Genomic DNA, 70079 nt, shown 5'->3' with positions numbered 1-70079 from the left:
TTCGTTTTTAGGTGCTCAAACATAATTTATTATTTATTTATTATTTATTTATTTATTTTCCCAATTTGATTTATATCTCAACTAGCGACATTAAGCATAATTCCTAAAATTCACCCAACAACAGCCCCTAAATAATGTATGAGTTAAAAATCGCCCACCCAAAGTCTTGACTTTCCCATACTCCAGTTCCATTACAACACACTTCTTAAACCATTTTTGCTGGTTGTTCAAACTACTAAATTACAATGAGTTGAATCAACACAATTCTTGAGGGTTTTTTGGGACAACTTAATAGTTTTCAGTTCAATCCGCTTAAATTTGTAAAAACAATTAAGTTAGCACAACTATTTGTGTTGCGACAACATGAAGGAATTGTGCGCAGCCTAGCATTTCTTACAGTGTAGCTGGACTTGTGTCAGGTGGCCCATAGGGGGCAGTGTTTTCCAAGTTTGCTCTTGAGTTTCAGAGCAACCGAAGCCTCCTCCTCCAGGACTATGACGTTTTCTCATTTAAATGACTTTAATTATATGTAATTGTGATACTATTTTCTTTATTTACACACCACTTAGACCAGTGTTTCCCAACTGTGTTCCTGGAGGCACACCAACAGCGCATATTTTGGATGTCTGACCCATTAACTTCAGATTTTGAAGTCATATTCTGATGAGCGTTTTGATTAGGGAGAGCTTGGAGATGTGTACTGTTGGTGTGCCTTTAGGAACATGGTTGGGAAACGCTGACCTAGATAATGAATTTGTGATCTAAAGGGTTTCCGAGAGAAGGATCGTCCGTTCTGCAGCTTTGAACTCAAGATGGAGATCTTTTTTTTTGGACTAAGGACAAAAAAAAGTTTAATGTTATCAAGCGAAGGCTATTTGATACGTTCTACAAATATACATTTAGCGAAGGCTATAGTAAATTAAATGTGGTGTTCCTCAAAGCTCTGTCCTCGGACCATCTTTGATTGTGTAATCTGTATTTTCGGAGAGGGCATTATTGTATGCACGTTAATGATTTGAAAATGCATTAAACTGGATCACATCCAATCGAATATTACAGCCCAGTCCAGTGATGGACGCTTGCGGTATGGCACACAGGGTGTTTGTTTTTTCTTATTTTTACGATTTTCTATAACACGCAGCTTCTCTGTTCTCTTTTTATCCTTTCCCCTTTATATTATCATATCAAATGACCCCCTATTAAAACCCTTTAATCATTCGTCTCGACGTGAGACCACATTGAGAAGACATTCAAATTAAAAAAATTGAGTTTAAAGTGTATATAGAAATCGAATGCACATATTCAAATGCAGTACAGGTTTCTGTGTCTGTTTTGATCGTGGGTCACCATCAGAAATGATCGTTCTGCATTCAACCACCCACACACACACACACACACACACAGCAGAAAAAAAAGCATGTTTGGTTTGTATCGATGAGTTTGATTGGTAGGTATTGATCATTTCTGCAGTCATGCCATGCTGGAGGGAGGGATGGAGGTTTTCAGTGCACTTGAAGTTTGCTTTCGTTTCGATTTATTGCATGCTGCTGTTTCTTTTCTTTCTCTTCTTCCCCTTTGTATAGACAGAGAGTTGTGCTGAGTGTGACGGGTGGCTAACGCTGGTGTTCTCCCTGCGGTGAATGCTTTCAGGCAGGCAGTAATACAGTACATTACTGTAGGTGCTGATTCAGACTTTATGACGTCATCTCTGAAAGGGTGACTTTTAATCACATTTAATGCAAAATGTAACATATGTGAATAAAATATACAGATGCTCTGATGTGTGCCTGTGTGTGGTTGGTGTATGTTATCTACTGCGTTCAATACTCCGACACTAATAATGGGTTAAATGGAGCAACTTTACCACTATGAAAGGAGCATGGAAACGAAACATGATGCAAAATTTAAAAGCAGGATACAGGCGACATGAAAATGTATCTAGTCCAGTGTTTCCCAACCCTGTTCCTGAAGGCACACCGACAGTACACATTTTCAACCTCTTCCTCATAAAATACACCTGAATCAACTCATCAGAACATACGAAGAGGCTTAAATACCTGAAGTTATACCAAAATATGTATTGTTGGTGCGTCTCTGGGAACAGGGTTGGGAAACACTGGTCTAGACCTGCATGATTAATCATTTTGTAACCAAAATAAACACATATTTGGACTAAGTGCTGCTTCAGATAAAACACACGCACACTGTCTTTGAATCTTCCGGACTACAAATGTATTGTCTTGGCCAGTGTTTCCCAAGCCTGTTTCTGAAGGCACACCAACAGTACACATTTTCAACCTCTTTCTAATCAAACACACCTGAATCAACTCAGAGCATTAGAAGAGACTCCAAACCTGAAGTTAATGGGTCAGATGAGGGAGACATCTAAAATATGGACTGTTGGAGTGCCTCCAGGAACAGTGTTGGGAAATTCATGTTTGGCCATTAATAATTGCTTCAGATAAAACGCACAAACACACAAAAATGCAGTCTTTAAAATTTCCTGACTATAAATGTATTGTCAAAGCCAGTGTTTCCCAAGCCTGTTCCTGAAGGCACACCAACAGTACACATTTTCAACCTCTTCCTAATCAAACACATCTAAATCTAAATCAACTCATCAGATCATTAGAAGAGACTCCGAAACCTGAAGTTATACCAAAATTCGTACTGTTCGTGCGTCTCTGGGAACAGCGTTGGGAAACACTGGTCTAGGTCTGCACGATGAATAATTTTTTAAACCAAAAGAAACTCATATTTGGACCGTAAGTGCTGCTTCAGGTAAAACACACACACACAGTCTTTGAATCTTCCAAACTACAAATGTATTGTCTTGGCCAGTGTTTTTAAGTGAACGCTGAGGGCCGGTGTGACACCGTTCCTTTCGGTGCTTGCCGGCCGGCCGCTCGCCTCCGTGTGGAGGGCTTTCCTGCTGCAACCAGTTTGTCCGGTTAGCTCTTCGTGTACTTTGGTGGACTCGAGGCGCAGAGAGGGGCTGACCACGACGACGACGACCGAGTTCGAGTCCGGGGAAGAGCGGTTCCAGAAATCAGGTAAGAAAACAAAAACAAAATCCAAAAAATAAAGCGAACAAGTTCGTCACAGGGTGAGAATGTGGTCAAAATCCGAAAACGTGGTAAAAATCAGACGAGGGCTTTTCTTTTTCTGGACGGCTTTTGTGAATCGTCGTTGGTTGGGTTTAGGGACGGAGGAGGGTGGGTCAGCCGATTGGTCGGTCGCACGGTCAATCATTCGTGAAAACAAAAACTGCAAAAATACGTACCTCCCGGCACGTATTTCGCGGTCTCCAGAAACGTTCACAGGACTACGTTCTCAGAATGAGCCTGGGTTGAAAAAAAGAAATCTCTCACCTGGAGTTTGTGAGCATATTTACAGTACAAAACCTGTCAGTTAACTATAAGGGCAAAAATAAAGGAAGAAATTAATTTACTTTGATTTTAGGCCAAATCGCCCACCTTCAGGCGTGATTATGACGTAGCCCCTGTTGTTGGTGCCCCGAGGGGAAATCTTCTTGTCGTCACCGGACAACAGCTCATCAAACTGGGCTCGGCACTGCTGAAAGCTTCCATCATCCAGGTATAGTTTCTGGAGTAGTTGATGAACTCACAGAGCTGGGTGCACCTCAGACAGGATCTAGTGGACTCAGGCACTTAATGAATATCCGCTTGTTAAGTGGTGACGTGTTGGTGACGTATGTAATACTGTTTCCGGGTCCAAGCCACTACTCATTTGAATTGAGAAAATGTTAGTTTATGATAATTTTTTTGTCATATCACACATTAAAATGAATTTTTTTTTCAGTCTCTGGGCTTGCTGCATCACAAATACCTAAATTTGACACAATTTATAAAAACTGAATCACTTTCTGGCCATCGGATATTAGGCATGGACATATATATTGCTATCGTGACTTTCGAAAGTATTACATCGCTTTGTAAACGTTTATTATTACCATTTCATAAGTCTCCCTATACAGTTTGATAGAGCGCTTGGACCCGGGAACCGCTTCGTGTGACGTCACACTTAACAAGCGAATACGCTGTTTTTCAGCCTTCCTAAAGCACAGCTACGCTCTCATTTAAATCCAAGTTAGCCATTTAGCAACAAAGCTAGTCACCAGGCAGACAGAAACCCTCCTCATGACGCGAATCCACATCTATTGTGAAGTGAATTTTGATGGGGGAATGAACCGAGTACATTTAAAATGTTCACGCGTCTATTTACGCGCAAATAGCCAATTTATTCGTGCGTGCCGTCTCTGGTGTGAACAGCATAACAGTGTAGCTCAAAAATTTGGTCATTTTTGGTCATTTTCAACAGAACAAAGTTTACAAACTGCAGCTTAAAATGAGGTTGATGATTTATTTTAATAACCATCCGAGATTGGCTATTGCAGGTGCCACAGAATTTCACTGGTGATTCACTTACAGTTGGCTGGTTGTCCACATTTCTAATCTGCAATGTGTGTACAGAAGCAATTCATTTTGATTGAGCACATACAGAATTAATGAGAGCCTTGTCTCATGAGGCTTAATCGTGGCCTCTAGAATCTGTGTTTTTCTAGGACGGGAGAGACTATGATAACCCTTTCTGGACCAATTAACTACAGCAGATCATATAAGACTTCTGCAAACGTCATCATTCGGTTTTCTGTTTCATTGTTTTTTTAAAATCTGGACAACGAATTGATCACACTTTGTAAACATGAGCAGCCACATTAGATTTAGCATCATTAGCATATTATTTAGCGTTTTGCTAACAGAGTGAAGCATTCACTTGTGTTACGGCCCAGCAAGCAAACCCTCTGTCAACTTGTTTGTGTGCTGAATGGAAAGTGGGTTGGCTACACAATGGCTGGCTGAAGCATACACGCCGCATACACAGAATAGCAGAGTTAGCTTAGCGAGCTGCCTTTGTTTGAGCTGCTGAGAGTTCTGTTTATGCAGGGTTTGTCCATCATGCGTTGTAATGGATGCAGTGGATATTTTGATGCCACATATATGCCAGCGTCTGAAGTAGGTATCGTATTATTACCAATATTATTAGAATCTTAGCATAAAAATGTGTTGAAAATGAGGGTTTTTGCCATAAAATATCAACATACGAATGTTATTATGGTTTGTTTTTCACACTGTCTAGTTTGGTAGATGCACAAGGGTCCCAACTGTAGTATTTAAACATGGAAGAAGTCAGATGTACATGATATAATGAATGTTTAATAATAAAAACAACTATTTAAAACAATAATAAAAAAAAAAATTGAATCTTTGCATATGAAATCTTGATTGTCACAATTACGGCGTTATGGATGTGACATTTGCAGTCAACATAAATTCACATTCTTAGTATGAGTAGATTCAACGCAATCTCACGGCAATTCGTAACTTTTTGATTTAGTGGCTAATACGTATGAATTCGTACGATCTAATTCGTACAATTTAGCATGATTTGCTCATCTTCCAATGACAGTTGGGTTTAGGGGCGTGGTTTGGTGCCACGCCTCCTTTTTAAAATTTTACATTTTCGTCTGAACTCGAATTAGCTACTAAACTGACAAAACATAAAATACTTATGTTTTCTCATGAGATCTGTCTGGTATATTAAGAGTTTATTGAAACATCTGTTTATACTTTAACAAACAACTAGCCAGAGAGTTATGGGATCAGAAAAATATCTGTGTAAATGTGTTTTATGTTATAGTTGAGGGCAATAAACTTATGACGTTATGAATGTGACTAAAAAAGTTTGTGAGTTTACAGTATAAAACATACTTTGTTGAAATTCGGTGAATTATATACACTGTAAAAAAAATGTTGGGTTCCACACAATCGATTTGTGTTGGAACAACTCGGAAAAAATGAAGATAGCTCTCAAATTTAAGTGAATTGAACATAAAACAATACAGTTGTCCCCCAAAAAAACTCAAGAATTGTGTTGTTTCAGCTCATTTTAAATAAGTAGTTTGAACAAACAGCAAATGTATTTTTTTGCGTGTGTGTATATAATATAATAACGCTAATTAAAAGAATAAGAATAGTTTCTTTACAGAACGAAAATGTTTTTTATTTTATTTTAGATTTTTGCATTTATGAGCCAAAAACGTGGTTATGGATGTGACTTCTCTCCATTACAGATGTGACCAATGTAAAATTGGCACAAAATCCAAGACAATAGTTTGAAAATTTTGACGGAGCGCTCAAAAATATTTTTGCTGCTTGTTCAAACTACTAGTTTACAATGAGCTGAACCAACACTATTATTGAGCGTTTTTGAGACAACTTAATAGTTTTAAGTTCAATCCACTTAAATTTGTTAAGTTCACTTAATTTGTGTTGGGGCAACATGAATGTATTGTTTTTTTACCCTGAAACATTTTTGAGTGTTTTTACAGCACTGTAATACAAAGTACAGTAAACAACAATATAACCAACACAATCTCACGGCAATTCGTAACTTTTTGATTTAGTGGCTAATTCGTATGAATTCATACGATCTAATTCGTACGATTAAGTACGATTTGCTCATCCGCCAATGACGGTTGGGTTTAGGGGTGGGGTTAGGTGCCACGCCTCCTTTTTAAAATCGTACAATTTCGTACGACTGAACTCGTACGAATTCGTACAAATTAGCCACTAAACTGACAAAACGTAAAATACTTACGTTTTCTCGTTAGATCAGGCTGATAAAACACCACAAAATGGTTTCCTTATTGCTTTTTAAAGTGTATTATAAATTTATCAATATTACTGATAAAATGGTTTTATTTATGGATAGCAAATCTGGATTATTGGAAATGAGCAAAATAACAAAAATTCTTATTTTGCTTGGAAAGTACCACATCCACAAAATAAAATGTCTGCTGACTGTACCAAATTGTAAACTATTTTTCATTGATCTAAAATTTTGTTATGATTCCCTGACTTCATACAGAGTAATACCAAAGCTATGAAGACATCCCAACTGCTGGAAAAAATTGTTAATGTACCTGATTAATTTTTGTTGTTAATTCCCTTGTATACTGTTTTATGTATTATTCTGTACTCCCCTGTTTAATCAATAAAAAATAAAAACAATAAAATACAGTAAAACAACTTCGAGTTTTTAAGTTAGAGCTATTAAGAGTTTTGCTATTTTGGTGAAACCCCTTATTTTTATAGATTTATTTTTGAATTATTTTTGATTAGAACGTAACAAAATCAAAGATACATCAGAGATAGTCAATGGGGTTTCTGAAAAGATTAGGGGAAATTAAAAAAAAGACATTTGCACAGTGTTTTTTTTTAAATAAAACATTGTGTTGGATAAAAAAATGAGGGGGATTAGGAGATGTTTCATATACCGATTATGTATTTATGTGGTTGTTTACTAAATCTACAATCAGCAAATCTACAAAAAAATATATATATATATTTATTGCTGTTTGTTCAGTCTACTCATTTAAATTGAGCTGAATCAACACAATTGTTGAGGTTTTCGGGGACAACTTGTTTTTATGTCCAATCAACTTAAATTTGTAAAAACAGTTAAGGTAACTTAATCGATTTGTGTTGGAGCAACATGAAAAAATGAAGCTAACTCATCAGTTTTTACAAATTTAAGTGGATTAAACAAAACAATAGAGTTGTCCCTTAAAACTCAAGAATTGTGTTGTTTCAGCTCATTTAAAATAAGTAGTTTAAACAAACAGCAAATGTATTTTTTGAGTGTATATAATATAATAATGCTAATCAAAACAAAAAGAAAAGTTGATTTGTTGAACAAAAATGTTTATATTATTTTATATTTTTTACATTAATGAGGCCACCGATACGGATGTGACCAATGTGAAATTGGCACAAAATCCAATGCATAAGTTTTTAAAACAACACAGGCTCATTGTGGATATGTACCCCCAGCCTGATCTTACGAGAAAACGTAAGTATTTTACGTTTGGTCAGTTTAGTGGCTAATTCGTACGAATTCATACGAGTTCAGTCGTATGAAATTGTACGATTTTAAAATGGAGGCGTGGCACCTAACCCCACCTCAAAACCCAACCGTCATTGGTGGATGAGCAAATCGTACTAAATCGTACAAATTAGATCGTACGATTTCTTACGAATTAGCTACTAAATCAAAAAGTTACGAATTGCCATGAGATTGTGTTGGTACCCTTGTCTACATTTCTTGAGCCCGCAAAATATGTACCCAGAGGTATGTCTGGCTACATATCATCTGTAAAATGAATGCTACAGTGTGGTATGACACTGCCGCTGGCTTCTGATTGCTTTTTCTATACCACTGACCGCTTATCTCTGTGTGGAGGGCTTTTCTGGTGTTACCAGTTTGCCCAGTAGCTCGCCGCATACGCCTATGGATTTGAGACACAGAGTTGACTGCGATGATGAGGTTCAAGTCCAGCAAAGAACGGTTCCAGAAACCAGCTAAAACAAAAAATATAAATAAACAACAGGCTGAAAATGTGAAAGCACGCAGCCGCAATGGCTTTTCTTTTTTCTAGATTGCATTTGAAAACACTATTGGTTGGATTTAGGGACGGGGTGGGTAGGTCAGTCAGTCAGTCGACAACAAGCTGGCCTGGTCGGCTGAAGTGTATATTGCACCCTCTGGTGGATTTATGCGAGAAGAGGATGCGTGAGAGAAATTTGAGGTCATCAAAAAGAGTACACAGCGGCCTTTGGTGGATTGGCAAAAACAAAAACTGCGAGAAGGGCGACGCAGTGGGTAGTGCTGTCGCCTCACAGCAAGAAGGTTGCTGGTTCGAGCCTCGGCTGGGTCAGTTGCCGTTTCTGTGTGGAGTTTGCATGTTCTCCCTGCGTTCGCGTGGGTTTCCTCCGGGTGCTCCGGTTTCCCCCACAGTCCAAAGACATGGGGTACAGGTGAATTGGGAAGGCTAAATTGTCCATAGCGTATGCGTGTGAATTAGTGTGTATGGATGTTTCCCAGAGATGGGTTGTGGCTGGAAGGGCATCCGCTGCGTAAAACATGTGCTGGATAAGTTGGTGGTTCATTCCGCTGTGGCGACCCCAGATTAATAAAGGGACTAAGCCAAAAAGAAAATGAATGAATGAATGAGCAGACATACTTCTGGTTACATATTTCGCTGTCCCCAAAAATGTAACCCTGGGTACGTATCCGCAATGAGCCTGGGTTGTTTGAAAATGTTGACAATGCATTTAAAAAAAAAACAATAAATTGCTGTTTGTTCAAACTACTTATTTAAAATGAGGTGACACAACACAATTCTTGAGGTTTTTTTTTTTGAGGGGACAACTTAATTGTTTATGTTCAATCCACTTAAATTTGTTAAGTTAATCGATTTGTGTTGGGACAACATGAATAAATTTGGGTTTTTTTAACAGTGTAACATTTCTACAATAGTGTAAAACACAGTACACAAACAACTTAGAAATTTCTATTTTTATGTTTTCATGGCAGGTTAGACCTTTGCATAGAATTGGTAAAAATTTTAAATGATTGTTTTGTTTTTTTACATGATCTTGTGTTATTTCTTTAATCATACAACTGTTTGTAAGTATACACTAAAAATGATATGATCAATTAGTCATGATAACATGAAATGTTTTAGCTCATTGAAACTCATTAAACTAAGTTAATCATGTTGTAACTTAATTTTAGAAGCTGTTTTAAGTCAGTTTGACATAATATAAGTTCAATGGACTCATAAGGTTAATTTGGTTGAGCTTAAATGTTTAAGACAACCAGTAATTTTTTACAGTGTAGTGTATCTGCGTGTTATATTAACTCAAAAATAATATTTTGCTGCTGGTTCAAATGACTTATTTTAAATTAGTCAAAACAACGTGATTGTAATTTGTTAACTTAATGGATATTTGTTGTGACAATGACAGAGTTGTGTGGAACCAAGTCTTTTTGGCAGTCCTGTGAATTGGTTTGGATTGGTCATGTGTGTGCGCACAGCTTCCTCTCTGAAGCACTCGCACAGGAACTTATCAAATTCTAGTGAATTATTAACCTCAGGACAGCTAGGAAGCTTTGAAAATCACTTTGGATATGTCAGAAACCGGCTATGGCAGGTAAGTCTTCTCGAAATGATCATTTCTGCTGGTTGAACTCAAGAAAATCCATTAAATCATTCAGACTGAAGCCAGAAAGAGGAATCGCTAGACATGTTTTGAGATAATGCGCAGAGTGATCCTGTGTGCTGTGATAGGTTATTTGAGAATCTACAGAACAGCATCTCCAGAACATGAGCTAGTGTGTGCGATTGGAGTTAGCACTTCGTCAAATAAAAGGGTGATAATAAAGGTAGAATATGTATCTAATCTATTTATTTAATATATTTATAGGAAATGTCAATCAAGGAACCGATGCGGTCCAAAGCAGGTAAGGAAAGGATGAAAAATCATGAGAAATTTTACTTTAATGTGATTTTAATGTCGTAATACTGCTCCGATTTAATGAAATATTGGCCTGGTCTTCAAAATGTATTTATTAGGATATGTTTCAAATGTTTAGTATGAAATAAGGGGTGGCACAGTGGCTTAGTGGGTAGCACTGTCGCCTCACAGCAAGAAGATCACTGGTTCGAGCTAAGCCAGTCGGCATTTCTGTGTGGAGCTTGCATGTTCTTCCTGTGTTGGTATAGGTGAATTGGATAAACTAAATTGGCCGTAGCGTATGAGTGGGTGTATGAGTGGGTGTTTCCCAGTACTGGGTTGTGGCTGGAAGGGCATTCGCTGCATAAAACACGTTGGATAAATTGGCGGTTCATTCTAAATGAACCTATTCTGAATTAGTGACTGAGATAAAGGAAAATGAATGAACTAAAAACAAAAATTTGTGACCCCTTATATTTTCTCAAATATCGTCAAACTACATAAATATAAACAAAAATCTTAAAAAATTATGTTTTACAAAAAACTACCCCCATATAATTCATTATATTAGTATTAATTATAAAGTTCACACCTTTTAATAACTTTCTAAATCCTTATTTTGTTGCCAATGTATTTAGATTTTCTACAGTCAAAGTCCGCATGAACATTTAAAATCCTGAGACCATATTTTTTTCACTATGTTGATGTCCTGAATTTTCAATATTGAGTAGGGTGCGGAGCTTTATTTAGTGCATCATTCCCTCATAGCAAACTAACGGTAAGAAAATGCATTAAAGGTGCCACATACTTTAATAAGTTAAAGTGTTCTCTGATATCCACATAGTAGGTTTATGGCTTTGGTAAGTTCAAAAAAAATCTCCAGAAATAGTTTCATAAGCTCATCTATTACTTCATAGGATACTCCTAGAATCAGAAGGTCCATGATTGACAATATATGGTTAATGTCATGAATATTAATGAGCTCTGTATGATGATGATGATCGTGTATGCAAATACACCAGCTCAGACAGTAGCCGATTGCTGACTAATTTCATTAATGGACGCTGCTATGGTCGCTTCAGCCCCTACTTCAGACACAAATTCACACACTAACTTAAACACCGTCAATTAACAAAATATGTAACTAAACATACCTTACGCCGGAGTGGAGATGAATAAATGTGTAATCTGTAAATCTTGTATTTTGCCCCCTGAGGTGAGTTTGAAACTCGTTGCCTTGTGCAGTCGTTGCCGTGTAACGCATAGTAAACAATTTGGCAGTTGAGTTTTCAAAATAAAAGTCCCTCATACATAGTAAGTGAAATGTAAGCTTAAAGTAACGAAGGGAGGTGTTTAGTGTTTTCTCACTAAAAAACATTGGTACTTATCAAACGCAGCCTGAGTCGTGCATATTAATGATTTCAGAGATTTTTTTATGATGTCAGAGCTACATATAAGTCTTGTTCTCTCGATCATGTCAGCTGCTCGTCAGGTCTGGATCAATAAGAATAAGCACACATAAGATTTTTCAAAACCAAACAATGTGAGCTAGCCAAATAAACATTGTCATTTCTGATTTCACACAAACTTTTTCTTTTTCCACATGGTCAGGGTAATTGGCGTGAGGTTTTGTATATATTGTAATTTGATATGCTTGTCAAGGACTCCATTGATGATAATAACGAGTGTCTTTGATAGTGTATGTCTAATTAGAGCTCATGATAAGAGTGTGTGGTATTGAATCAGGGCTAACTAACCCTGAGATATGTGTGTGTGTGTGTGTGTGTGTGTTTTTACCCTGTGCCCAGAGGGCTGGAAAACTCTGAGGAAACAGAGAAGACAGAGTTTTATCATCTCCATGGCAGGATCTGGTGAGAGAGTCTGGGTTTCTTAGCTGTGCTGATGTTGTTTAATCTGCATCACACACACAGCTGAAGAACATTCATCTTTGCTCCGCAGACGGAGCAACAGAAACGTGCATGTCAGCGGTTACTTGCAACTTCTGCTATGCGCTTAAGTTTTCTCTTCTCTGGTTTGCAGTGGCATCTAGAACTTTGGAAAATCGAGAGAAATTTCTAGGGCGTCGTAACTGATTGTTCGTGTAATTGGTTTCAAGTCTAGTCTAAGTGTAACGCCTGATAAGAATTGTCAATGCTATCTATGATGGTATGAATTCGTACAATCTCATTCGTACAATTCAGTATGATTTGCTCATCCCCCCACGATGATTGGGTTAATGGGTGGGGTCATTTAGCTGATAATTGAGTTTGTTTTGAAGAAAAACCTACTTAATTTCGACGCATTTATGATAACAAAACCAGATTTTTACTTGTCTAGAAAATGTTTCTTGATTTAGGAATTTTGTGATATTTATACTAGAAAATATCAAGAAGGGTTTTTTTAGTGTATGGATGTACAGTTGAAGTCAGAATTATTAGCCCCCTGTATATTTTTCCCCCTTTCTGTTTAACGGGAAGTATTTTTTCAAAACATTTCTAAACATATAATATTTAATAGTTTTAATAACTCATTTCTAGTAACTGATTTCTTTAATCTTTGCCATGATGACAGTAAATAATATTTTACTTTATATTTATTATTCAACTTAAAGTAAAATGCCTAATTACCCTAACTTGCCTAATGATCTTAATTAACCTAGTAGGACCTTTACCTACTAGGTTAATTAAGATCATTAGGCAAGTTAGGGTAACTAGGCAACTCATTACATTACAATGGTTTGTTCTGTAGACAATCGAAAAAAATATATGGTTTAAAATTTAATAACTGCTTTTATTCTAGCCAAAATAAAACAAATAAGACTTTCTCCAGAAGAAAAAATATTATAGGAAATACTGTGAATAATTCCTTGCTCCATTAAACATAATTTGGGAAATATTTTAAATTCACAGGAGGCCGAATCATTTTAAATTCAACTGTATCTGTCAGTGGTCAGCCTGAAAGTGTGCACTCATGCCTGTAAATCCTGCATTGACTGGTGGACGGCAGAGTCCGTCACATGCTCCTAATGGGATTACAGCAGACAGGATTGTGCACGTTTTGCCCTGAATGAAGTCAAGGCCTGAGTGAATGTGTGAGAGGGAAGCTTAGAAAATAAGATTATCTTGTAAGACCTCTTTTCTCTCTGCCAACTCCGATTTCACTTCCACGCTCACCTGACCAGCTCTGCCACGCTAGAAACCCACGCTGTCTGCGATTGAAAAGAAAGATGTTATGCCCGTCATTCCTCCGTGTTCATGTGTGTGGTTGTGTTGCAGTGTTGGGCTAGCGTGGTAATGTAAACCTATCGACCTCAGTGTTTGGTGTCTGCTTTCCTAAGCCACAGGTTTCCCACACACTGAGACACTGAGAGAGAGAGAGAGAGAGAGTGGCAGAGCATTGTTATGTGGTTGCTATGATGTTGTTAGTGGGTATTTTTAGCACTCTGTTGTTGCTCTTAGGGGTTGTATTTGTGTTCTGAAGTGAAACGTTACACTACAAAAATAGTATTTGCTTACCTAAATTGGACCTATTATGCTAAAATCACTTTTATAAGGCATTTAAACACAATTGTGTGGCAACAGTGTGTGAATATAACCAGCTTCTAATGGTAAAAATGTACATATTAAATTGTCTGCAGAAACACTTTGATTGACATTCTCCCTTTGTACATGTCATCAGAGAGGAAATGTCCAGCCCATTAGTAATTATCTCTACCTCATTAGCATAAGACGTTAGTCTTGTTTATGAATCTGCCACTATACTGACACACAGGCATTTGTAGCCCCGCCCTCTTTTAAAAAGAGCACCGTCTCATTTAAATTTATAGCGACAGTCACCAAAATGGCACAATAAGGACCAAGGCCTAAAAGGGGCAACTTTTAAAGAGTTATAAAAGATTATTTGTGGGGTATTTTGAGCTGAAACTTCACATACACACACAAGGGACATTAAAGACTTATTTTACATCTTCTAAAAACAGCAAAAATTGACCAAAATCCACCGTTGAGGCAACATCTTAAACCAACGTCATACTGACGTCAAATACTGACATTTATTCATAAGGTATGGCAACCAAAATCCAACATCTAATATATGTCATAGCAGCCTGATCTCACGAGAAAACGTAAGTATTTTGCGTTTTGACAGTTTAGTGGCTAATTCGTACGAATTCGTACGAGTTCAGTCGTACGAAATTGTACGATTTTAAAAAGGAGGCGTGGCACCTAACCCCACCCCTTAACCCAACTGTCATTAGCGGATGAGCAAATCGTACTAAATTGTACGAATTAGATCGTACGAATTCGTACGAATTAGCCACTAAATCAAAAAGTTACGAATTGCCGTGAGATTGTGTTGGTCATAGTGGTAACGTCCACACAACGTCAAGCTGTAACATCATTAGACATTAATAGTTTGTTTTTAGATTGTGTTGAAAAGTAACCAAAATGCAACATCTGTCCAACGTTGGACATTGACCTGATGTTGGGTTCTGATGTCAACTCAATTTTTATTTCCACCTAAAATGCAACATCCCCCCGACGCTGGGGTAAAACGTCAATCTGACGTTGTATTGCGCCTTCTGGGAAGAAAAAACTCTATAAGTAAGATCTTTTTTTTTGTGCGTGTATTGACCGATTCAAATTAATAGAAGTGTGAATCTTCTCTTGCCTCACGAAGTGAAGTTTAGTTATAAACTAATTTCGAGAGGATCACGTGCTTATGATTGCTAGCGGCTGGATCCGCATTATCCAATTCTCAATGCACCAATCAGACGACTCCTAAGCTACTACAAATACCCTGGGTTACGTACCACCGCTATCTTCGTTTTGAAGAATCCCCCATTCACCCCTACTCCTCCTTCTTCCTAGATGGGTGACACAGTGGCCCAGTGCTTAGCACTGTTGCCTCACAGCAAGAATGTCTCTGGTTCTAGGCTTTACCAAACCAGCAGACATTTCTGTGCGGAGTTTGCATTTTCTCCCCGTACTCACGTGGGTTTCCCTCGGGTTCCCCGGTTTCCTCCCACCGTCCAAAAAACATGCAACATAAGTTAATTAACTAATCCAAACCGGCACTATAGACATGCTCCTAGTAAATGGTTATCTCTCAAGAGCAATCACTGGCTGTTCATTGGTTATTACAGCAGGGGAGTTCTCGAGATCTACCTGAGCTCAAACTCCCCTCTCGCCTTGCAAAGGGAGGGAGCCCCGAGCTCGAGGATCTTATGAGCTCAGGGCTCTCTCCCGGGACAGCATGCCAAAAATGCTTATAATTAATCATCAGCTAAGTGTGAACTCTTGAGTTACAATTCGGAAGGTATTAATTCCTGACACACCAGTTCCTTCAGATCATTTTTGAGTACAGAAGTGCAAATAATTCTGTCGTTTGATTATTATTGATGATACAAATGTAATGCAAAACTATTATTATGCTACAACAATATATGGGTGTAGTTTCAGTGCATTAAAAATTATTTTCTTACTTCGAGTTTTTGTCTTGTTTCTAGTCCAAATATTGAGCAAATCTTAATTTGGAGGATTTTTAGACAAGTAAAACATATTGTCTTGTTTTGAGAAATTACATGGCAAAATTAAGTGAGTTTCTCCTTAAAACAAGGAGAATAATCTGCTAATGGGGGAAACATAACCTTGATTTACTCTTTAAAATAAGATTATTTTGCTTACCCCATTGGTAGATTGTTTTGCTTCTTGATTTAAGAGTTTTTAGACTACAAAACAAGCAAAACTTAAATTACAAAAGCATTTTTGCAGTGAATCAATCATCCCATTCCCTTCAAGAGTCAGTTGCATCGCGCCACAGCACATTTGCTATTTACATGGCAGATTTTGTAACACTTCACTAGGGAGACAATGGCTAAAGACCATCTACAGAACAAACCTCCTCCATTCGGCCTCTTCATTTTGACCGTGGATTCAGGAAACAGTGGACACATCTACTGAAGACATGATACATTACATATTTAAATTTGTCTAATAAGCCCAAAGATTTGTTTCCAAACTATTTCTGAATTCAGCTCTAATTTTTAGAAAACGATTAAATGAACAATAACAACAAAAAAACTGTGAGTTATATCCAAACACACTTTCTATTCCCATGACCCAATATGGTGATGTATTAATATTAATTAATAATTAGCAAACAGGCTACAACAGGGCCGGAAGTGCCATGAGGTGAAGAAAGCATGAATGGAGCTAGCGGTTGTTTATGTAGACACTAATACTTTTTTATTCTTCATTTTCCATGTTTAAAGATATTTGTGTGCTGCTGTGCATCCCTGTGTGTGTATTAAGCAATGGGTATTCGTGTTTTGGACCTCCAAAGGCACATATCACTAACACACTCTTTAAATAACAGATAAAAATCCCGCACCATTGACTTTAGAGCATTAGTTGGTACTTTTCAGTTGCCTCAAAGAACCAATGTGAATTAACCAAAGCTATCTTAATGAAATTCATAACTATTTGATTAGTGTCTAATTTGTACGATCTCATTCACACAATTTAGTACGATTTTCTCATCCTCCTATGACGGTTGGGTTAAGGGGTGCCACATCTCCTTTTGAAAACCAAACATTTTGGTGAGCAAATGCATTTGTTATTTAAACAACATGGTGCAAACCATGACAATGATACACACGCAGGCCTTTAACTACCAAACACTTGCACTGGCTGTATGATAGGACCCATAGAGATTTATAGTATATAACTAATATAATGGAAACAGAAGTGTACTGTACTTACCTAAATTCTAGGTTATATAAGGTAGCGACACACTTAAGTTTAGTTTCAGGGGAAGATTTATAGATTGCACAGTTAGTCAGAATTATTAGCCCCCTGTTATATATAGTTTTATTAACTCATTTCTAATTTCTTTTATCTGTACATAAAATTTTACTAAATATTTTTTAAGATACTAGTATTCAGCTTAAAGTGATTTAATGGCTTAATTAGGTTAATTAGGCAAGTGAGGGTAATTAGGCAAGTCATTGTATGTATACCGATGGTTTGTTCTGTAAACAATAATAAAAAAATTGTTTAAGGGGAAAAAGGGGGCTAATAATTTTTATTTCAAATAAATTTAGTTGTTACACGTTATTATTATTATTATATTAAGTACATACAGTAATATGCGCATGTGGAACAGGACTGAGAAAGAAAGTGCAGTAGGATTGAATGAGAGATGGTGTGCTGTTAGCCGTCACTCATCTATTGTACCTGACTGTTGTTTTCACTCAGGTTCTGCTTCACTGGTCTCCTATTTTCATGGGAATATGAGCCATAGCAACACAGTCTCTGTTTATAACCGCAGATACACAGCATCATCCTGTCACTGCCTTACCATATCACATCTAGCAGTCCCGAATCTTTTCAAACTTCAACGTTTTTCTGTTTATAAAATTAAGCCTATTTAGATTTGTGTTCTTAAAGCATCTTGATTTAATGTCCTGGGTTCATATTTCTAAATCATCATAGGCTCGTTTTGAAAGCGTAGCCCTATATACATTTCTGGAGATCTCAAATTATATAGCCAGAGGAACGTATGGCTGAATTTCGTCTTTAAAACGAATCCACGAGTTCCTTTTCACGCTAACAAGCTGAACGATTACCTCCGTATGGACGGCTTTTCTGTTGTTACCAGTTTGTCCAGTGCCTTGCCGTGTACATCAGAGGATTTGAGATGCAGAGAGGGTTTAACCGTGACAACAGAGTCTGGCGAAGAACAGTTCCAGAAAGAAGGTAAGACAAAAAACAAAAGCCAAAAAATAAAATAAACAAGTAAATAACAGGGAAACGTGGTAAAAATCTGGCAGCGTCGAGGCCTTTTCTTTTTCTGGATTGCTTTTGAAAACACTGTCGGTTGGGTTTAGGCAAGTAGGTGGGCGCTGGTCAATCGGTGATATTTAAAACACTATCAGTTGAGTTTAGGAAAGGGTGTGGTTGAGGGTATCGGTTGATTGGTCTGTCAGTCAGTCGACAGCACCCTCGGGTGGATTTACACATGAACAGCAGGCGCGAATGGCCCTAGCGAAAGAAATTTGAGATCTCAAAAAGCAACCACAGCGGCCTCTGGCGGATTTGCGAAAACAAAAACAGCAAAAAAACGTAGCACCTGGGACGTATTTGGCGCTCTCCAGAAATAGGGATACGTATTCAGAATGAGCCTGGGTTGTTCTGAATCTAGGCTAAGGCGGTATCCAAATTTTGATACTGTCAAACCTCCTCCCAATTTTATCTTGATATATGGTATTACTATGCGTAATAACAAATATGACGTGAGGCTAAGACAATGTCACCAAACTGTTAGCTTGTGCCCAAACCATTTAGAAACTGAATACCGTTTGTGCGACCTTAGGTTTAAGGTATTTCCATTTCTTGCAGTCACCTTTTTGTTGCACAATTTGCAAATTGCCTCGTCCGTATTTACCGCCTCTCCCTTTTTCGTTTGGTCAAAACCCGAAAAACTGCCATACTGCAGAAGTTGTGTTTTTTTTTGAGACCAAGTAAATTGCATGACTCGCCATCGTTCCCCATCTCTCTCTTTCCTCTCCACGCTGTCCTATGATGACAAACACACATACGCATTTTTAGGTATTAAATAAATTATATTTAATATTTAATCCTTTTCTCCTATATAAGTGCATTCTTTTTTAAGTCGGTATAATGGATTAGAAACTGATACCATATTTTTAGATCCCGCGGTATACCATATTACTGTATTACCGCCCAAGGCTATCTGAATCTACACTAATAGAATTTCTCTATATAAACAGAGCAATTCCTCTATATTAAAGTAATCATGGAGTTGACTTTGTAAGTTATACACTGTAAAAATAAAAGCTTTTATGTTACTTTAACTTATTTTAACTCATTTTTTAAGCTATACAAAGTTTAACTTAATATTTTTCGTCAGCTTGAGATGACGTGAAAAGTTCGTCTGATTCAACAAAAAATTTAAAGCAGTGTGATTTTTTTTAGCTCTTTTTTTTATACTTTTATTTTAAGGTTTTTTAAGTACAACAGAAAACAACAAACAAATAGAATATACACACTCTCAGAATATACACACTTTGCAGGTAAATATATGAATTGCCATACATGTGGGTTCAGCTGTTGGGAATACAAAATGTAGTGTTGCACAGTATGTAGACATCAAAAAGTCCTATAAGGTAGTGTGCCAGTCAGTTTTCATGAAGGATGCTGGATTTGGATAGAGCGCGTTTCAGGTCTAAGTATCCAAGAAAGGGTTCCCAGGTAGCAAAGAATTTTTTGTTGGAATTAGACCTGATAAATCTGAGCCTTTCCAAGTGGATAACGGAGGCCATATCCATTAGCCAGGTTTGAATAGGAGGTAAAAGAGATTTCCAGTTTTATATATATATATATATATATATATATATATATATATATATATTTAGCTCTTAATCTACCACTGCATCTCTGTAGAAATCATTGTGGGAATTGTGGGAGTCACATAACAGACGCAACACATAAACAGTTCCCTCCTACCTGTCCGTGTGTGTGTGTGTGTTACTGTTACAACTTACTGTCGTCCATATAAAAGTCTTTTATGACTAGTTCCATCTGGCTAATGAATATTTAAAAGGAGATCATATTACACATTACAAGCTGATGAATAATTCAGAGAGGCTGATTAGGATGATTTAGGCTCGTAGCATTGACAAAACCCTCACTCACACACACACACTACAGCAACTTGTTAGGAAGGTCTATCAAAATCAGGTATGTTCTATGTTATACATCTATTTATGATTCTTTTTGGTGTCCTGTACTTTTGAATCATGCTCAAAGAGATGATGTTTGGATTTGTCTGTTTTATGATTCATATCCATCCTCTGTTTTGCTGGATTTGAATAGGATATCTGATGATAAGTGAGTTATATTTATGGTTCTGTTGCAAAGTTTTGCATGACGGGCGACTGTCTTTTGATTGTAATATGAATTGAACTGCTTATGGACTTTTCTTAAGTCCTGTACTCTTTTAACGTGAAATAGAAGTATTCAGTAGTGTGTCATTTAATAATCCGAAATACTATATATAAACGCATAGAGTTGAATAAACACATGTTCTTTAAGTATGTGGGCTGTAGAGGTGAGAAAGTGTCAGAGATGGTGAAAATGAACATGCAGAAGAGCAGATCAGGTTATACCAGGCTATTTAACTCCATTACACTGATATATGTTGAACTCCAAACACTTTTGGGCAGAAATTATAGTTCTTTTTTTTGCACTTACAGCATACTACTAGAAAGTTCTGCTCATATAAGTTAACTACATCATTTAATGCTAGAGTTTGGGGTTGATACGTAGTTATTACATAGTTATTTTAATTCTTATGTACATCTATGCTCTGTTTTGCTGGATTTGAATAAGGTATCTGATGATGAGAGAGTTGTATTTATGGTTATGTTGGAGAGTTTTGCATAATGGGTGACAGTGTCTTTTGATTATAATATGAATTGAACTGCTAATGGATTTACATTTGTCTCCAGTCCTGTGCTCCTTAAATGTGAAAATAGAAGTATTAAGTAGTGTGTCATTTAATAATCCTAAACATATAAACGCATAGAGTTGAATAAACACATTGTTTCTTCATTTATGTGGGCTGTAGACGTGAGGAAGGGTCGGAGATGGTGAAAATGAACATGCAGAAGAGCAGATCAGGTTATACCAGGCTATTTAACTCCATTACACTGACAGATGCTGCACTCCAAACACTTTAGGGCAGAAATAATGGTTTATTTTTTTGCACTTACATTGTACTTACTAAGAAGTACTGCTAATATAGGTTAACTACATGCTTTAGGGCTTGTTTTAGGTGTAGGTTTGGTGTTAATACCTAGTTGTTACATAGTTATTATAATTTTATGTACATCTATGTTCTGTTTTGCTGGATTTGAATAAGGTATCTTATGATAAGTGAGTTGTATTTATGGTTATGTTACAGAAGTTTTGCATGATGGGCGACAGTGTCTTTTGATTATAATATGAATTGAACTGCTTATGAATTAAATTTTTTCTTCAGGCCTGTGCTCTTTAAATATGAAAATAGAAGAAACAAGTAGTGTGTAATTTAATAATCCTAAATGTATAAACGGAACACATTGTTTCTTCATTTATATGGGCTGTAAGGGTGAAGGAAGGGTCAGAGGATGAGGAAAATTAATATGCAGAAGAGCAGATCAGGTTATACCTGGCTGTTTATCTCCACCACTGACAGATGCTGGGCTCGAAACACTTTTGGACTAAAATAATGTGTTTTCAACACAATCTCACGGCAATTCGTAACTTTTTGATTTAGTGGCTAATTCGTACGAATTCGTACGATCTAATTCGTACAATTTAGTACGATTTGCTCATCCGCCAATGACGGTTGGGTTTAGGGGTGGGGTTAGGTGCCACGCCTCCTTTTTAAAATCGTACAATTTCGTACGACTGAACTCGTATGAATTTGTACGAATTAGCCACTAAACTGTCAAAACGTAAAATACTTACGTTTTCTCGTGAGATCAGGCTGGGTTTTTGCGCTTACAATGTACATGCCTAATAAAGTACTAATAAAGTTAATTTCATGCTTTAAGGCTAAATTTAGGGGTATAATTATTCAACATTTGAAGTTCTTCAAAACTTTTTTTTTTAAACATGTGCTGTATACATGTGAAAAGAAAATTTAACATGGTGTTTACTGTAAAGATATTGTTGCTGTCCTAAATCTTTTAGCTGAATCAAATGAACTTTTCTAGTCATCTCAACTTCCATCAATCAAACTTACAAATATTATTAAGTTAAGCTTTGTAATTAAATTAATTTAATTAATTAATTAATTAAAAATGTAGTTGAAACCTGAATAACTTATATATATATATATATACTTAGTTAATATAGTTTTATATAATTAATTATAATTTATATATATATATATATACTTATTAATAAAGTTAAAGCAACATAAATATTTTTTGTCATTACATTTTTTTGTGTTGAATTGAAGCTAAATGTAAAAAGCATTCTTCAAAAATATTGCCCTTAGAAACGTCAAACGTCCATATTTATTGATTGTAAAAAATTTGTTATATTACTTTTAAAAGCGGAGTACACTTACAGAGTAAGCGACAAGTTGAAGTGAGTAAACCTGTTAGCATAAAACTTAGTTAACCTTCTTTATAAATATGCACTTGATTCATCTACTGAATAATTAGGATTACTCGCTTTAGTAAGTAAAGCCAACAAATCGCCAGTGGGGTTATCAACCAAATGAAATTCTTGTTGGTATGCCTGCAGAACTCCCAGAACTCTTTGCACCCTTTAACTCCTGCAACAGCTGACAATAATCTGGACACTCACACATAGACACAGCTGCAGCTTATTTTCACTCATTACATGGACTATTTATACCAGGGCTATTCAATTCGCGGCCTGCAGGCCGAACCAGGCCCCTGAGGCAATTTGTTCCGGCCCTCCAAATAGTGTGACCAAGACATAAAAAAATAATTTTAGTTCAGTCGAAAAACGGCCGCTATAGTTATGAAGTGACGTGCGTCTGTTCACAACAGTACGAGCTGCAGAGGCTGCGCAAAGCGTGAGTCACCATAAGCGAGTGGTGCGGGCAGCCGAAAACATTCAAGTGGTACATTTGGAAGTTTACTATTAACTGCGCTTTAATTCGTCACAGTTAATTAAGCGTAAAGGCTTTTCTAAGCCGCATTTCTGATGCACGGAACAAAACGAAACTGCTGCGATTAAACAGTTATGCCAAGTTGCCAACGGTGAGCTAGTTTAAAGTTCCAAGTGTGTACACCGAGGCTAATTCGCACGCACACCGGATTAGCTATAGCAGCTGCCATATCACATCTTTTCCGCTTGCAAGTTTGTTATTTCTAATGTAAGAATATATGCCAATATGCGCGCACAAGTGGAGTAACGCGCTTGCGTCTTTCCGGGTGCACGCAGTAGAAAACATCTCACGGTGAGAGTTGTGCGTGCCTTTCAGTGCAATGTATACAAAAGATATGTTTTATGATATGAATATAATAATATGAATTATTAATAAAATTATTATGTATGCATGAACGCAGATGGCAACAACAATTAATCTAAATAGCTATGTACTTAGCCAATATAAAGCTTGAAATTACATTAGACGTGATAAGCGTGAAACCATGATTATTTTAATCGTACAACTAAAATATATAATCATTCATCCATAATTGTTATGCAGTTCAAAACATAACATATGATGTGTCTGACATAAAAAAAAAAGTCTGTTGTACAATGCAGTGATGTAATTTTAAAATACAATATATTAACATTTTAATGTAGAAAAAGCCAACGTGGGTGTCTTAAGGAAAATACAGCATATGGGCTCTTATATGCTGTTGTGTCATCACTCATATAGCAAGTCATATCTCTCCGGCCCTTCGTTTGGGATGCTTTTCATGAACCGGCCCTCATGACAAACTAATTGAATAGCCCTGATATATACACTTCACTTTCTCATTTACTTTGCTTAGTCTTGTAGCATCATGAAGCGTTTTCCAATTTTGCTTTGTTTATTTATTTTTGCTGTTTTATTTTTGCTCTTTTGGATTTCCCTGTAGGATACTGTTTGCTCCCGCGTGTAACCATTGCCTGCCTGACCATTTTCTGTCTAAATAAAGACGCTGCATTTGGATTCCCACTCCGTTGTCAGAACCGTATGTTACAGAATAATTTTTTCCCACCAAAAAATAATAGCGGAAAATGCTATTTTCGCTTTTTCAACCAAAAATTTGAGCTGAACAAAAAAAAAGGGCTGTCCCACATTTCCCAGCAGTGCTCAGCACACTAATTTCACTATAAAGTGCACTCTAAGGTGGCTTTCACAATGGATGCTGAAAGCACTATGCTATGTAACCCATTCATTTCAATGGCTTGTGCCACATAAAGGCAATTCAATGATGTGTCAACCAAAGTGCAAGAGCAGTGGAGCACAAACTTCAAAATAGCTCAATATTCTGCTCTGTTCTACTTATGTACACTGACTTATTTATGTATGAACTACAAAAAATCAGTTCATGATGCACCAATGGATTTTTCAATGTAATATAATTGTTCCTGTTGCTTGCAATAGGGCTACAGTTCTGTGATGGCAACACTGGTAAAACGATAGCTCTCTGTCGGTCACTGTCAATTTATTTATGAATTATTTTATTAGCTTATGTATTTTTTAAATCAGTATAATTATAAGTTATTGAGTTAAATTAAAGTAATTAAAATAATACATAATTATAACAAAGCATTTTTGACTTCGGTTTTTGGCCAAGTGCGTAAAAATTTATTTATTTCTTTTTTAAATACATTAGCATTAACTATGTGTCCCGTAAGAAAGGTGTACCACAAGGCTCAGTCTTTGATCTTTTTGGTTCATTGCAGTGGTGTAGTCCTAAAAAAAGGTGGTGTACTATTACCCACCCAACCCGCCCATGCTGTTTTATAATTTTACCTGAACGTTTCAGCGAGGCATAATTCAGTTGACTTCGAAAAACTCACAAAATTTTCTCACAGCTGCTGTGGTCGTCAGGGGGCGGCGAGTATACCAAGGATATACGTAATTATTGATCCTCAGAAGTCGTGTGTGGAATCCTAGTGAAAAAAAGTAGGCATACTGAGTATACGTGTGTATAGACCCGACTACACCACTGGTTCACTGTCTGTTTATGTTGGTAAATACATGAACTAACAATAACTATGTGTCCCGAGTGGTAAAGTGTGGCCCAAAATTGTCAACGTAGGCTCATTCTGAAAATGTAGCTCTATATACATTTCTGGATATCATGAATTATGTAGCCAGAGGTACGTATGTACGAGTCTACGGGGCAGTATAACGACGTTCCTTGTGCTTACCAGCTGACCGCGTACCTCTGTATGGGACAGCTGTTGACTAGTTTGTCCAGTGGCTAGAATCTGATAATGTGGTAAAAGTCAGGCTGCCGCGAGGGCTTTTCTTTTTTTAAATTACTTATGAAAACACTATCGGTTGGGTTTAGGGAAGGAGGAGAGTGGGCCAGTCGATCGGTCAGTTACGCGAGACGGGCAGGCGTGTATGGCAATCACAAGAGAAATTTGAGATGTGAAAAAGCGCACACAGCGTCCTGTGGTGGATTCGTTAAAACAAAAACTGCCAAAAAACAAAGCTCCTGGGATGTATTTTGCACTCTCCAGAAATGAATATAGGGGTACGTTTTCAGAAAGAGCCTGGGTTGAAATTTGCATAGTAAGAAAGGTGTACCAGAAGGCTCAGTCTTGGGTCTCTTTTTATTGTTGTATTTTATTGTTGCTTCCCTCAATGCTATAAACTATTATTATAAAATAGGACATATAGACCCTCAGCATAACTGAAATCTGTTCCTTTAGAAGTTAAATCAGTGTTAAATGAATGTAAATGGAATTTAATTTCAGTGGATTCCTTAAAAAACGGTATGTTGCATGAGTGATAGCATGCTTACAGACGATTCATAATCACATGTACTTAAATTCAAAAGTAAATTACTATTCTGTAGCCAGTTGAATTAATTTAGGTTTAATTAAATTAAGAAAATTAAACAGTGTTTTAAAAGGCATTTTCAAATCTGTTCACAGATGTAGTTTACATATAGCCTACACTTGGTGTTTTCCTTGGATGGTCAGACAAATACCACCCATGGAAAAAAATAACATTAGTCAAAATTCTGCTGTGCACTCTACCCTTCTGGAAAATAGATGAGGGTATAAAATATCCATCTGGCCCGGCACAGTCAAAGCATCCATCAGTCTAATCTCTCGTGCTATTCATAATTCCGTGTGTGCAAGGCTCAGAGCCCCACAGGCAGAACACCATTTACCTTTTCCACTTCAACGTGACCTCAAAATAAACGCTTCCCTCCCTCAGGAAGTCTGTATGAGCAGCAGAATTCATCACTGGCTCTGATATATTAGACTCGGTAGAGCCATTACCATTTATTTCAAAAATATTGTGAAGGTGAATATGAAACGCAAACATATGAAAGCATTGCCATCTTCTAAAGTATGCTGTTAGTATACTTAACCTTTTGAATGAAAATTAATTATTTCTAAAATTATTTACATTATGTTTTTAAGATGATTTCGATAATCTCATTGATTATAATTCAGTAAATTCATAACAGTTGCTGAACCCTTCTATCCATAGCATTCATCTGTCTAAGCATTTCTCAGATGCTTTATTATTTCTATCCTATTCAACACATTGCTAATGTATTTACTAACATGGACAAACAATGAACAATGTACACTCACCGGCCACTTTATTAGGTACACCTTACTAGTACCGGGTACTTGGACCCCCTTTTGCCTTTAGAACTGCCTTAATCTTTCGTGGCATAGATTCAACAAGGTACTGGAAATATTCCTTAGAGATTTTGCTCCTATTGACATGATAGCATCAAACAGTTGCTGCAGATTTGTTGGCTGCACATCTATGATGTGAATCTCCCGTTCCACATCCCAAAGGTGCTTTATTGGATTGAGCTCTGGTGACTGTGGAGGCCATTTCAGTACAGTGAACTCATTGTCATGTTCAAGAAACCAGTCTGAGATGGTTCACGTTTTATTACATGGTGCGTTATTCTGCTGAAAGTAGCAATCAGAAGATGGGTACACTGCGGTCATTAAGGGATGGACATGGTCAGCAACAATACTCAGGTAGGCTGTGGCGTTGACACAATGCTCAGTTTGTACTAATGGGCCCAAATTGTGTCAAGAAAATATCCCTCACACCATTACACCACCACCACCAGCCTGAACCGTTGATGCAAGGCAGGATGGATCCATGCTTTCATGTTGTTGACGACAAATTCTGACCCTACCATTCGAATGTTGCAGCAGAAATCGAGACTCATCAGACCAGACGTTTTTCCAATCTTCTATTGTCCAGTTTTGGTGAGCCGGTGCAAATTGTAGGTTTCTTTATTAAGAAAATATTTGTATAGACACAGTTGCATATTGTGTTTTTGACTAAAATATTGGCAATTGTTGACATTCTACAAGTGATCATGTCACTTAAGTTTTGTTAGCTATGTTAGAAGCTCAAGGATATAAGGAATTGATTAATCTGACACGTATTGAAGCATTGAATTATGATTTCTGTTGTTGTGTTTGACTCTTCACATCTAACAAAAAAGTCACTATTTTCTTGTGAGAGAGTAGATTCTTGTTACTCCCTCTTAATCCGTGTGTGACTGTGATAATTAGATTGTGTCAATAAATTCAAAATGGCTGCTGATTCTTTCTATCCATAGCATTCATCGGTCTAAGTATTTGTCGTATGCTTTATTATTTCTGTCATATTTAGGCTCTCAGTCCATTCCACTGTTTTAAACTAAAGCTGGCAATCAGAACACATTTCGTGCTACGTTTATCACCACCTTCAGTCAGGACAGATATCGGTCCCCTGGTATTTCAGTCCATGTTCGTTCCCCTTACCTCTCTAGATTACATTCAAGAATGTAATCAGAAGAGATGGCTTTAGACATCTCAACTCCAAATGATAAATGAGAGAGTAGTAGTCCTGAGGCACATCACAGAGTTAATCTCTGTTAAATCCAATCACGGTGAGCTGATTGTGACTTCTTAGAGTCGTACTGACGGGCAAGTGGTATCTGAATGCATCAACCAATGCTTGCAGACACGGACAGCACTCTTGCCTAGAGATCCTTTTTTCCTTTTCTTTTATTTTGTGCTGTGATGTACTGGGATGACATCTTGCACACTAGAAGCTCTTGAGTTTTTATTGTTGAGGGGATGAGTAAAAGAGAAGTCTCGTTCTCCATGTAAGTACTTGGGCTGTGTTTATGTCCTTGTAAACCTGTCTGTCCTAATGGCAAGCAGGTTACACTACAGAACAGTGTACAAGAGCCATCTTTGATCATAGCTATTACTGTGGATCCTTGATTTTGCAGATACAGTACGAGTTTGGACCATTGTGTTTGTGTTGCTTTGTAATTAAACTTAACAAAATCGGCTAACACTTTGCAATACGCGACAAGTAGTTAATGGAGTTGCTAACATGAACAAACGATGAACAATACATTAATTACAGTATTATTAATTTGATATGTCATGTCGCTCTTTTATCAAGCAATTTTAGGAAGTTTACTAAATTATGGTATGCAGGCTTGGTATGGAAGTGTTTCAGTTCAATCAAAAACACAACTTGCACGTCTTGTCAAAGTTGCCATAGAGTGATTGGTATAAAAGAGTATACATCACTTCAGTCAACCTATGGATTGTTGGTTATTAGGAATGCACAGGTAATAGCAAATGATTCAAATCATGGTTCATTTCCAATGTATGAAGTACTGCCATCGATAGAGATTTCCTTTGTGTAAAAGCAATCGTTACAAGAAGTCATTCATACCAGTGTCCATTAGTATTTTAAATAGTAAATTACCTTGAAGTTCTTTTAAATTTCATTGGCGTTGGTAAATGTTACATGTTGTCTTTTTTTGAACTTTGTTTTGAGTTCAAGACTAATTTCCTGAAAAAGGACAATAATGTACAACTCAACTCAGCTTAATCAATCTTTGTTAATTTTGGTTCATGTTAACTGGCAGTGCATTAACTAATGTTAACAAGCTTTTTTTAAATTATAACAAGCTGGATTTTAATAATGCATTACTAAATGTTGAGCTAGAGTTAATAAATGGTTTAGAAGTATTGTTAATTGTTTGTTCATGTTAGTAAATCTATGAACTTTTATGTTATCTATATGTGTACCACTTAGTAAAGTGTGACCCAAAATTACATTATAAGAAAGGTGTACCTCAAGGCTCAGTCTTGGGTCCATTTTTATTTTTTTAGTTATTGCTTCGCCAATTCCATAATCTTTTGTATTACTACAAAATATAACGCTAGCCTTCTTAGGCAGAGGACATTAGTATAGAATAATGACAATATAAGCTCATTTTGAAAACGTAGCCCTCTATAGATTTCTGGAGATTGTGTAGCCCCGCCAGTCCTACACCACCCAACCCGCTCCGAGCTGGTATCGAACCGGCGACCTTCCGCATGGGAGTCGGTTGCTCTAACAAGAAGGCTAAAGACCATGGCCTCTAGCATCTGTCGCTAGAGCACCTTTAGAGGTCAGGAGTGAGGTTTACCTGCACAGCACTTACTAGCTGGCCTCCGTTACACTCACCCCCTAAACCTTACTCCCATCCGGGTCACAGCACCAATATAACCCCGCCGGTCCTGAACCACCCGACCCACTCCGAGCTGGTATAGAATCGGCGACCTTCCGCATAGGAGTCGGTTGCTCTAACAAGGAGGCTAAAGACCATGGCCTTTAGCGTCTGTTGCTAGAGCACCTTTAAAGGCGGGCCTCTAGCTGGCCTCCGTTACACTTGTAAGTTATGTAGCCAGAGGTACGTATCTTTAAAATGGAAGCTACGAGGCAGTATGACGTTGTTCCTTTTCACACTAGAAGCTGACCGCTTACCTTTGTATAAACGGCTTTCCTGCTGTTACCAGTTTGTCCAGTGGTTTGTAGCGTATGTCTGCGGATTTGAGGTGCAGAGAGGGGTTGATCGTGACAATAGGGTTTGAGTCTGGCAAAAAGGGTTCCAGAAAACGGGTAAGACAAAAGACAACAAGTAAATAACAGGATGAGAATATTGGAAAAGTGGTCAAAATCAGGGGGCTCTTCTTTTTCTTCTGGCCAATCGGTGCTTTTGAATACACTCTCTGTTGGGTTTAGTGAATGGGGTGGGTGTGGTTATCGGTTGGTCTGTCAGTCAGTCAGTCGATATCGGCCTCTGGTGGATTTACGTGAGAAGAGCAGCCGTGAATGACACTCGCGAGAGAAATTTGAGATTTCAAAAAGCATACATAGCGGCTTCTGGTGGATTCATGAAAACAAAAACTGCAGAAAAACGTACCTCCTGGGACTTATTTGCCACTCTCCAGAAATGTATATAGGGCTATGTTTCTGTCTTAACTTTTGAAGTAACACAAACAAATTGGGATATATCGTGGATGATATCTTTAACAAGAAAATATCTGTACAGTATAGACACAGATGAACGTTTGTTTTTGACTAAAGTATTAGCAATTCTGCAAGTGATCATGTTACGTTTTAATAGCTAGTTACACGCTCATTACAGCATATCAGTATTGAATCATGATTTGTGTAAGATTTGACTTTACATTTAACTAACAAAACATGTCACTATAATCTCTCGTGAGAGACTAGCTTCCTGTTGCTCTCTTGTAAATCCCTGCGTGACTCTGATAATTAGTCTTGTGTTGAACCCATGTAGTTAAAGCAATCTCCAACCTGACGTGACCCACTGGTCTATTTGACTTAAGGAGACACATTTCAGTTAGATTTACAGGGCATAATGTTTAATTACTGGAAAAGTTCCAAAATCATTTACCACCAGAATGATAGGCAGGACGTTTAAGCTGTCAAGAAAAATACAAAAGAGCATCAAATAAGTTGAGTATAAGCAGTGTTTGAGGTGTTAAGTATTCAGAGTCTTAAACAGCCACACAGACGATTTGTGTGAGAAACAGACATAACACAGGGCATAAACCAGAGTTTCTGTAAGCCTCATGTTAATCTCTAGAGTACCATTTCAACCTTCACATCCCCAAAATGATCTAGCTTTATCAGATTTATTAAAGAAAGGGTCCAGTGTTCTTATTTTCTCTAAAACCAGTGAGGCGTAAAACCGTGAGGCGTCTCATAGGTGGGTTGGTGGGCTTACCTTCTACACACTTATGTGCTGAATACCAACAAAAGAGACATCTGATACGGTTTTGATACAGTTTTGACTCTTGTCTTGACTGGAATCTTTCATTGTTCTTTTGGTACAATAACCTAAGTGGAACCTCGAGGCCATTTAGGTTCATTGTCAGTAATACATGTACTGTAGCACATAACTTTCTGCCAACATGACACTTAAACTTGTAAAATCTACTTGAAGAACAAAAGTTTCAACCTTCAACCTTAATTCTTAATCATAGTCATTTCCTATTACTTACATGTGAATTTACTGCACAAAATGGTGCCCCAAATGAAGAATTTTGATCAGGAGAAACAATTCCTTCTAAATATGTCATTTAAATGCACAAAAATAGTGAATTTAAATGTGTTTTGAATGTCATTTGTAATATTCAGGAGGTCTTTCTATGGACTGTATCCCTACAAGTCAAGCATGATTGGTCTCGAGTCGCTGGCGGATCCGTCTTCTGATTGGGACATTGTGGAAACCATTGGAAAAGGAACCTATGGCAAGGTCTACAAAGTCATCAATAAGAAAGATGGAAGTCAAGCAGCCGTGAAAGTTTTGGATCCCATTAATGTGAGTCGTTGCTAGGATTTCTGATATTTTGTTCAGTTTCGGAACATGGAAACTGCTTCTTTCATGAATATTACCCTATTTCATAGTTGTATTTTCCACATCTTTTAAATTATTTTAATAGAGTAGACAGAGCAGGACAGCGTGGTGTGGTTTGGTAGGCTTTTATGTGCGTTTCCACTGTCAAAAGGGACCAAATGTACCGTACCATTTTTTGGGTACCCTTTCGAAAGGGTTCCTAGCACAACAAAAGAGTACCAAAGGGTAGAGTGAGACGCGCAGCTGAACGCTATTCGATTGTTAAGTAGTGACGTATCGGTGACGTATGAAATACCATTTCCGGGTCATTTGAATTGAGGAAATACTTGTTTGATGAGTCTCCCCATACAGTTTGATACAGCTCTTGGATCCGAAATCCATGCACATGATGTCAAGCAGATGAGTTGAGTGAGAAATGTCCAACCCAGGCTCATTTTGAAAACGTACCTCTACAGAAGTTTCTGAAAACCGTGAAATACATCCCGGCGGCACATTTTTCTGCAGTTTTTGTTTTCGTGAATCCACAAGAGGCCGCTGTGTACGATTTTTGAGATCTCAAATTTCCCTCGCAAGTGCCATTCCTGCCTCCTGTTCTCGCATAAACTCACCAGACTTTTTGCCTGACTGAGCGAACAATCGACTGACCCATCTCCCTCTTCCCGAAACCCAACCAATTTTATCAATTGACCCGCCCACCCAGTTTCCTAAACCAAACCAACATGTTTTAAAAGCAATCCAAAAAAAGAAAAGCCCTCGTCTGATTTTTTTTACCACGTTTTCAGATTTTACCACATTCTCACCCTGCTATTTACTTGCTTATTTAATTTTTTTTGGATTCAAATTTTTTCTTACCTGCTTTCTGGAACCGCTCCACCGCACTCAAACCCTGCCATTGTGTTCAACTCCTATCTGCGTCTTTAGTTCGCCGACGTGGCGCGCTAACAGTACAAACTGGTTGCAGCCGGAATGCTGTCCATACGGAGGTAAGCGCAAAAAGGAATGGCGTCACACCGCCCCGTAGCATTCGTTTAAAAAAATGAAATGCAGCCATACGTACCTTTGGCTACGTAATTTGCAGTCTCCAGAAATGTCTGTAGGGCTACGTTTTCAGAATGAGCCTGTGTTGGAAATGTCACTAGCGCATGCACAAGCCAGTAGAATGAAAACACAGGAAGTGACATTTTTAAATACACAGCTGAGACATTACATCATAATAATATATACATATAACAATGAGCCATGGTCGAGCCGAGCTCAAACAAACTTTGTTGTCATCTTGATGGACAGCCACAAAGCCAAAAAGAACAGAGTTTGTCATGTGTCTGAGGTGTCTAAAAAGCACAAGAGGATTCACTTTCTCTAGAGAGCTTGCCATGCGTCTATAACGAACTTGAGCTCATAATAAAAACATGTGCGTGATTATTAAAGTACTCACACCGTTTCAGAAATGGACAAACACCAGAGTGAAGCGTCAAAAAACAAAGGAGCAAATGATTCCTTCACCAACCTAAAACATGAACTAACTGCCATGTTTAATTATTATCATCGTCTTTTGGACTACTATGAACTCGGAATGGCGGACTTACTTTTTAACAAGATGTTAACATGGGCTGGTGAAGAATAAAAATGAGAGGTTTGTACAGACTGCATAGGTTTCATATCGATTATGAACCCAAATAATGCCTAAATGTATGTTTTTGGTATTTTTGGTAACATCACAGAGACTGTAAGGCTCTGTATGTGTTCATATATGTTTTCTTTAATTATTTATTTCATAAAATCACAGACGTTACAGTAGGCTATTTCACATTATCATTAATCTGCAGCTATTATCAAATACTGTTCATCGAAGCATTTTATAAAATATAAAGCATTTGTTTAGTAAGAAGTGCTTCTCGATATTGTAAACTTGAAGCGAGAGTGATGTCGACTGCAACTGGTCGTACGTCATGCATAGCAAAAGGGTATCATTTGGCAGTGGAGACACAAGTCTGATAAGGGTGATCCGTACCAAACCGTACCATACTGCACTGTACCACTCAGTGGAAACAAAGCATTCGCTCTGCTTTCTACACTAAAGTGAAATCATTCATTTTAGGTTGTAATATTAACGCTATTTACATAGATTTGTCAAGATCAACTGAAAACAGAACAAAACAATCTTTAAAGATCTTTCTTCTCTTGTTCTCTGGCTTGTCTCAGAATCCCAGTCACACTAACAGAGTAAGTAGACATTCTTCCTGAATCCCACCCCTCCAGTTGATTTCTTATTACACCGCTGTTGTTTTTTTTTTTTTGGAATTCTCACCAGGATGTTGTGTATTTTTATGTCTAACCCCTATGAAAACCCCTGGTGTAGTGTGATGTCATTAGTGCTGCTTAATCCCCCATCACCCCCTGCTGCACAGTACACGCATGGCTGTCTTCATGCACGAAAGCTTGGGAGCATTTTATTGATTCTGGCATTACATGATCAGCAATCATTTCCTGCTTCAAAGGGTAGTTGTTCATGTGCTTGATTATAGAATCTAACAGGAAGACCATGTCATTTCATATAATCAATTCTATGAAACCACAGCAGAGCAGGATACTGTTTAAGGTACTAACATTTATGATTAATACGGTTGTGCTAATGATTGTGTCAGGATGTGGACGAGGAAATTGAGGCAGAATACAACATCCTTCGCTCATTGTCCAACCATCCCAATGTGGTGAAGTTCTTTGGCATGTTCTACAAAGCAGATGAGCTCTCCGGAGGGCAGCTATGGCTTGTTTTGGAGGTAAATTTCTGCTTGTTCTCCATGTATGTATACTACCTGACAAAATTCTGTAAGAGCAACAAATATTAACCTGACTTCTAGTTGATCATTTGGAAAAGTGGCAGAAGGTAGATTTTTCAGATGATCATCTGTTGAGCTGCATCCCAATCATCACAAATACTGCAGAGGACCTACTGGAACCTGCATGGACCCAAGAGTCACACAGAAATCAGTCAAGTTTGGTGAAGGAAAATCATGGTTTGGGGTTACATTCAGTATGGGGGTGTGCAAGAGATTTTCAGAGTGCATGGCAATATCAACAGCCTGAGGTATCAAGACATTTGTGCTGCCCATTACATTACAAACCACAGGAGAGGGCAGATTCTTCAGCAGGATAGCGCTCCTTCTCATACTTCAGCCTCCACGGTCAAGTTGCTCCAGGATTGGCCAGCCCAGTCACCAGATATGAACATTATTGAGCATGTCTGGGGTAAGATGAAGGAGGATGCATTGAAGATGAATCCAAAGAATCCTGATGAACTCTGGGAGTCCTGCAAGAACGCTTTCTTTGCCATTCCAGACGACTTTATTAATAAGTGATTTGAGTCATTGCAGAGATGTATGGATGCAGTCCTCTAAGCTCATGGGAGCACATGGGACACAATATTCATTCTTTTCCCACTGCACTATGACTTTATATTCTATACTGGACATTATTTCTGTTAACTGACAAGAATTTTGTCTGAGCAAAGTCAGACCTTACTGTTCTAATTAAATAATTAAAAGTCAAGACATGATCATATTTAATTTTGGTTAAATAAGCGTAATCTAGAGGCCTTTGCCTTTCATATGAGCCATTTCTGATACCAAATGATCAACTAGAAGTCAAGTTATTATTTATTGTTTCTAAAACTTGGATAGGCGACAAGACTTTTGTCAAGTAGTGTACTTAAACTGTTGTGTGTTTTTTTGTCCTTTTAAACCAGTCTGTCCTAATAGATAGCAGGTTAAGCTAGAGGATAGTGTACAAAAGGCAACTCCTAATTCTGTTTAGACCATTAAACATTGTGATTGTGTAGCTTAGTTAGTTATAAAACTTAATAAGACTGCATAGTAAGAAAGGTGTACCACTGGGCTCAGTCTTGGGTCCTTTTTATTGTTGTTAATGCTTCCAAACAGTCATGACAACAAGTGGTTTTGTTCATTTAACTTTTTAATAAGTTAATATGGTATACAAAGTTTAACTTAATATATCTAGTCAGTTTGATTGTTTGATTTTTATAATATATATACCTATAATGAATTTTTTATGGCTTGTGAACTAGCATAGACAATATATGTAGTATATGTAGTGCCTGTGAATGTTTATATATACACAGATAAATAATATGTCTGTTTCTCACTTAAGTATTGGCAGTTCTACAAGTGTTCATGTCGCTTACATTTTGTTAGCTAAGTTAGAAGATCAAATATATAAGGAAGTGATAAATCTGACACCTATTACAGCATGTTAGCATTGAATCATGACCTTTACATAAAAAAAAAAAAGTTTACAGGAAAAATTGTCTACATTAAATCGTTCCCCTGGGATTTGTTTTGCTAGTATCTGCTTGTTAAGTCCTGATAGATAATATCATTTTCAAATCTCTACTCCATGTCAAGTGAGAATCTCTAAGGATCTGATTATGTGTGCTATTCATTTACAGCACACTTTTAAGCCAAGCTTTTAAAACTCACTTTGGACAGCCATCTCTAAGCTCATGGTGTCACAGACACAAATATTTGAATTATTTAGAAACTATGGAATTACGAATGATGAGGTTAAAACTGTAACACTTTAAGTACGGTAACAATTTCTCACTATTAACTAGTGTCTTATTACCTGCATATTATTAAGATATTGGCTGTTTATTAGTACATATAAAGTACATATTCTGCATGACATTAATCTGCATCCCTGTTCAATACCCAATCATAAATGCTACCATAATAAACAGGCTAATTAATAAGCACTGAATTAGGAGTCTGATGCAAACGTCATGGTGATTAGTGTGAATTATACCTTAGAATAAAGCGTGACCCTATAGGTTTTACAAATACACTGACAGGTTTCCTAAAAGAAACGCTGCATGGTTTGTTTTATTAGCTTATGAATCATAAAAAAAAGTGCTGAAGTCTTACTAATGTACTTTCTGTTGTTTGGTTTTTCTCATTTCTTCTCTCTCTCTCTGCTTTTCATCATTACTTTCGCTCTCTGGCATTTCTCTCTTTAGTTGTGTAATGGGGGTTCAGTAACTGACCTGATAAAGGGTTTGCTGATGAGGGGAAAACGTCTCGAGGAGCCCATCATCTCCTACATCCTGTGTGGAGCGCTGCTGGTACGACACACACACACACACACACGCTGAAGTAATCTGCTCACCCTGCACAGGGATCGCTGCCTCAGCTCTCTGACCGTGCCAGAGTAGTTATTTTGGGCTGTGATCTTGAGGAGAGCGTTAAATATTTCTCTGCTTCATTCTCAGGGTCTCCAGCATCTTCACAACAACCGAATAATCCACCGTGACGTGAAGGGCAACAACATCCTCCTCACTACTGACGGTGGAGTCAAACTGGTGGACTTCGGTAATACTTAACGCCGTTTCTCTGCAGAGAGGCCCATTTTATTTAGATTTATTGATTTATTATTAATATTATTACTGTTTTTTTCTATCAAAACAATTACGGTAAACCGTAACCATGCTGGTCAAGATCCAAAATGAACACATGTAATTTATGAATTGATGTGACTTGGGTTTAGATTTTTAATATGTGTTTTAAAAAAAATATATTTATTAGTGAATTATTTTTTATTTTTTTATATATAGTTTGCTCAAATGAGTCAAACAAAACTAAATTCTCTTTAAGTTTTTAATTGAAGAGCATTTCCTGAAAAACTTATCAAAACTTATCAAAAATAAAAAGTTTACTGTGGTAAGAAAAGAATAAATTACTTGTGCCTTGGAAGACAAAACATAATGAATGCCTGGTGGCTTTTGGTTGGCTTTTGCTGTTCAGCTATAGCTGAAAATAAATGGGAGCCGAGATGAAAATCACAACAACCAATCAGAGTTAGAATATCAGAGTTTGCCCATCCCTGATCTAGCCACTAAATCAAAAGGTACGATTTGCAGTGAGATTCTGTTGAAATATCTGCTAGCTAAGGTTTTCACTCATTCATAATGTTTTAAAGACTAATTGTTTGCACCTTGACAGTTTTTTAATCTGAATTAGAATTAAATCTGATAAATATCCTTTACTGTACCTGTTTTTTTATGAATATCAGTAAATAAATAAATGATATATATTAATATATTAAAAATAGATTTGTTCTAGGAAAATGTTACATCGTAAAACATATCATTAGTGCAATATTTAAAGGTGCAGTATGTAAGTTTGACACCTATCGGTTAAACCAACACAATCTCACGGCAATTCGTAACTTTTTTTTTGTGGCTAATTCGTACGAATTCGTACGATCTAATTCGTACAATTTAGTACGATTTGCTCATCCTCCAATGACGGTTGGGTTTAGGGGCGGGGTTAGGTGCCACGCCTCCTTTTTAAAATCGTACCATTTCGTACGACTGAACTCGTACGAATTCGTACGAATTAGCCACTAAACTGTCAAAACGTAAAATACTTACGTTTTCTTGTGAGATCAGGCTGGTTAAACAAGTTATTCCACATCTAGTTCAAAACAAATGCAAGCACAGGTTGCCAAATTGACGACAGCAACAGCAGTGTGCCGGATGTTCGAGCCTCAAGGCTGATTTAAGTCATGTTCATATATGGCATGTGATAGAAGGAATAGTTTCCATATTAAAAGGAGATTTTGTCTTAATTAACACCTGAAATTTATTTTTTAGAAATATGGCTTGTATTTCTTGCAGCTGAACAACAAAAAACTGACAATGATCTCCTCAGGTACACCTCATGTGCTTTATTCAGTATTAAATGCTAATAATGTGAGTTTGAATGCCATTTTACATGACATTTATTGCCATACTACTGAAAGCAGCAGCAGATAGTTCACCTCAGATTTGTTTCAAATTGAACTTCAGAACTGTGACAGTGCAAGTCAGCATGTACATTTAATAATGTTTAAGATTAATATGTATTAATTAGTATCAAAACCTTACTATTTCGTTGGAGTGCAGTAAGTGCACTATTCTGTGCTTCTGAGTGGCTGTATTTAAAATTCTGTTGTGTTTCTGCAGAAGCATGTTGTTAGCACACGGGGTTACAATGTATCCTGCTCAACTAATGATTACGTTCTCTGTGTCTCATTTTGGAGGCTATTAATGTCCACCGGAGGTTGCATTTCGGTTGGAAACCTACACTTTGAGAGCCTTCTTGACGGAATGAATGAAATACGTGTTTTTTCACGAAGGCAACTCAGGGTGCTAACTATAATTGGCTAAGCTGGCATTAAGCGGGTTAAAGGAACCAAAACAAAGACAGACGTTCTGGCACTTAACACACTTTTCATTCATTCATTTTATTTTCGGCTTAGTCCCTTTATTGATCTGGGGTCTCCACAGTGGAATGAACCGCCAACTTATTAATAAAAAACAGAAATTAATCCTAAATGTAATTGGGAAACAAGCTAAAGACACAACTGGAGTGATGCTAAGATAATTTAAGAAATCTTTTGCATAAATATTAATTTTATTACAATTAAATTCTTTAGACAACTCTATAAAATACAAAAAAGAAGATGTTTATAGAATTATTAGTTGTGTGTTGTCTTAGACCCGACTCATGGCCAAGAATTAGCTTTATTAAGTCTTACCTCCCTGACTCATCATCCCTCCTTTTTGCTACACACAAAAAATCACTGTCATATTATTTAAACTTTGTTTTGTCGACTTGCAAAACTCACTGCGTGCCGACACGTCCGTATAAAAGACTGTTACGCTGGCTATTTTTTCGCCGTGCATGTTCACTACCGGGACTTAAACTGGGAGCAGAGCAGAGCGTCAAGCAGGAGTGGTGCGTGAGGTGCGCGGGTATGTTTTTTTTTTCTGCGCACATGCCCAGTTCTCTTTTTGATTACACTACATGCTTTCATCAGCGTTCGCACATACCTGTAGAGAGTAACGTCTTTATTCTGGGATTACCACTCTTAATAAATACACTTGCATATAAAGTAAATCGTATCTCAGAGCATTTACTGGGGCACTGGCGATTTAGTGCCCCAGTAAATGGGGTCTAGCGACGCCCCTGGTTCCACACAATCGATTTTATTAGTTAGGACAACATGAAGGAATTACTGTAGGTTCGTTTATTCATTTTTATAAATTTAAGTAGATCGAACAATTAAGTCGTCTCAAAATAAAACTCAATATTTCGTCACCTTGGAATTATAAGGTTCTATCTGCGTTCTGAATGATTTTGAGATATTGAGCTTCAAAGTTTTTGCATTCTACATAGCAAACAGCATGTGTGTAACATTTGTTTTTTTAAAATAAAAAGTGCTAAAATGTAAACAAATTAAAAAAAACATTACATAATGTAAATACGTTGTCATTTAATAAGAATATGTCAATAACCCAATTTTGACATAAATGTCAGATAGAGCCTTATAATTCTAAGGTGACGAACTGTGTGCGTGAGGCGCGCGGGTATGTTTTTTTTTTTCTGCGCACATGCTCAGTTCTTTTTTTGATTACACTACAGGCTTTCATCAGCGTTCGCACATACCTGTAGAGAGTAACATCTTTATTCTGGGATTACCACTCTTAATAAATACACTTGCATATAAAGTAAATCGTATCTCAGAGCATTTACTGGGGCACTGGCGATTTTTACTGGGGCACGTGGCCCAGTAAATGGGGTCTAGCGACGCCCCTGGTTCCACACAATCGATTTTATTAGTTAGGACAACATGAAGGAATTACTGTAGGTTAGTTCATTTTTATAAATTTAAGTAGATCGAACAATGAAGTCGTCTCAAAATAAAACTCAATAATTCATCACCTTGGAATTATAAGGTTCTATCTGCATTCTGAATGATTTTGAGATATTGAGCTTCAAAGTTTTTGCATCCCATAGCAAACAGCATGTGAGTAACATTTGTTTTTTTTTTAAATAAAAAGTCCTAAAATGTAAACAACTTAAAAAAACATTCCATAATGTAAATACGTTGTCATTTAATAAGAATATGTCAATAACCCAATTTTGACATAAATGTCAGATAGAGCCTTATAATTCTAAGGTGACGAACTGTGTGCGTGAGGCGCGCGGGTATGTTTTTTTTTTTTCTGCGCACATGCTCAGTTCTTTTTTTGATTACACTACATGCTTTTATCAGCGTTCGCACATACCTGTAGAGAGTAACGTCTTTATTCTGGGATTACCACTCTTAATAAATACACTTGCATATAAAGTAAATCGTATCTCAGAGCATTTACTGGGGCACTGGCGATTTTTAATGGGGCACGTGCCCCAGTAAATGGGGTCTAGCGACGCCCCTGGTTCCACACAATCGATTTTATTAGTTAGGACAACATGAAGGAATTACTGTAGGTTAGTTTATTCATTTTTATAAATTTAAGTAGATCGAACAATGAAGTCGTCTCAAAATAAAACTCAATAATTCATCACCTTGGAATTTGTCAATAACCCAATTTTGATATAAATGTCAGATAGAGCCTTATAATTCTAAGGTAACGAACTGTGTTGTTTCAGATCATATTAAATAAGTAGTTGGAACAAACAGCAACCATATTCTTTGTATGTAATATTTCATGCATAATAATAATGTTTAATAAACAGTATGATAATCCTCAACTGTAAATCTGAGTTGTCAGCAAATTCAATGGGTCTAAATTGAGGTGGAGCGTTCAAACGTGAGTGTGTGTGTGCGTTATCAGACACACCCTCACACACACACACCCTGGGCTGATCAGTGAAAGAGGTTAAATGGTGTTTTGCATGGAAAAGTGTGTGTAAGGGGGAGAAAGGGGTGTGCGGGCCTGAGGCGTGTTTGTCCCGTGTGCACGAGAGAAAGAAGTGGATCCCTGCTGGGAAGCAAAATGCCTGTAATCACGTAATGCTGATGAATTCAGGCGCTGCTCCCTGTCACGTCAGATTATCTGCCAGCTCCTAAAAATCTGATTCATACTCAAGGCTGGGAAGGTTCCTTTTAAAATGTATTTCACTACAGATTTACAAAAAAACGCATATTTTAAAAAGTAATTAGTAATGTATTTTATGAGTGCGCTGCATATTTTTGTCTAGTTTCTACTCCAAGTATCTAAATACTCTTAAATCAAGTAGCAATATCTAGACCAGTGTTTCCCAACCCTATTCCTGGAGGCACACTGACAGTACATATTTTGTACGTCTCCCTTATCTGACCCATTAACTTCAGGTGTTGGAGTCTCTTCTGATGTTATGATAAGTTGATTCAGGTGTGTTTGATTAGGGAGAGGTGGAAAATGTGTACTGTTGGTGTGCCTTCAGGAACAGGGTTGGGAAACACTGATCTAGACAAGCAGAAAATATTCTGTTTTCAGATATAATTTGTCAAAATTAAGTGTGTTTTTCCTTAAAACAAGCAAAATAATCTGCCAATAGGGTGCGTAGATTAATTCATAGATATTTGGACTAGAAAAAAGACACAAACTCTAACATCGTGTCCTAACTACATGCGACGCAAAACGTGATAAAAGCTATCTTTTCCATGTTAAAATGAGCTTCTGTCCTTACCATCTACGATAGCGACGCACAAAATTTCTATTTTATAAATAAATGCTTTCTATTTCCGCAACGACGCAGCAGAACAACAGCATAAAATACTATGACAATGATCAACCTCAGGTACTGATTATGGGCTTTATTCAATGTTAAATGCTACCAATGCTCATTTAAGTACCATTTTACATGAGATTTATTTCCATACTACTGAAAGCAGCAGCAGCAGACAGTTCACCTCAGATCCTGAAAATAAAATAATAAGCAAACATACAGTTTGAAAATGAAAGTCATAACTGTGACTCAACAACATCAGTCACTCAGTAACCTATTAATAATGTTAGAGGTTTAATATGTATTAAATTAAATTAAAAGACTTTACCCTTTCGTTGGGAGTGCTGTAGCTGGTATTTGAGGTTTCTGTCATGTTGCATCACTTTTGGTGGTGACCGCTAAATTGCTTGTCGCTGGGATCATGTCGCGTTGTGTTGTTAGGACATGGTGTTAGTAAGAAAATCTCTTCTTTTTTGCAGTGTGGAAATCCTTGCTGTTTCACGCTGCATCTTAAACTTCAAAATCAACCCAAACATTGCATAAAACTAGCTACAACAACTGGCAGAGTCCTCCAAATCATACAACAGTGGTACTTTCACATAGAAGCGAACAACACAATATAATTGCAACACAAAATTTGACAAGCAAGCGGTCGGCAATGAGCAAAGTTCACTAAAGATGCTTTTGGAGAAAAACACCCCAGGTCTATTCAGTTTGTGAATCATTCACACTGGTTTTGTTAAACAAAAGAAAGGTTCATTAAAGATTAACTCAAAAGAATCATCTGCTTATGATGAATCGTATCAAGACTTCAAGTACATCTGGAAAGCTCAGCTATTTGACTTCTGATTTCAAGTATGATTTGTATGGATCTGTTACCTGATTTAAGTGAATTCTAGAAAAATAATTTTTCAATTGAATTCTTAGAAATATTATATATAATGATAAACCTTCGACATTCAAAATATGAAAAAATTGAAAAAAGAGGAGTTACTGGATAGCATTTTTTAAGGATCAAGAATTACCTTGTGTTTTTATCAGATTGGACCTTAAATCCAGTGGTGGATTTCAGTGGTGATAAAATGTTCTTACAGGTAATAGATCACACTGGGATGTTGCATCTTTTGTCAGATTTATAAGTAAAATCCCTCCAGATCTTAAAACTTCCTCAAAAGAAATGCATTCCATGAATGGCTTTCTGTGTTGTCGATTTTTATTTCATTATGATGCTCACAAATTGCTATTTTTTTAACTGTTGCCTTATTGGTTAAAATCCAAGTGTTTCTTAATTATCAAATAAAAAATTTACATTCAAATTCAAAGTAATCACTTTGGTAATCTAAAATGCTTTTTGGAATTTACTACCTATTTAAAATGTATGCAACCCAGGCTCATTCTGAAAACGTAGTCCCGAGGACGTTTCTGGAGATCGCGAATTATGTAGCCGGAGGTACGTATGGCTGCATTTCATTTTTTAAGCGAACACTGCGGGGCGGTATGATGCCGTTCCTTTTAGCGCTCGCCGGCTGACCGATTACCTTCATGTGGAGGGCTTTCCCGCTGCAGCCAGTTTGTCCGGTTAGCTCATCCTGTGCGTCTGCGGACTCGAGACGCAGAGAGGAGCTGACCACGACGATGACGATCAGGTTCGAGTCCGGGGAAGAGTGGTTCCAGAAATCAGGTAAAACTAAAACAGAATCCAAGAAATAAAGTGAAGAAGTTCATAACAGGGTGAGAATGAGGTAAAATCCGAAAACGTGGTAAAAAAATAAAAATCGGATGAGGGCCTTTATTTTTCCAGACAGCTTTTGCAAATCGTTGGTTGGGTTTAGGGCGGGCGGGTCAATCGGTAAAATCGGTTGGGTTCGGGGAAGGAGGAGGGTGGGTCAGCCGGCCGATTGGCCGGTCGCCCAGTCAATCATTCGGCCAGTCGGACAGACAGACGTTCGTTCGACAGCGGCCTCTGGTGGGTTCGTGCGAGAACAGCGCGGGTGCGAACGGCACTCGTGGAAGACGTCCGAGAAGCCAAAAAGGCGCACACAGCGGCCTCTCGCGGATTCGCGAAAACCAAAAACTGCAAAAATACGTTCCTCCCGGGACGTATTTCACGGTCTCCAAAAACGTCCTCTGGACTACGTTTTCAGAATGAGCCTTGTAATAAAATATTTTTTTAATACACGTAAAGCGTCACTTGTGTTTCGTTACTCCCCATCCTATATACTTGGTCATATTTTATATATAAATGTACAATCATTGCAATATTATCACACTTACAATTTTCAGCGAAAAAAATAAATAAAACATCACATGCAATGAAACTTAGAGAAATGAATCTGATAAATGAGGTTTCTTTCTTTCAGGTGTCTCAGCTCAGTTGACAAGTGCCCGTCTGCGCCGAAACACATCAGTGGGAACCCCGTTCTGGATGGCTCCTGAGGTCTGTATTGTCATGACTATTACAATATAAGAGAATTGATCAGTTTTGTTTATAGATTCAAAGTTGACATCATCTGAAGACCTACCATCTTTTCTGAAGAGTTACCTGAAAGCTTTTAAAGAGAATCTATCTAAACTCTTGTTGCTGCACCATTGATATCTTATGAGTATGATATCTATGAGTTAGAAACTGAAAAGCAAACAGAGTTGGGTATAATTAGTGTATTTATTGCATAACATTCAGATTCAACTGGAGGACAAGATTGTGCGATACATTATTTTAATTCTTGGCTATAATAGATGACGTTTCAATGCCGATTTAAACTGGGGGAGTGTTTCTGACGTTATCTTTATCAGAGTTTAGGAGAGAGGTGGAGAAATTGCTATACACATTCTGTAGTGGACTTTGCTATTGTAGTTATTACCAGAATCTCTGAGTTTTGCGACATTAATGCATGATAAAGGACTGGTTGAGTACACTGGAGTGACAGTAATCAATGCAGAGCTTAATTGGTAACCTGTGTAAAGATTGTAAAACTGAGGGAATATGCTTTTAATAAATTAATCATATTTTAAGAGCTCTGTCAGCCCTTGTTTATTGACGATATAGGATAAGCAAGGTGTGGATTAGAGTAATCTAGTCTAGAGGTCATAAAGACATGAACTAGCTTTTCTGTATCAGGCTAACATTCTGTAGCCTGTTTTTTGTTGCACAACAGAGTTTTGTAACCTATTAAATATGATTTTCAAAACACCAGCTGCTGTGTAATGTAACACTCTTTGACTTTACAGAAAGTAGTTACCATACATCATTAAATTGTAGATTTCAGTGTGTATTCTGTTCAGCATCTGTAAAATTTTATATTAGAAAATTACTGGTTATCCAGTCTTTATATTTTTTAACACACTCAGTTAAATTAATCAGGGAATTTAACCTGCTGAGTCTCCTCAGCATAACATTGGAAACTAATAATTTTGTTTGGTAATTATCGGATGAAGGGGTAACATATATTTTAAAAGTACCAGGGGGACTAAAGGGGGTCACACACCAGAAGCGCCACACAGCACCATACATTTCACAATTCTAAACATAGGTTTCTATCAGGGTACACACACCGGCGCCGCAGGTCGGCGGCTGTCCGCGGGGCCCAGCCACGACTCAGGACACTGTTCATTTTTCTGCCGCGCCACAGAGCGCCATCTGAATAGTTTCGTTTAAAATAGCATGCGAATGTGCGCGTCTGGTGTGCGATACTTTTAACTGTCATGTGTGCGTCACTAAGCGACGCATCCAGTGTGTGACGGCCTTAAGACTGTTCACTGTAGCACTCCATATTCTACTAGGATTAACTTAGATCAAAGTCCCTTTAAGACAAGTCGTTTCACTCGGCGGCTATCTCTGAAATGCCTCTCGGGCAGTGTGCTCGGGCATTATGTCTGAATGTAGATACATAAAATTCTCCAAAACTGTTAGTCAAGCTTATGATTACATTACATATTTGGAATCATCAATAAAATTAAACGACAACCGTCTCATGAGTTTCATTTCTAAATGTTCGAATGCGCACTCGAAAAAGGACGAGATGATGACACCAACCTCATATGGTCATGTTACACATGGTCATCCTCTGAATAATGCTTTGTCAGATCGCACTGCTTTTCTGAAGTAATTCACAACTTGGTCTTGATGGCGAATCTCCTCCAGAAATGACAGCGACTCTTTGTTTACAATTTGTAGGCGTTTGAGTAGTTGCTGTCATGTGATGTGCGTTTGACAGGATGGACTGTACCTCGTGTTCATTTTGTACAGATTACAAAACCAAAAAACGTTTATTTTTAAGCATAGTTGGTCCATTAAAAGGTACAGACTTCAAGCTTTATGTGGATATATTTATTATGTTTGTGAAGCAAGTATTTTCTTAGATTCTAGTGTGTGTAGTCTTGTACTAGACGGTGAGGCTTCATTCGCCATATTGACCGTTACACTTTTCCCCATTTAAAACTATATGAGTGACATGTCTTGTGTATTCTATAGTCTTTGCTTAGATCATTCCCTGTTTTAAAAAACAGAATAGTAATCGTTAGTCAAATAGGATTTAAACCATCTTAATGCCTGTCCAAAATAATTCTGTATAATTCAGTAATCAACATATGATTATTATCCATAATATTGAGACAAGACACTTCTGCTACAGGTAATAACTCTTTTTTATTATTATTAATTTGGTGGCAGCAGAAGCTAATAAACATGTTAATTTAGATGCAGTGATTAATGTCTCTCTTTCCAACACAATCTCACGGCACTTCGTAACTTTTTGATTTAGTGGCTAATTCAGATGATTTCATACGATCTAATTCGTTCGATTTGCTCATCCCCCAATAACGGTTGGGTTTAGGGGTGGAGTTAGGTGCCACGCCTCCTTTTTAAAATTGTACAATTTCGTACGACTGAACTCGAACGAATTAGCCACTAAACTGACAAAACGTAAAATACTTATGTTTTTTCATGAGATCAGGCTGCTGTACTATAGTTGTAAAGCACTGTAGATTTTCACTGCGGCTGAATCAGAAGATGCTGGGAAAGGTTCCCCATTTATAATTGTATTTCTGATGCTTTTGATTTTTCTCAGCGAGTAATTTATCAAGTCATTACTGCTAAATTAAATTGGAGTATTTGGCATGGGCGACTCATTATTTGTTAGCTGTTGTGCTAAATAAAAACCTTAGGCTTTATTGCTTATTTTCTGCAAGAGTCTGCAGAGATTCTTGACCCTGGTAGCTTTTAAAGCCTGTCTAAAACTGGATATAAAGTGTTCTCCATTTGTGCTCAAGGCTACTCAGTTCTCTATTGAGAGTGTGAGTGTTTATTTTGGTTTTTAAATCTGATGGGAGGCAAATGACATACTCAGAAAATAGTTCCTATACTGTTATTTATTTATGGTGCACTTGAGACCGACCATGCAGACTATATGGAAATCTATATATACTGGCTGAAATAATAGTTTTACACACTCACAAATCTGCTAGCCCAACATCCCAATTTTCCAGTTGGGCTAACAAAATTAATACACCCTGCCCGTCGGACTATCTTAACAGGAGGAAAATATAGCCTTTTTCGGTGCTTATGCGTTCTCTCACAAATTGGGTAATTATGTTGTATGTAATTTTCATTCAGCAATTTTTTGTGTTTGAATGTGCATTTGCACTAACTAGTGCTGTCAAAAGAACTGTTACTTTGGTACCAAGTTGATAAAAAATTTTTTTAATAAAACAATAAATTTAGGTCTGCACAACGCTATCTCATTTATACCTCGATCTTATTTGAACCTTTTACTACGGTTTGCTCATCCCCAATGACGGTTGGGTTTAGGGGTGGGTTTTGTTGTCACCCCTCCTTTTAAAAAGCGTACATTTTTGTACGACTAAACTTGTACAAATTCATATGAATTAGCCACTAAACTGACAAAAAGTAAAATAGTTATGTTATACCTGTTTACCAGGTTTTCATATGATTTTTTAATGGGACAATTGGAAAACTGGAAACAATAATGATAATAATATTGTTAATGATACTACTGCTACTAAAAATAAATTATAAAATTGAATAATAATATTAATAATAAACAAATAAATAAAAATTATTAAATAAATAATGAAATAAATAATGTGGTTATTTTCAAAAATATATAGCCAACACAATCTCACGGCAATTCGTACCTTTTTGATTTAGTGGCTAATTCGTACGATCTAATTCGTACGATTTAGTACGATTTGCTCATCCGCCAATGACGGTTGGGTTTAGGGGTGGGGTTAGGTGCCACGCCTCCTTTTTAAAATCGTACAATTTCGTACGACTGAACTCGTACGAATTCGTACGAATTAGCCACTAAACTGACAAAGCGTAAAATACTTACGTTTTCTCGTGAGATCAGGCTGATATAGCCTATATTGTATATATATGTAGCCTATAATGAATGGTATTATAATTTTTTTGATTTAGTAAATAGATGTTGTTGTTTTTTCAGGTAATAATGTCTATTCAGGCCACTTGAATTTATTTTAGGCTAGTTGTCAGTGACAGTTTAAAAATAAGTCTTTATTAATTCAGTTCAGTTCAGAATCAGTTCAGATTTAAGTTTATTACTCGATATTTTGGCCTCATGAGAATAATAAAGTGTGAAAAATAAATAGCATTTTGTTGCCACTAATGATAATTTTAGCTGGAAGCTGTTGTAAATTGTAGGTTGTATATACAGTACATGACTTTTGGAGTTTATTAATAATTTAGGTAGAGGAATATTTAGTAAAGAGGTTACTTTTGGTGGGTAGAGTTTTATTTACTGTAGACCTACTCAACGAAACAATCTCTTTTCCTTTAACCTGTGTGTAGATTCTGGACAGCTTTGTGAAAAAAAATAGTTTTAACTCTTAATGTGTGTGTGTGTGTGTGCGTGTGTGTGTGTGTGTGTGCGCATTTGTGTGTTTGGGTCAACTGAAGGTTAATAGCTGCATGGCGCTCTGTGAGAGTGAAATAATGCAAGGGTTTGGAGCCAGTGGAGAGGCCCCTAAGGGCCAATTAAACTGCAGTCTAAATTAAATGCTCAATAATACGCCAGCTGACCACAGTGTTTCTGACAAACAATGCTGGAGAATAACACAGTGTAACAGTTGTGATTATTATATTATTATGAATTATTTATTATAATCAGTTTTTATATGGAGTGATTGTAAAGGCTGATTTATACTTCTGCGTCAAGCATACATGTATGGTCCAGCGCAGCCTTCACGCAGTCACATACCCCTCACTGTGGCTGATGCGCACCTCTCAAAAAGTTTAACTACATGTCGCAATGACGCGCATCGTCCATCTCATTGGTCGGCTTGGTAGCGCTGATGATGTGTGGGGGTGAGAGCTGTGCAAACCCATTGGAGAGAGTGTTTACAAGTGTGGCGTTCCGTGAAGGAGCTCTAGATGGAAACTTTTGTTTTGTGCTTCATGGTTAAAGTTGTTGCTTGTCTGCTGGTTCCCGCCTCAGAATGAGTGAGTTTTAGCTACTTGTACATTAGGGTAGCATTCAGAAAAAATAAAATACCAGCGAAGAAATTCGACAGAGGAACATAACCTACTGCCAGCTAGTGTTTTGGATGTGTTATTGCAGAGCAACACAAACAGCACGCAGAAGTATAAATGCACAGCTGCGCCGAAGGCAGGTGCCGTGGGTCACGCCAATCACTCGACGCAGAAGTATAAACCAGCCTTAAGAACTTGCCCAGTGCAAATGTGTCAGAGAGATGAAAGAGTGTTTTCTACAGGTGGTTTGTTAAGCCCACTCACCTGTGTGAGGCACATATAAACAGAATTGGAAACCATTCACTTTAATAACTGAATTTTAAAGGGACCCCACCCCTAAACCCAACCACCATTGGGGGATTGTATCAATTTTATGAACAAGATCATACGGATTCATATGAATTAGCCACTAAATCAAAGCGTTACGAATTGCTGTGAGATTTTCTGAAATTGTTTCTTGGGATATTAACAAGAGACTCTCAATAGTTAACATACAAGTAAACTATACAAGGAGTACACTATACAAGCAATATAACAAAATAAATTAAAAGTGGCCAATGTTCCCACTGGTCATGGAATTTCTGGAGTATCCTGGAGTTTTAAATGGTCCATTTCAGACATTGAATGTCCGGGAATTTTATATTTTTTGTCCTATTATGACATATCACTGATTTTATATACATCTATCAAAAATTTGTTTTTGTGAGCATTAGCAAGCAGGTACCATGCATTTGACATGAAGTGACAAGTGCAAGGCACCTGTTTGCTAATGCTAACATGCTAGGATAAAATACATTTTAATAGCTTTGGCTTCAAAATGGCCGCTGGGGCGTAAAACTTACTGTACTTGGGCAACTATAATGCTAAATTAATGTAAAGCTATCAAATATTGTACTTCACAGCCACATAAACAATAATTACATTTTTCAAAATCTGAGGTAAATTGTACTGTGTTATTCTCATCCCTGCTGAAAAAAGCAGCTTAAACCAGCCTAGGCTGGTTGGCTGGTCTTAGCTGGTCGACCAGCCTGGTTTTAGAGGGGGTTTTGGCCATTTCCAGGCTGGTTTCCAGCCCTTTCCAGCCTGGACCAGCTATGTCCAGCTTAAACAGGCTGGTCAGGTTGCTTTTAGCTGGTCATTTTCCAGCTTAGAAGTGGCTGGAAACCAGCCTGGAAATGGCTAAAACCAGGCTGGTCAACCAGCTAAGACCAGCCAACAAGCCTAGGCTGGTATAAGCTGTTTTTTTCAGCAGATATTGGCTATTACAGTTAAAATTAAAACTACTAAAACTACTTTAATAATGTTATTATTTTTATTTTATAATATTATTTTTAAGAACAGCCTGTTTTTACGTTCATTAGATGTTATGGAAATTCATCTTTTTAAAGTAAAGGTCAAATACTGAGGAAAATTGTGCATTGTTGTCCTCATATTAGCTATTAAACTAATCCAAAATGATATTCAAGCTAAAACTATTTTAATAATGCTATTATTTAACATTATTTTCATTATATATTTTATATTTTTGACACATCGATGTCAGAAATTCAAAATAAAATAAAAGTCTGTGAATTTGGCGTAAAGCTGGAACATAAATAGTGTAAAAAAAAAAAAAGTCGATCATAAATGTGTAAAAATTGTGTTAATCTGAAACTCTAAACAAGACACATGTGAGATTACTATTGTACCCCCCCCCCCCCTCCATTTAATCTAAATGCCATCAGAAAAACATGATCCTTATGGTGAGTTTGTTTTGTGTTGGCGGTAAACGTCTTGTGTTCATGATTCCTCTTTGGTTGTCTGTGTGCAGGTGATAGCATGTGAACAGCAGTATGACTACTCGTATGACGCCCGCTGCGATGTGTGGTCTCTGGGCATCACTGCTATAGAGCTGGCAGACGGAGACCCACCACTAGCTGAGATGCACCCAGTCAAAGCGCTCTTCAAAATTCCACGGTAAGACACCAGGGGGAGCTAAACACACACAACACTCACAAAACCCTGGAAAACATGAGGAGAATAACCAAGAGAGATTGAGGGAAAGTGGGAAACGGCAATTATAATGTCAAGAATGAGAAGAAAAGATGGGAAATGTCACCTGGATACTCACTGAAACAGAGATTGAGATTTATAAAACTTACTCAAATTCAGAAAATATTTTTTTTATTCAGCTGAGCACAGGGATATTTCCTACAGACCCAACATTGAACACTACAAAACATATTTTCTCTTTGTCTTTTTGTCTTGTTTCTAGTCCAAATATGGAAAAAAAATTAAACCAAAAAGCATTTTCTAGATGACAAAAAAATATTGTCTTCTTTTCTGAAATAATAAATAAAAATATAGTAACTTTTTACTTTTTAAGTCGAAAACAAGTTTATTTTTAAACCTCCTTTAACAAGATTATATTTATTTTTTAAAAATACCTATAAAAATACCTAAATGTAAGCTTTAATTACCAAGCAAGAAACAGTCTTAAAGGGCACCTATGGTGAAAAATCTACTTTTCAAGCTGTTTGGACAGACATATGTGCATGTATGGTGTATAGAGCGTCATAATGGGGTGATATAAGCACACCCAGTCCTTTTTTTTCAATCTAGCAACATAAAAACGGTGGACCAATTGGAGCTGTTTTCAGATCGACCGCAACTTTACGTAGGAGTGCGGTCCCCCCGCCCACCGAATTGATTGACAGCTGCAGGTATTAACATGTCCCGGTAGTCACGTGTATAATCATATAAACAAGACCAGACGTGCACAAAGCAACCGGGAATAAAAGGTGTGTTCAGTTTGTTAGGATCATCAATCATCATCAAATGTGATCAAGAGTGAGTTTCACAAGTTTAAAATGTTTTAAAACAGAGCACGTGTGTAATGAATTATAGCCATTTAGCTTAGCTTTACTCAGCACAGCCGCGTGTCAGAACAATTATAAAGGAAGACGCTTCAGTCCCGGTTTGTGGACGTTAAATCAGGTTTATATTGTACATTAACATAACAGATATACATACAGCAGTGGAGATTAACCTGTATCCTGTCACATTTGCGTGCAAAAAGAGTGCAAAGCTAAACGGGCGCTCTGTTTGTCTGTGTGTGTGTCTACTGCGGTATGTGTGTGCGCGCGTGAACTTTGTGTGACCCTGCCATGCAACTGCACAATAAATACTAATGGGTAAAGTTCTTACTGTAGTATTTCTCACAAACGCTACGTGAGATCTGCTTCCTTTAGGTCTTCCTTTAATGCAGAGGGAGGAGATTGGGCGTGAAGGACTAGCCTTAAAGGAGCAGTACACCTAAACCGCCACCCAGTGATAAAATGTATAAATAGGAATTTAATAAAAGGTATAATAAATAATCTGATGGGTGTTTTGAGCTGAAACTTTACACACACTTTCTGGAGACACAAAAGACTCATATTAAATCTGAAAAAAGGGGTAACCTAGGTGCCCTTTAAATAATAATCTTACTCAATCTAATCTTGCATAGTAATATTATTCTTAAAACTAAATCATTAAGATTTTTTCTGGCTATAAATATAACTTTTGACTAGATGAGCGCTTGCAGTGTGCTTAATTATTGATTTAACTGGAAGTTAGTTTAGAAAAGATGTGTGAAATGTGATTGAACCTCAGACTGCCTGTCAACAGCCTTGCCAGACTAATTTTGAACCATTCGATGATGCATTAAAGAGGACTGAATTGTACCATAATATCAGGAGTTTCAGCAATCAAATTATAGTTAAGAAAAATAAGTGTATAGACTGTTTTATATTAACAAGGTCGCTGGTTCAAGTCCCAGCTGGGTCAACTGGCATTTCTGTGTGGAGTTTGCATGTTCTTCCTGTGTTGGTGTGGGTTTTCTACGGTTTCCCCCACAGTCCAAAGACAAGCGCTGTAGGTGAATTCAATAAACTAAATTGGCCGTAGTGTATGAGTGTGAACGTAAGAGTGTATTGGTGTTTCCCAATACTGGGTTGCAGCTGGAAGACATGCCGCTGCGTAAAACATATGCTGGAAAAGTTGGTGGTTCATTCCGCTGTGGTGACCCCTGATAAATAAATGGACTACTTTTAGACGATCATTTGGCTACTGCTGTTTTACTGTTCATACAGCTTTTCACATAACATCTGGTAGAAAATGGATGCAGCTTGGCTGTTTTTTCTCCTTTTTTTGCTACTACTCCTGCAACATGTCTTAACACTGGCAAATCTCTTTCACAATGTCATCCTTCAGGCCGGGTCAAGTTACTGCATGCTCAATGGGTTACTGCATACGTGTGTGTGGTCATAGGTTAATGAGCTGGTTGTGCTGTCAATACTGGGAACATTTCATTCAGTGATTAATTTCAGTCTTAAGTGGACTGTAATCCTTTTCTACTTGACTTTTTAAAGTACAAATGAATTTAAAACTAACCATATTGATTCTGTTAGCTCACATTGCTAGTTTTGCGGTGAGCAAATCATCTGTGCATGTCATTAAGAATAAAATAATAGTTTGCCCTTGTGATCTAAAATTGAAATCTGAAAATGCACTTCCTGTTTGTTTCCAGTTAAATTCTTAAATTTATATCTGTTTGAGGTATTGGGCGTGGCTGACATACATAACCACGCCCCTTCAGCTGTCAGTTTTTACAACAAACAGAGATGGTAAGGAGGAGGAGTCTGTTAGGTTGTAATAGGATATACTAGCCACTTTATCTTTTATCATTCAGATGATAATGAGCATATCCGTTGGACATCTGTGATGCTTAACTTTGGTAGTTCCTGGAGGCTTCTTGTATAAAACAACGCCATATTAGCGGAGAGTGAAAAAGTGTTCTATCCAGGTTGACTGGAACGCGAAAGTTGCGCATATACCCTATTATATAACGTATAACTCACTACTATATATAACGTTATAACGTATAACTCAGTACTACTCACTACTGTCAATAACAAACCGATGGCGCATATGAACTGGCGATTAGCGGAAGTGTTCTACCCAGGGATCCAGTTTGGTCACGTGACATTCGAGATTTACCCTATGCCTTTCCCCATCTTTCTGAATGAAATGCCTACTTTACTATATCCAATCAGCTCGCAGTAGAAAAAAAACAAGCCACGCCCACTGTTTTCCCATTTAATACTCTGTTTCTCTAGGAACTGCATCACAATATGATAAAAAAAACAGTTGTATCGTCCGGTTCAAGTGGACTTTAAACTTTAAAGTGTATTATTGTTATTCTCTGAAATATTCCACTTGCTTTTTGGGTGATAGACAGCTTAGTTTGCCTCACTATTTATCATCTCTGAATCTTACAATGTCACAATATAGTGATAAAACGGCAAGCTCTGATGAAAATCTGACCTTCTGTCATCTCTACGATCACATCTCTATTATCACCCAGAATGCAATGCGGCTATGTCCTTTGATTGCAATTTGCATTTGTGATTAGCTGTCCCCCTTTCCCTATTGTCATTGAGATGAGGCTGACGCTCGTGTTATCTGCCCTGCTCCAGGCCTGCAGGGGATGAGTGTCTCGCTGTCAGGACACTGGCTGTGTCACGCACACCTCTATGACACTGATGCTACAGCGGTTTACTGGGTGGATGTGCAACTCTCTGAAATACAGTAGTAACGAATACAAGATTTCATGAATATTACATACTTTTTCAGGGAATTTAAAGTCAACATTTTTGATATTTATTTTGCTAGCACACATGGAAGTTAATCCACTGAGCAGTTGCTTCTGTGTTTGGGAGTGCCTGTCCCTCTCTGATGATGTCAGTTTGACGCGTCAGCCGCTATATTTTTAATCATGATCCACTTACCTTAAGATTGCCATGCCCTTTTCACATTTCCAGGTTTCTCAGTAGTGGAACGTCAACCTGATTTCACCAAGATGGAAATCTTCCTGGATTAACATCTATGTTGATCCTGGAACAACATTTCAATCAGCCAATCAGAATTAAGGGATACGTTTACCTTTTAGGTTAAGTTTAGGCTTAAGGTTAGGTTTATGCACTTCCACACGATTGTTATCCAACTATCATTCCCCTCTGATTTAGGGAATAATTTACAGTTATGGTTGGGTTTAGGGATAGGGTATGAATTACACTTTTGAACAAAATAATAATTAATAAATAAAATAAAATAATTCAGCGGGGCTAATAATTCTGACATCAACTGTACATCAGGAGACGGCCTGGTCCAGGATTATGGAGACCTCGGGATAAGGAGCAACAGACTAACATAAGTGTATATGCCGTTTAAATGATGTCTTTTGGGAGCAAGGAAATTTTGACAGTATGTCTGTTAATATTTTTTCTTCTGCAGAAAGTCTTATTTGGTTTATTTCAGGTAGAATAAAAGCAGATTGTAATTTTTTAAAAGCCATTTTAAGGTCTAAATTATTAGCCCCTTTAAGCAAACTTTTTTTTTTCCGACAGCCTGCAGAACAAACCATCATTATACAATAACTTGCCTAATTACCCTAACCTGCCCAGTTAACCTAATAAACCTAGTTAAGTCTTTAAATGTCATTTTAAGCTGTAAAGAAGTGTCTTGAAAAATCTTCTCTCCGTTTAAAAGAAATTGGGGAAAAAATAAACGGGGGGGGGGGGGGGGTAATAACTCAGGGGGGACTAATAATTCTGACATCAACTGTACATCAGGAGACGGCCTGGTCCAGGATTATGGAGACCTCGGGATAAGGAAAAACAGACTAACATACGTGTATATGCCGTTTAAATGATGTCTTTTGGGATGTGTTCTAACTGAACTCTCAGCAACTTCTGGTTCACGCAGACTTTGAACATTGCGCAGTCTGTAGTGTGGTACATTGTTTGACTTCTTTCACCAGCATGACAGCTGTAAAGTTGAGACAGTCAAAAGGAATCATTTTTTACAATCCTATTTGCTGAAATAATAAAAGAAAAACTCCACAATGGGGTTATCAAGACTTTCAGAAATTGCGTGAGACTGACAACAGCAGCCAGAAGAGAAAATAACATTAAATTTACTGTTCTGCCACGTAGACGCTGCTTTAGAAACACCTCGCATAAGCCGTAATTAGTTTTTTTTTTTGTAATTTGATGTAAAGATGATATAATACATACATAAATACATATGTAGATAGGTTTTTCAATTAAAAATCTAAATATTAAAAACTTTCAAGGATTTAAGATGCTGATGACTGTTAAACAGGCTTGTGACAAGAATGTATAAGGGAATGATGTGCAAAAAGAAAGCCCCACCCCTACTTAATATTCCTTTTCATTTGGAAGTACATCAACATAATTCAATTCATCTTCAAGTCAGAATTATTAGCCCCCCTTTGAATTTTTTTCCTTTTTAAATATTTCCCAAATTATGTTTAACGGAGCAAGGAAATTTTCACAGTATATCTGTTAATATCTTTTCTTCTGCAGAAAGTCTTATTTGGGTTATTTCAGCTAGAATAAAAGCAGATTGTAATTTTTTAAAAGCCATTTTAAGGTCTAAATTATTAGCCCCTTTAAGCAAACTTTTTTTTTCCGACAGTCTGCAGAACAAACCATCATTATACAATAACTTGCCTAATTACCCTAACCTGCCCTGTTAACCTAATAAACCTAGTTAAGCCTTTAAATGTCACTTTAAGCGGTATAGAAGTGTCTTGAAAAATCTTCTCTCCGTTTAAAAGAAATTGGGGAAAAAATAAACAGGGGGGCTAATAATTCAGGGGGCTAATAATTCTGACATCAACTGTACATCAGGAGACGGCCTGGTCCAGGATTATGGAGACCTTGGGATAAGGAAAAACAGACTAACATAAGTGTATATGCCATTTAAATTATGTCTTTTGGGATGTGTTCCTGCCTAACTAAACTCTCAGCAACTTCCGGTTCACGCAGACTTTGAACATTGCACAGTCTGTAGTGTGGTACATTGTTTGACTTCTCTCACCAGCATGACAGATAGAAAATCACGGTTTAGCATGTTGAATACAACTTCCATGTTGAAGAATGACAGTCAAGAAAGATTGGGTAAAGATCATGAAAGCCTGCATCTTGACATTCCATCCATACAGAAAATTTCCACACAGCATTATAGGTAGGCTACTGCTAATATTATTATGAATGTATGCTATTTTTAGGGCTCTGTCATTCACCTGGCACACAAGAAACACATTGAATTCAAAATATTTTGTGGTATTTTCTTATACAACATCATTCTCTAAAATGTATTTATAACTATTTAGACATTTTCAACTAAGTATTTTGAGATATTAATAATAATTATTAATAATAGTATTCATTTTACTTAAATTTCTATGCTGATAGAAAGAAACGCATTTACTTTTAAATACTGAACAGTTTTAATATTAGTGTGTTTGAATCGGTGTTGTAGCTGATGCTGCTTGAGGTTTCGATTATGAATCCTGGATATGAGAAATGATAATATTAGACTGCTGTGCTTTTCCCTTTGCGAGCCCATTTGTCATATACTTTATGCCTCGGTGCAGTAATCACATAGAGTATCTTCACCATGATGGGCTTTAAAATGATGCGCCTCCCTCTACTTTTTCACACACACCTGTCTCTCTCCTTCTATCTCTTCCTTCTGCCTTATTCTTTATTTTCTTTATTTTTTCTGGAAATAAAATTAGATATTTAGACCTAGGTGCATAAATCAGATGCGCGGGACCTTTAGCATGGCATCGTGTGAATAAATCAGTGTTCCTGTGTGTACCGGGGCATGAAATGATTCTGTTAACATGTCATCCGTCCGGGGCGGTGTTCCCACAGACGGAGAGATTACGAGGGGCGTAGAGCGATCTAAATGACTCTTGATGAAGGACATCACAGGGAACTGAATGCTAGGCTGCACAATCCCCACCTTGAATATGATTATTTGAGCTCAAGCTAACATGATTTTCTTACTGACGTGTGAGAATTTTCATTAAGGGTAAATAATTTACATTTACTAGTAATCTAGAAAGCCTGTGCTAGAAGGGGTGTATTGTAGATTACGTTTAATTCAGTCCACAGCTCATTTAGAAGTCACTTTCAAATCCAGACCACCATACATTGGGTTAGATTTATTGATAATGCACAAATTAAAGAACGTATTCAGCTGATTTTCGTAATAACCAACGCAATCTACCAAGAACGATGCAACAGAATCAGAATCAGAATCAGTTTTATTGCCAAGTGTGCTTCACACACACAAGGAATTTGTTTTGGCTACAGAAGCTTCCAGTGTACATAAAGTGACATGTGACAACACAAAATAATCTGAAAAAATAAAATAATAATAATAAAAAATGATGAACATTAAACAGATGCGGTTAGTGAAGAAACCTGGATGTTGAGTTGTATGTACAGATTGTTATAAATATACAGGTTATAAGGTGCTGTGTACAAGTGCAAATGTAGAGAGTATTGCATTGTATATTGATATAAGGTGCTGTGTACAAGTGCGTATGAGAAAGTATTGCACATATTTATTGCACAGTAGGGGAATATTTAACTGTTCATAAGGTAGACAGCCTGAGGAAAGAAACTTTTCCTGTGTCTGGCTGTTTTTGTGCTTGGTGCTCTGAAGCGCCGACCAGACGGTAACAGTTCGAACAGGTAGTGTGCTGGGTGTGAGGCGTCCAGAGTGATTTTGCGAGCCCTTTTACTCACTCTGGAAGAGTACAGTTCTTGAAGTGTAGGAAGGGTTGTGCCAGTGATTCGTTCAGCAGTCCGGACTATTCGCTGTAGTCTACGGAGGTCGGTTTTGGCAGCTGAGCCGAACCAGACGGTGATTGAAGTGCAGAGGATGGATTGGATGACAGCTGAGTAGAACTGTACGAGTAGCTCCTGTGGCAGGTTGAACTTCCTCAGCTGACGAAGGAAGTACAGTCTCTGCAGGGCTTTCTTCACAATAGAGTCTATATGAATGTCCCACTTCAGATCCTGAGAGATGGTGGTGCCCAGGAACCTGAATGACTCTACTGCAGCCACAGTGCTGTTCATGATGGTGAGTGGGGGGAGTGCAGGGGAGTTTCTCCTGAAGTCCACTATCATCTCCACTGTTTTGAGCGTGTTCAGCTCCAGGTTGTTGTATCTGCACCATAACGCCAGCCGCTCCACCTCCTGTCTGTATGCAGACTCGTCACCGTTCTGGATGAGGCCGATAACAGTAGTGTCGTCTGCAAACTTAATGAGTTTGATGGAGGGGTCTTTTGCAGTGCAGTCGTTGGTGTACAGGGAGAAGAGCAGTGGAGAAAGAACACATCCCTGGGGGGCACCAGTGCTGATGGTGCGGCTGTCGGATGTGATTTTGCCCATTCTGACTAGGGGTCCAGTGATGTCCTTCAGATATGCTAGCACCAGTCTTTCGAATGACTTCATGGCCACAGATGTTAAGGCCACAGGTCTGTAGTCATTGAGTCCTGTGATCTTTGGCTTCTTCGGGATTGGGATGATGGTGGAGCGCTTAAAGCAGGATGGAACTTTGCGCTGTTCCAGTGATCTATTGAAGATATGTGAGAAAATGGGAGCCAGCTGGTCAGCGCAGGTTCTCAGACAGGCTGGTGAGACACCATCTGGCCCTGGTGCTTTCCTTCTCTTCTGTTTACTGAAGATCTGACGTACATGATCCTCACTGATCTGAAGAGCAGGGGGGGAGAGGAAGATGGCTGGAGGTGTTGATGGCTGTGTAGGGCGATGGTCCGGGCTGTGTTGATGTGGTATTGATGGCCGTGTAGGGCGATGGTCCGGGCTGTGTTGATGTGGTGTTGATGGCTGTGTAGGGAGATGATCCGGGCGGGTGTGAGGTGTCTGGTCATAGGTGTCAAACCTACAGTAGAACATATTCAGCTCATTTGCAATATGTTTATTGCTGTCGATACTGGGGGGACGGTGTCTTGTAATTAGTGAAATCTTTTAAGCCTCTCCACACTGATGCAGGGTCGTTAGCTGAAAACTGGTTTTGCAGCTTTTTGGCATAGCTTTTCTTAGCCACACCAATCTCCTTTGTCAATGTGTTCCTGGCCTGATTGTAAAGGATCCTGTCACCACTCCTGTAAGCATCCTCTTTGGCCTGACGAAGCTGTCTGAGTTTGGTGTGAACCATGGTTTATCATTGTTAAATGACAAGTAGGTCCTGGTAGGGATGCATAACTCCTCACAGAAACTGATGTATGATGTTACAGTCTCTGTGAGCTCGTCCAGATCTGTGGCTGCAGCTTCAAAAACATTCCAGTCAGTGCATTCAAAACAGGCTTGTAAGACCTGCTCTGTGTCGTTGGTCCATCTCTTGACAGTCCTTAATAATGGCTTAGTAGTTTTAAGTTTTTGCCTGTAAGTTGGTATAAGATGAACCAGGCAGTGATCAGAGAGTCCTAGAGCTGCTCTGGCGACGGAGCGATATGCATCCTTTATTGTGGTGTAACAATGGTCCAAAATGTTATTGTCTCTGGTGGGGCATGTAATGTGCTGTTTGAATTTAGGCAGCTCATGTGTGAGTTTTGCCTGATTAAAGTCCCCAAGTATGATAAAAGCAGAGTCCGGGTGTTGTTGTTCTGTCTCTGTGATCAGATCAGCCAGCTGTTGCAGTGCAGTACTCACGTGTGCTTGCGGTGGAATGTAAACACAGACGAGAATGAACGAGGAAAACTCTCTTGGTGAATAAAACGGCTTACAGTTAATGAAAAGCACTTCCACATCAGGACAGCACATCTTCTTTAACACAGTTACATCCGTACACCACCTTCTGTTGATGTAAAAGCATGTCCCCACCACCGCGCGTTTTGCCCGTTGACTCCGTATCGCGATCTGCTCTGTACAGCTGAAAGTCCGGTAGATTTAATGCGCTGTCCGGAATGGCTTCGTTTAGCCAGGTTTCCGTGAAACACAGGACAGCAGAGTTATTAAAGTTCTTGTTTTTGCATGTGAGCAGAAGTAGTTCGTCCATTTTGTTAGGAAGAGAGCGGAGATTCGCCAGGTGAATGCTGGGCAGCGCCGTTCTGAAGCCGCGCTGTCTTAGCCTGACGAGCGCACCGGCTCGCTTCCCACGCTTGCGCGTCTTGTAGCGTTTCCACAATGCGGCTGCTCCGCCGACCACAATGTTCCGCAAAACGCCACAAAAATCAAAATCCAGTTCTTGATTAGTTGGTGTGCACTGCTGAATGTCCAGCAGCTCGTCCCCGGTGTAACTGATCATGTTTGATAAACATAAAACAGGACAGACTAACAAAAACAGTGCAAACACTGGAGAGCCCCACACCGAAGCGGCCATCCGCGGCGCCATCTTGATGAGGTCTTGATATATATGAGCAATATCACATGAGTAGCAGTAATATGACTGTATATTGGCACTAGTGGGAGACCTGTAGCAGATCAAGGCTGCAGGCCAAGTGCACTAGTGTCCCATCAGTGACGATACACAGCGATATAACACTGCTACAAGTGTGAGATTGTGTTTATACAAAAGTTTGATGGCATAATCATATATATAAAAAAGAAAATCAAACACGGAGAGTCTCAAAAATCCTTTTGAATGAGGAACTACTTTCTTCCGCTGTTAATTTACACCAGCAGCTCAAGGTCACAACGGCAGAAACTGTTGCTACTTCACAATCATAACTTCACAGCTGGTATTTGAAAGATTCTCTAGCATAATGTCTAAAATTATGACAAAACAGGTGATTTTGCTCACATTTTAAAATCTTAAGACTGAAAGGCATGAAATGCCATCAGTCTGCAGAGATTTCTCAGGATTTTTCTGTTGCAATTGGACCAAAAGCCAAAAAAGCCACAGCAAAGCAAACACTACCAGATTATTATGGTATAAAGTAGGGATGTCCAGATCTGATCATGTGATCGGAAATCGGGCCCGATCACATGGTTTCAGACTCGATTGGAATTGGAAATTAACTCCCTATCAGGACTCGAATATGTATAGTGTGTCTATATATTGGCATTCCGTGTGGAGTTTGCATGTTCTCCCCATGTTCGTGTGGGTTTCCTCCGGGTGCTCTGTTTTCCCCACAAGTCCAAAAGACATGTGGTACAGGTAAAAGTGTATAAGTGTATAAGTGTATAAGTGTGTGTGTGATTAAGTGTGGATGGATCTTTCCCATTGATGGCTTGCGGCTGGAAGGGCATCCGCTGCATAAAAACATGTGCCGGATAAGTTCATTCCACTGTGGCGACCCCAGATTAATAAAGGGACTAAGCTGAAAAGAAATTGAATGAATTTATATATATATATATATATATATATATATATATATATATATATATATATATTATATATATATATATATATATATATATATATATATATATATATATATTCATCTATAGTTATGCGGTGGCACTGAGTTAGACCTCTTTCTTGACTTTGAACAGAAACAGCAATGTGTGCAGCATAAGGAACATCCTGGATCTGTTTCTTTGCTCTTCCTTATTCTTTTTTTATGTATTATAGAAGTATCGGATCGGGTTTTGGTGTCGATAGACACTCAAAATCAATTGACTTGGACTTGAGGACAAAAAAACCTGATTAGGACATCCCTAGTATAAATACAGCACTACAATATACAAAAGAGATTGAGAGAGATGGACTTAGAATGTCACTTACCTGTTTTATAATGTTTTAATCAGCTGTATTTTGAAATGTTCTCCTCTAAGGACTTATTACGCAGTCTCTGTCGCCATCTTGTGGCAGAACTCTAACCATCTTTGCTCTGCTCAGTATGACAGGCTGATGGCCGCCAACGCGCTGAATCTGAAATGATAACTATTTAAAATAGGCACTGTCCTTATAAATAAAGTGCATAGTTGCAATCTAAACAACTACATTCTTGCCTAAAAAAGCCTCAAAAGAACATTATGTTGTCCAACAGCTGCAATATTTGTCAAGCTGCAGTGAGTTGTTTAGTCCCTCTTTAGTCCTAGTGTGTATGAGTGCTGATATAGCTTTAACATCTCACAGCTATCAGCCAATTAGATTCGAGAACCAGACAAAACTATGCATAATAACTATAATAATAATTTGGCTAACGTGGTGGGTCAGTTGGCATTTCTGTATGGAATTTGCATGTTCTCCCTGTGTTGGCGTGGGTTTCCTCTAGTACTCCGGTTTACAGTCCAAAGAGGGGTATAGGTGAATTGAATAAGCTAAACTGACTGTAGTGTATGAGTGATGGTTTATTGCAGATTAAAAGTTAAGAGTGAAGAGCGGGGGGTGGGTGGTTATCACGAACGCCTCCCTGACTACTTGGCCACCTAGGTCGCCTCTATGTACGTGCCAGCCCTGGTTATCCAAGTAGTATGGTGTGCTTATAAGAAGGTGTCTGACGCAAGTGGAGAGGAAAGTGTGGTTCTCCTACAGGTGGCCACTCAGTCCACTCAGAATTTAACAATGTTTTCCAGAAAAATAGTGTTGATACGAAAGTGTCTGGTGCGTATGGAGAGGAGAGAGCGTGTCCTACATGTGGTTGCTCAAGCCCACTCACCACACTCAGAATTGCACAATGTTTTTCCAGAAACTTGGGGAGTTTCATAAGAACAAACTGCTAGTGAATGTGGTTTTATACTGTATGCTTTAGGTTGTAGAAGGTTAGGTAGGTTGGCATGGTCCAGTTAGTCCAGGCATGGCAAAACCGTTCCTGGAGGGCCAGTGTCCTGAAGAGTTTTGCTCCAACTCTAATCAAACACACTTGAACAAGCTCTGTCGTCAAGATCACTAGAAAGCTACAAGTGGGTATATGAATTGTTAGATATTTAGACTAGAAACAAGACAAAACCTCTAAGTAAGAAAAGGTTTTTCTTCCTGTGTAGTTTTCCAATAGCTAATCCATTACTTCATTGCAAAAATGATTTTTTTTTACTTGATTCTAGTCCAAATAGCTATAAAATTCTTAAATCAAGAAGCAGACGGAGAGATTACGAGAGGCGTAGAGCGATCTAAATGTCTGACTCTTGATGAAGGACATCACAGGGAACTGAATGCTAGGCTGCACAATCCCCACCTTGAATATGATTATTTGAGCTCAAGCTAACATGCTTTTCTTACTGACGTGTGAGAATTTTCATTAAGGGTAAATAATTTACATTTACTGGTAATCTAGAAAGCCTGTGCTAGAAGGGGTGTAATGTAGATTACGTTTAATTCAGTCCACAGCTCATTTAGAAGTCACTTTCAAATCCAGACCAGCATACATTGGGTTAGATTTACTGATAATGCACAAATTAAAGAACGTATTCAGCTGATTTTTGTAATAACCAACGCAATCTACCAAGAACGATGCAACATGATATATATGAGCAATATCACATGAGTAGCAGTGATATGGCTGTGTATTGGCACTAGTGGGAGACCTGTAGCGGATCAAGGCTGCAGGCCAAGTGCACTAGTGTCCCATCAGTGACGATACACAATGATATCACACTGCTACAAGTGTGAGATGGTGTTTATACAAAGGTTTGATGGCATAATCATATATATAAAAAAGAAAATCAAACACGGAGAGTCTCAAAAATCCTTTTGTATGAGGAACTACTTTCTTCCGCTGTTAATTTACACCAGCAGCTCAAGGTCACAACAGCAGAAACTGTTGCTACTTCACAAACGTAACTTCACAGCTGGTATTTGAAAGATTCTCTAGCATAATGTCTAAAATTATGACAAAACAGGTGATTTTGCTCACATTTTAAAATCTTAAGACTGAAAGGCATGAAATGCCATCAGTCTACAGAGATTTCCCAGGATTTTTCTGTTGCAATTGGACCAAAAGCCAAAAAAGCGAAAGCAAACACTACCAGATTATTATGGTATGAAGTAGGGATGTCCAGATCTGATCATGTGATTGATAATCGGGCCCGATCACATGGTTTCAGACTCGATTGGAATTGGAAATTAACTCCCTATCAGGACTCGAATATATATAGTGTGTCTATATATTGGCATTCCGTGTGGAGTTTGCATGTTCTTCCCATGTTCGTGTGGGTTTCCTCCGGGTGCTCTGTTTTCCCCACAAGTCCAAAAGGCATGTGGTAGAGGTGAATTTGGTATGGTAAAATTGACTGTAGTGTATAAGTGTGTGTGTGAATAAGTGTGGATGGATCTTTCCCATTGATGGCTTGCGGCTGGAAGGGCGTCCGCTGCATAAAAACATGTGCCGGATAAGTTGGCGGTTCATTCCACTGTGGCGACCCCAGATTAATAAAGGGACTAAGCTGAAAAGAAAATGAATGAATTTATATATATATATATATATATATATATATATATATATATATATTCATCTATAGTTATGCGGTGGCACTGAGTTAGACCTCTTTCTTGACTTCGAACAGAAACAGCAATGTATGCAGCATAAGGAACATCTTGGATCTGTTTCTTTCCTCTTCCTTATTCTTTTTTTATGTATTATAGAAGTATCGGATCGGGTTTTGGTATCGTTAGACACTCAAAATCAATTGACTTGGACTTGAGGACAAAAAAACCTGATTAGGACATCCCTAGTATAAATACAGACTTATTACGCAGTCTCTGTCGCCATCTTGTGGCAGAACGCTCACCATCTTTGCTCTGCTCAGTATGACAGGCTGATGGCCGCCAACGCGCTGAATCTGAAATGATAAATATTTAAAATAGGCACTGTCCTTATAAATAAAGTGCATAGTTGCAATCTATACAACTACATTCTTGCCTAAAAAAGCCTCAAAAGAACATTATGTTGTCCAACAGCTGCAATATTTGTCAAGCTGCAGTGAGTTGTTTAGTCCCTCTTTAGTCCTAGTGTGTATGAGTGCTGATATTACTTTAACATCTCACAGCTATCAGCCAATCAGATTCGAGAACCAGACAAAACTATGCATAATAACTATAATAATAATTTGGCAAAGGTGGTGCAGTAGGTAGCATGATCGCCTCACAGCAAGAAGGTCACTAGTTTAAGCCCCAGCTATGTCAGTTGGCATTTCTGTAATGAATTTGCATGTTCTCCCTGTGTTGGCGTGGGTTTCCTCTAGTACTCTGGTTTACAGTCCAAAGAGGGGTATAGGTGAATTGAATATTCTAAATTGACTGTAGTGTATGAGTGATGGTTTGTTGCAGATTAAAAGTTAAGAGTGAAGAGCGGGGGGTGGGTGGTTATCACGAACGCCTCCCTGACTACTTGGCCACCTAGGTCGCCTATATGTACGTGCCAGCCCTGGTTATCCAAGCAGTACGGTGAGCTTACAAGAAGGTGTCTGACGCAAGTGGAGAGGAAAGTGTGGTTCTCCTACAGGTGGCCACTCAGTCCACTCAGAATTTAACAATGTTTTCCAGAAAAATAGTGTTGATACGAAAGTGTCTGGTGCGTACGGAGAGGAGAGAGCGTGTCCTACATGTGGTTGCTCAAGCCCACTCACCACACTCAGAATTGCACAATGTTTTTCCAGAAACTTGGGGAGTTTCATAAGAACAAACTGCTAGTGAATGTGGTTTTATACTGTATGCTTTAGGTGAGGCATGTCCAAGCTCGGTCCTGGAGGGCCGGTGTCCTGCAAAGTTTAGTTCCAACCCCAATCAGACACACCTGGGCTAGCTAATCAAGCACTTACTAGGCTTTCTAGAAACATCCGTGCAGGTGTGTTGAGGCAAGTTGGAGCTAAAATCTGCAGGACACCGGCTCTCCAGCACCGATTTTGGACACCCCTGGTTTAGGTTGTAGAAGGTTAGGTAGGTTGGCATGGTCCAGTTAGTCCAGGCATGGCAAAACCGATCATGGAGGGCCAGTGTCCTGCAGAGTTTTGCTCCAACACTAATCAAACACACTTGAACAAGCTCTGTCGTCAAGATCACTAGAAAGCTACAAGAGGGTATACGAATTGTTAGATATTTAGACAAGAAACAAGACAAAACCTCTAAATAAGAAAAGGTTTTTCTTTCAGTGTAGTTTTCCAATAGCTAATCCATTACTGAATTGAATTAAATGAATTTTTTTACTTGATTCTAGTTCAAATAGCTATAAAATTCTTAAATCAAGAAGCATTTACTAGACAAGCTTGTTTTAAGGAGTATCTCAAATGTATATTCTTTTAGTTTTTCCTTAAAACAAGCAAAATAATCTTTTGTACTAAGGAAAAACAAAATTATATTGCTTATCCCATTGGCAGATTAGTTTGCTTGTTCTGTAAAATTTGTCTAAGCAAAAATCGGTCTATTTTTTAACGCATTGCCAAATTAGTGTCAATGTGACACATCACCTGACACATGAACAGTAAAAAGGACAATATACCATCACTCTAGCATACTGTAAAATATTGCTTCTATTATCTACTTTCTATGTTTAGCTGGTGGCAGGACTTTGCCTTCATTTCCACTGTGCTACAAATACATTTATCAGTATGGCCGCCCACTGGGAGGGTGAGAAATTGTGGAGCCTTTTGTATGTGGCAGATTAGTATTGACAAAATGTCCGCCATGTCATATATCATCTGAATCCAGTGCTGCTGGACTTATGTTTGTGCGTCTGTGTGTGGCGTTTTTTTACTTGCTGAATCTGCTGCTTTTAATAAACGTAACAAAGCGACATTCATCAATCAGGAATAAACGAAGTGACAAACAAATTAAGATCAACCTTTATAATACGATGCAAATTTAATATTAGAAAAATAAAAGGGTTGAGGAAGAGTTAGAGGGGAAAAGAAAAATGAACGTACATGATAACAAACATATCTGTTTGTGTGTCATAAAGATGGATGACGTGAATTTCCACAGTCTGGTCTTTAAGGAATCGCTTTTCTGTGAGTGAATGACTGGCCATTCAAGGATAGATGATAATCTGTGTTTCATTATTGTTTAGTATGAAACAAGAAGATCAAAAATAAGAGAACTAAAGAAAAACGAAGCTAAAAAAAAAGTCTAAAAGAACTAAATAAAATGCGAATTATAAATAATGATATTAAAGGTGCAGTAGGTCTTCAGAAGCATTTTTTGTTGCGTTGATTGAAAGTCTCTTCACATTCTAATAGTAATGATTAAAGGAACTGAACTAAAAACAAAAATTAAGCAATAAATAAGTACCCAAAAGATTGTCACTTAACGTATAACCTTAAGTTAAATAATTTTATTTACATTTGCTTTCAAACAAATATATGATGAGAAGATCTAAACAAATACATGTAAATGTAATTGTTTAAAGTTTGAATATGAAACATTATTACATGTATATATATGGAATAAAATCACTGTCATAAATATTTCGTGCGTAAATAAAATTCACGCATCCGTAATTATAAAATCGTAAAGGAAAACGAAGCGTACTCGTAATTTTACGAGGGTACAATTTCAAAATCTGCGATTAGAACAGACACAGATATGACATTTTCTTTGTCTGTTTGTATATGACTGATAATTAAGAACAGGCCGAGGATAGAGAGTTAGCATAATGTAAGTTAACAGTCTTCTCGGCCCGTTCTTAATTTTTATTCTGTAAAATGTCCAAGAAACACAGCGAAATTGGACCTCATTGAGTCTCAACCTTTATTACAGCTCATGACGGACATTTCTCAAAGAGGGAATAACGGAAATCTTACCTGAGACGGTGTGTGTGAGCTCGAGTGTCCAGCAGGCGCGCTGTTGTGATCGATGACTCTCGCTTGTTTATTAATGCCTGTGACAGCGGAGACGTAATTTTGACAGTGGAGTGTCGCTGTTTGATTCGTACTCGTAATTAGGACTTCGTGTCCGTGGTGAAACTGTGTTTCGTGTTGGTAAAGTACACCCATCGTAAAATTATCAGTCATATACAAACAGACAAAGAAAATGTCGTATCTGTGTCTGTTCTTATCGCAGATTTTGGAATTGTACCCTCGTAAAATTACGAGTGCGCTTCGTTTTCCTTTACGATTTTATAATTACGGATGCGTGAATTTTATTTACGCACGAAATATTTATGACAGTGATTTTATTCCATATATATGATGGCTATCTTTATCTGCATGATCACAAAAATGTATGAACCGTATAGAATCTACAGTGTTTTTCCAACCCTGTTCCTGAAGGCACACCAACAGTCCACATTTTTAACCTCTCCCTAATCAAACCTGAATCATCTTATCATAACATCAGAAGAGACTCCAAAACCTGAAAAGAGTGGGTCAGATAATGGAGACATCCAAAATATGTACTGTTGGTGTGCCTCCAGGAAGAGGGTTGGGAAACACTGGTATAGAATATACTGTAGTTAGTAT

At 37.8% G+C, this 70079-nt stretch overlaps 2 protein-coding genes across 2 annotated transcripts in view; both read left to right on the top strand.

Moving 5' to 3' along the window:
• ubr3 (ubiquitin protein ligase E3 component n-recognin 3) overlaps positions 1-1780 on the top strand; it is a 151766-nt gene extending 149986 nt beyond the window's left edge. The window contains exon 39 of the mRNA XM_056464685.1: positions 1-1780. This exon is cut by the window's left edge and continues 977 nt beyond it. The gene's annotated coding sequence lies outside the window, so the exon portion shown is untranslated.
• Positions 1781-10012: 8232 nt separating this feature from the next.
• On the top strand, positions 10013-51835 carry LOC130234505 (myosin-IIIb-like). The gene is made up of 8 exons (XM_056464722.1): positions 10013-10079; positions 10353-10389; positions 31596-31779; positions 34461-34595; positions 36848-36952; positions 37100-37199; positions 44729-44805; positions 51686-51835. The coding sequence occupies exons 1-8, from the start codon at positions 10073-10075 to the stop codon at positions 51833-51835; spliced, it is 795 nt and encodes a 264-aa protein (XP_056320697.1). The 5' UTR covers positions 10013-10072.
• The last annotated feature ends 18244 nt before the right edge of the window (positions 51836-70079 follow it).

This window comes from Danio aesculapii, chromosome 9, assembly GCF_903798145.1.
Source record: "Danio aesculapii chromosome 9, fDanAes4.1, whole genome shotgun sequence".
Classification (NCBI taxonomy): Eukaryota; Metazoa; Chordata; class Actinopteri; order Cypriniformes; family Danionidae; genus Danio; species Danio aesculapii.
This window is presented reverse-complemented; position numbering and strand designations above follow the sequence as displayed.

Coding starts and splice junctions, on each gene's coding strand:
- LOC130234505 (XM_056464722.1), top strand. Junction 31,780..34,460: donor AAGTTTTGGATCCCATTAAT/GTGAGTCGTTGC, acceptor TGATTGTGTCAG/GATGTGGACGAGGAAATTGA. Junction 36,953..37,099: donor TCCTGTGTGGAGCGCTGCTG/GTACGACACACA, acceptor CTTCATTCTCAG/GGTCTCCAGCATCTTCACAA.